Source organism: Rattus norvegicus, chromosome 1 (assembly GCF_036323735.1).
Source record: "Rattus norvegicus strain BN/NHsdMcwi chromosome 1, GRCr8, whole genome shotgun sequence".
Classification (NCBI taxonomy): domain Eukaryota; kingdom Metazoa; phylum Chordata; class Mammalia; order Rodentia; family Muridae; genus Rattus; species Rattus norvegicus.
The window spans coordinates 231,620,282-231,692,370 of NC_086019.1; positions in this window are offsets into that span (position 1 = coordinate 231,620,282).

Consider the following 72,089-nt stretch of genomic DNA (forward strand, 5'->3'; position numbering starts at 1 on the left):
GGGCGGGCAGGGAAGTCGGGATTCTCTTCCACTGCTGGTGAGAATAGAGAAAGGTAAAACTACTTTGGAAAATGATCTGACTACTTACTCCTCCCAAGGCTAAATGTAAGGCTTTTGCCACCAAGCTTGATGAGCCCAGTTTGGTCTATGAAACCCAGATGATGGGAGAACAGATCTCTAAAACTTGTCCTGTGACCTCACCACATGCTGAGTGTCCACACATCAATATACACACAATAAATAATTAAATAGGAAGTAAAAGCTTCAAAGTTAAATATAAACCAAGGAATTCCTCCCGTAGGTATAGCTATACCCAAGAGAAGTGGAGGCAAAGCCACATGAAAATTTATACCCATGTTCATTACACCTTGGAGTGCAAAGAAATGACCCTGTTATGGCCACACATAGGATGTTAATTGACCATGACAGAAATAAAGCACTGATACATGCTACAACATGGAAGGAGACTGAAAACATGATGCCGACTGGCATAAGCCAGGCACAGCATTTATTTGGTTCTACTTTTCGTAGACTATCGGGAATGAACAAATCTAGAGAGGCAGAAATCAGCTGCAGAGAAAGGGAGGGGAGACCAGCTTGGAACATTGGGGTGGCTACTAACTTACCAGAGTAGAAGAGAGGTGAGACACTGTCCTATAGTCTATGGCAACAATGTACACACAGCACTAGATTTTTCTGGAAACATTGTGCTTTTGATGAATGAATACTTCAATAAAGACTAGAAAAAAACAGCAAAAAAGATATAGAAGAGTCCAATCTGAAGTTTAAGAAAAGGCTATTTTTAACAGTTTTGGGTTTTATTTTGTTTTGTCTCTTTGTTGTTTCCAATTTTTAACATTAAGTTATATGATCACAGTTTTCTACTGTTTGTTTCAAACAGTATCTTTAGCACTGTATTCTGAAAGAGGAGAAGCAAAACTGGCAGTTTTACTGTTCTCTATCTCCTCACCCCTTCTGGACTTCCAAACTTTCAATTTATTTATTTTTAAGGTAATCTCTTCACTTTTGTCATTTTAAGTGATATATTCTAGTCCTCATTATTTAATCCCATCAATTTTGGACACCATCAGTGACCAAGAAGAAAGTAGACTTTATGCTTTCTCAGCTAGAAACTACCAGGGAGAGAGAAGCCCACCCGAGTCCTCTCTGCAGAAGACTGCTACATGCCCTGCTAATTACAATGCTAAGAACCTAATTAAATGTTTCTCAAAGATGCTTCAAAAATTGGCTCGGTGATATTATAATTATCTGAGAATTGATTGTAGTGGTGGAGAGTGCTGACTCTGATACCTGGGTGCCAAGAATAAACAGAACAAGTTCTCCCCTCTGCCTGTACCCTCCTCCATGGTATTTACCCCAATAGGTGTTATTTAGTACATTTTGGAGAGACCAATTCTGCTGATGGCAAGTGTCATATGACTGCAAAGTTGAACAGGCAGCCACTGGGGCTTCCTTTCCACCTGGGAAGCTGGCAACTCTGAGTTTGTAGGAAGGATGCTGTACCATTCTAGTGTCTGCTACATCATGCTAACATTGTTCCTTGAATCCGGTTGCCAGGGTGATGATCTTGGACCAAGTGGTGAACAGAGGTTGGTAGAGTCCAGTTTGGGACTCCTATGGGACACAGGAAATGGAAGAGAATAGGAAGGGGCAGTGGCATTAAAACATGCCGCAGCGGGGATGGCTCTGTGGTTAAGAGCACTGGCTGCTCTTCCAGATAAGCCAGGCTCAATTTCTAGCACCACAACTACCTGCAACCCCAGTCTGAGGAGATCCGATGCCCTCTTCTGGCCTCCAGGGGCACTACATTCACATACAGCCCAGACATGCATGCATGGAAAATATCTATATATACAGATTTTTTTAAAAGAAAAATAAAAGCATGCCTGGATAGAATATTGGCACACCAACAATAAAAGAAAAATCCAAAGTGAAGGAGCTCAATGGTACCTCTGCTGCTTCTCAAGAACAAGGGAGGGGCACTGGTACCCTGCACTGTGTTCCATGCCCTCGGCCAGGTGGTTTGCCTGAGTGACTTCATTCAATCGGCAACATGGAATTTAACTGTGTTATCCACCTTCACAGTGGAGCATCCAAGACAGAGAGGCGATGTTCCCAAAGCTAATAGAACTAGGATTCTCATTGGCTCCAATACCTTAAGCTGGGAAAAGCAAGATAATAATTAAAAATTGAATATTAGGGCTGGAAACGTGGTTCAGGTTGGTAGAGTGCTTGTTTAGTGCGTGTAGCCCTGGGTTTAATCCCCAGCCCCTCATATACCAGACAATTGAGCACTTGGGAAATGGAGGCCAGATGACCAAGAATTCAAGGTCATTCTCAGCTACATAGAGAATATGGCTATCCATGATAGGTGGCCCTGTATGAACACAAAAGTTCAATACGCTCTGGAGAATTAGATGCGTTAGATAATGTTTTTCTTAGAGAATGACTAGGGAGTGTGGAATTATCCAAACCTGTATTCTACTCACCCTATCTGGGGCTATGTGCTCTAAAACTAAAATCACTTACTGCTACTACTACTATACTACTGCTCCTACTTTTTTTTTTTTTTTGGTTCTTTTTTTTTTTCGGAGCTGGGGACCGAACCCAGGGCCTTGCGCTTCCTAGGTAAGCGCTCTACCACTGAGCTAAATCACCAGCCCCAACTGCTCCTACTACTACTACTGCTACTACTACTACTACTGCTACTACTACTGCTGCTGCTACTACTACTGCTGCTGCTACTACTACTGCTGCTGCTACTACTACTACTGCTGCTACTACTACTACTGCTACTGCTACTGCTACTGCTACTACTACTGCTACTACTACTACTGCTACTACTACTGCTACTGCTACTACTACTGCTACTACTACTACTGCTACTACTACTGCTACTGCTACTACTACTACTGCTACTACTACTGCTACTGCTACTACTACTGCTACTACTACTACTGCTACTACTACTGCTACTGCTACTACTACTGCTGCTACTACTACGACTGCTGCTACTACTACTACTACTGCTACTACTACTACTGCTACTGCTACTACTACTGCTACTGCTGCTACTACTACTGCTGCTGCTACTACTACTACTGCTACTACTACTGCTACTACTACTACTACTGCTACTACTACTGCTGCTGCTACTACTACTACTGCTGCTACTACTACTGCTGCTGCTACTACTACTACTGCTACTACTACTACGACTGCTGCTACTACTACTGCTACTGCTACTACTACTGCTACTACTACTGCTGCTGCTACTACTACTACTGCTGCTACTACTACTGCTGCTGCTACTACTACTACTGCTACTACTACTACTACTGCTGCTGCTACTACTACTGCTACTACTACTACTACTGCTACTACTACTGCTGCTGCTACTACTACTACTGCTACTACTACTACTGCTGCTGCTACTACTACTACTACTGCTACTACTACTACTACTGCTACTACTACTGCTACTACTACTACTGCTGCTGCTACTACTACTACTGCTACTACTACTGCTACTGCTACTACTACTGCTACTACGACTGCTGCTGCTACTACTACTACTGCTACTACTACTACTACTGCTACTACTACTGCTACTACTACTACTGCTGCTGCTACTACTACTACTGCTACTACTACTGCTACTGCTACTACTACTGCTACTACTACTGCTGCTGCTACTACTACTACTGCTGCTACTACTACTGCTGCTGCTACTACTACTACTGCTACTACTACTACTACTGCTGCTGCTACTACTACTACTGCTACTACTACTGCTACTGCTACTACTACTGCTGCTGCTACTACTACTACTGCTACTACTACTACTGCTGCTGCTACTACTACTACTGCTACTGCTACTACTACTGATACTGCTACTACTGCTACTACTACTACTACTACAACTAATAATAATAATTTAAAAATATTAAAAAAATTAAAATGGTACAAACATGTTCATTACATATGTTTGATACTTAAGGGAGATCTATCTGCTGGCCACCACCCAACAACTGAGGACTGATTATGCTATAAACTTGAACTGGAATGGAGTCTTTTGGATGATTTTGATGTGCAGAAAAAATACATATCCTTTACACAAAAGTGGACCAGAGCCATCCTGTGTAAACAGTGAATAATTCACAATGCATTGCAGTGTTGGCAAATTACCCACAGTGCATTGCGGTACTGGCATATCATATTGGTGCTATTCACAAATCTATAGGACTTCTGTTAATTTTTGGTTTGCACAGTAATATACTGAGTCCAAGTCCCAGAGAGGAATCCCTCAACCTCTGCCCTGGTGTCTATCTGAGGGCCTGAAGAGAAGTGTGAAGGAAAGAGGAAGAACACACTGTGAAAACCCCAAAAGTCTCGCCAAAGAGCTTTTCCTGGAAAGAGAAGACACACCAAGACAGCTAACACCCCTGAGATGAAGGCCTGGTGGCTGATCTCTCCGCTCTGCTCCTGAGCTGAACTGCTTAGAACTCATGCATAAAGATTTTCATGGAGAGCCATGATGACACGGAGGACTGAGTCATCTCCTTTTTATAACGCCCCACGAACACACACACACATACACCCTTAACTTCTCCTCCATTCAGTGAGTCTTCATAGGATGACAATGTTGCCATCTCTGGGATTTCCAACAGGGTTCAGAGGCTACTCACCTGTTCTGCTGCCCATTCAGAGGCTCATGTCTTCCTCCCCATGTGGCAAACTCTTAGTTTTCTCTAAATAGCCTGTATCTCATAAGTGCTTCATCCGTGCCTTCCAAGACACAGTGTTAATCTCTTTTACCCATGGTTCCCTTAGTTACAGTATTAAGCTTCTGAGCACAGTCCAGCAGACAGATTTGGAGTAAATGTGACCTCGTTCATCTTTCTTGGAATGTTAGCCAAATTTAGTTTCTCAATTTCAGAGTCCTTTTCCTCACTCACTAACTAGAGCTATGACATACCTTTGCAGGAGACTGTAAGGACCGAAGGCACTCACCAGGATCCCTTTCCAGCAGCGGTCCTTACCTCCACGCCTTGATGTTCCGAGTCCCCTCTCTGTGCTTCCAAACACTCTAAATGGAAAACTTCTGTGAAGACGCTGCTCTACCTTGGATGCTAGGCTAGCACAGACAACACCTTCGATATGGCTAACGGAACCGAGGAAATAAATTTTTTTTTTTTGGTTCTTTTTTGTCGGAGCTGGGGACCGAACCCAGGGCCTTGCGCTTCCTAGGTAAGCGCTCTACCACTGAGCTAAATCCCCAGCCCCAGGAAATACATTTTTAATATTATTTAATACTAATATTAAATAGCAACTAGTGATTATCTAAACTGGCCCCATTGTTAATACATGCTCGTCAAATGTCTTCTACTAGACGGAGCTCCAAGATGAGACTTCTGAACGGTGATGAACGCTAAGGTGGCCCCAGCACCTGGCGCACAGCCAAGTTTACAGGGAGCACGCAGCAGCGTGGCAGCTTTCTCAGCACCGCAGCTTTCAGCCCCTTCAGAAGCATCTTGTTCAATCTTATATCCTGCAGTTTAGCCCAGCATGCGTATAGGTGTTCCGGAGTTTGTTGCTAATTAAGCTAATTGGTTTTTTTTGGGGGGGGGGCTTAGAAATCAACCAATCATCTGCTTCCAGATAATATCAGTTGCCTAAGTGTATTTCTAGCTCCCAGAACAAAGCCTGAAACTTGGTCAGTAGCTCTCGTTAGGAAGATGGATTAGGTAGACAGAAGCATAGGATATAAGGAAAACCACAGACCAGGAGCCATCGAGGGCCGAGCTATGAGTTTCTTTAAGCTCTGCTGTTGTTTTCTTTAGCTTTCTATGTAAATATGACTTTGTCCAGAAATCCTTTTGTTTACAAGGATGCTGTGGGGCCTTTTTTTTTTAATTTCAGAAGAGTGTAACTTTGCCAAAAAACGCATACTGACGTGAAACATGAGTTGGCCAGTTTCTGAAGGCAGGCGTGCTGCTGCTTGCTCTCCTCGGATCCCTGTGCACACTGCCCTTCCAACAGAAGCTCTCTGGCCTTCCACAGGAGAACTCTCAGGGGGTTGGGGATTTAGCTCAGTGGTAAGGCCCTGGGAGAAGTAGGGGGAGAACTTTCAGCAGTTCTGCCCACCTGTACAGCCAATGGGAAGGTGGCCTACCTAGTGAAAGTCCCACCCCCCAGGGCGAGGGGCACGAGGGGAGGAGGGAAGTGGGGGAGGTCTGACCCTTCTCATTCCATTCCATCCAGGATGTGATCACGTGCCCTGTGACCAGCCAAGACCTCTAATCTCCAGCTCCCCCAGTCAGGAGTTCTGTTCTGCTGTGGCCCTAGACACTCCGGAGGTCAGGCAAGGTCAGGACTGCGGTAACCATGACTCACTCCCTATGCTGAGCTCTCTCCACTGTGCAGACTGGAGCCTGAGGACCACTGTGATTTTTCCAGGCTCAACTCCCCTGACCTGTGTGCAGCTCACTCCCTGAAATATTGGGTCGGTAAGAAAACCCGAAATAGCCACCAAAGGGTGTTTAGTATTTAGAAAAAAAAGAAAAGAAAAGAAAGAAAGAAACTTCTGCTGCTTGGGCGGTCCCTGGCGTTCTGGTTTCATGTTTATCGTGAGATCTAGGCAAAGGGGAAACAATCATTGTGATAAAAGTTACTATGAAATATTGCAGGCATACAAGGCTTAACAATAATATAATAAATAATTACAATGCTGGGCAGGCTTGATAAAAATTTTAAAAATATCTCATTTACTTTGGGAATTCTTAACTGAGAGAAGCAAAATAAGAAAATTCAGACACAGTGTGACTCCATCTCTGCCTGCTCCTTCCCTCCCCAGTGGCAATCAGTAAAAGGCCATGGTTATTCTCCTTATTGAATTAAAAAAAAAAGGAACAAAGCCAAGGAGTTTCATTATGACATTTTAATGTTGCAATTTAATTCAATTATATTCACTCATCCACTTTTATCATCCTTTCTTAACCTTCTTCTTCCTTCCCTCTCTTCACATCCCTAACTGTATTCTTATGTTCAAGTCTTTCCCCCAATAAATTCTTCATATGAAAGAAAACCTTTATAGCTTCTCTTTGTAGGCCTGACTTGTTTTACTTAACACAGTGACTTCGAGTGTCTTCGTGCATTTTTCTAAAAGCAAGCAAACAAACAAAGAAACAAACGAACCATAATTTCATTCTTTTTCATGCGTACTAGGCAGGTGCATACCAAATCAATTTAATCTTTACCTGTCTGTCTCAGATTAATTGAGGGTGTAGCCCACACAATTCAGTTTCTCCAACAAAAAGGAGGGAACCCTAGTATTTTTCCTGAAGTTTACTCTGTCATGCTCGGCTCTGACACATGACTTTGTGGGGAAGGAGCTGAAAAAGTTACCACAGGCTAGACTTTGTGGCAGTAGTTCTCAATCCTTCCAATGCTGTAACCATTTAATACAGTTCTGCATGCTGTGGTAACTCCCAGTCTTAAAGTTATTTTGTTGCTTCTTCATAACTGTAATTTTGCTACTATTATGATATGCAGTATAATGTCTGATATATGACCCCCAACTGTGTTTTGACCCACAGGTTTAGAACCACTGCTCTATGCAGAGAAAATACTGAAAGAATTGCAGGTAAACAGAGGCCCCTGGCTTTACTTTGAGTAAACAGGGAAGAGTGGAGAACTCAGTGAGTTTAATTTCTTGTTTATATCCAGGACTCAAATGCTAGCCCTCACCCTAATGCCTCCCAAATATTACCCAGCCGAGAAAGAAAATGTGGCTCTAGAAAGTAGGAATTACCCCATAGCCCTAGCTCATCTGGGAGAAAGGCAGGGCAGGGAAGAAAAGGAGACTGCAGCCAGGGGAAGCTAGAAAGCAAGTGCCAGGCATCTGAGGAAAACCACCAAGCCTAGCCGAGCATGGCTGCCTGACAAAATGACCCAGATTAAGCCCTAGCTGAGTAATTTGGAGAGTGGGGAAGAGACAAAAGACTAAAGGGAGACGCTTGTTGTGATGCTCTAGAAGCGACAGAATTATCAGTAAGAGTTAAGCGTGCTGGGTGCGTTAACACTTCATCCTTAGTCTCCATGCCAACCTCCCAGGGACGTACCAACTTCCTAGAGTAGCATCCTTGATCCCTCACTAGAGATGCAAACAACAGGGGCTCCCAGAATCCTAGTGTGGCTTCCTCTGCTGCCTTCAGTTAGATCTACATGCCTCCCAGTTTGTGCCAGATAGACAGGTAGCACCTGCTAGAAACAGCACTATTTGTCAGTAGGTGGAAGGAAGCCCTCTGCCTACGCTCTCCTAAGACCCACTGGTTCTCTCAGTCCTGCCTACAGGGCTGTTAGCACCACTCCAGTCCATCAGTGCAGTGTTTGGATGGACTCTGTCATGTCTGGGGAGAGTCAGCCCTCCTAACAGAAGCCTTCCTCACTTACTCTTAAGTGAGATCCAAAAGCTGTCCTCCAGGTGGATCACCTCTGCCACTTAAACTGATGACCGCAGGAGCAAAGTGCATGGTAGATGCTGTTGTCCACTACTCCGATTTACAAGAGCTTGTCACCAACGGGGAAGTGACAGGAAAGGATCTTACCAGGATCATGACACATCCTGGCCATCAGGAGAGGTAAGATCCTTTCCTGTCACTTCCCCGTTGGTGACAAGCTCTTGTAAATCGGAGTAGTGGACAACAGCATCTACCATGCACTTTGCTCCTGCGGTCATCAGTTTGTGTCATGATCTGTGGCGCAGTGGCACGTAAGTGGATGACCACAGCATTATCATCCCCAGTCCTGGCCCGGGTGGATAAACTCAAGTAATATTTTAAATTATAAAAAGCACTTTCCTAACTAAGTATGCAATCTTTTTGAAGTTTAATTTTTAAAGATTAGTCTTCATCCTTGTGGCTTTTTGAAGAACAATTGTAAAGACAAGGTCCTAAGATTTTCAGGAGTGTGAATTTTTTTCCTTCTCTCTACCTAGGCCAGCCCACCCATGCACCTCCATTAGGAGGTGGAGAACTGACTCTGGTGTTAGTATAATACATTGTAATAATGCTCTATGAGGCCCCCATTGTCATAAACCATGGCCCACGGACCAGACACTTCTGCATCGATAGGAGTTCATTAGAAATACAAATTCTCAGACACCACTGCAGGCCAATCAAGTCTGAATCTGCGTCCTAACAGGTCTTCGGGTGATATGTGTGCAAATGAAGTTAAAGAGGCACTGGGGTAGAAATTAACTACGGAAAGTTCCAGAAAGACACATGACACTTAAAGAATCTAATTTGGGCCTCGAGAATGAGCCTAGGTTTATAGAAAGGACTGGGAGGAAAAAACCCTCCAGTGAAAATAAAGTCCACACAGCGGAGGGTGTCTGTCGCACATGTCCACTGGCAACCTGCTGGGATGATTGAATGGGAAAAGGACATTTTTTTTTGCCATTGTGTGGGCCCACTAAACAACATCAATATATTTTGGGCAACAGACTGCTTCTCTTATCCTGAAGAGTATTTTCTGAGTGGTGGGATTAGAGGTGTGCACCTCCATGCCTGGACATTACTAAAACGCCGAGGGGAGATTTAAAGATAAACTCCTCCTGTAAATGGGGCATGTAAAGAAATGGCTTGGGAAGAAAATGGCACGAGAAATTCAGCTTCTCCAAAAGCATAGGTTAGGATATCGATTCATAGATTTATTTTCCTTTTGAACTGCAGACTGGCTCCACCATCTGTCTTTGCAACTTCTCTGGAATATCATACATGCATTAGGACCAGCTTGAAAGCGTGCCCCGTCCACCCCAGAAACTGTCAGCATGCGGAATTCATAAATGACATCACCATTCACCAGGTTACTGGGGAGAATCCTGGTAATCACTTTCCATTCCCTGTTTCTCCTGTATCTATTGTCTCCCCACATCAACTTCAAAAAAGAGTCATGTCACTACAGCTAAGAAGAATCTCTAGGCTTTAAATCTTCCCTGTGTCCCGGTGTCACCACCTCTTGATCCACCTCTTCTGTTCTTATTTTAGCTTCCATTCACCTTTTAAAAGCAGGAACCTGGTATAGCTGTCCCCTGAGAGGCTCTGCCAGAGCCTGACCAATACAGATGCAGATGCTCGAAACCAAGCATCGGAATGAGCACGGGGACCCCAATGGAGAAGTTACAGGAAGAACTGAAGGAGCCGAAGGGGTTTGCAACCCCATAGGAAGAACAACATTATCAACCAACCAGACTCCACAGAGCTCTCAGGAACTAAACCACCAACTAAAGAGTACACATGGAGGGACCCACGGCTCCAGCTGCATATCTAGCAGAGAATGGCCTTGTCTGGCATCAGTGGGAGGAGAGGCACTTGGTCCTGTGAAGTCTTGATGTCCCATAGGGGAATGCTAGGGTGGTGAGGTGGGAGTGATTCCCCTCACAGAAGCAGGGAGAGGGGGTATGGGATAGGGGATTTGTGGAGGGGAGACTGGGAAGGGGGATAACATTTGAAATGTAAATAAATAAATATAACCAATAAGAATAAGTTAAAGCGAGAGAGAGAAGCAATGACAGTAAGTCACATCACCTCTCTCCCGTGCACATTCTCTTTCCTGAACTTAGGGATCCTCTGAACTTACATCTTGCCAAATGCTTCCTCTCACTTTCTCAGACTACCCCATTCTTGGTATTTATGTCACAGTTTGAGATCACCCCCTAAGGGAGACTCTGCCTTCCTCATCCTAACTAGAACAGGTGCTCTAATTCTCCTTGCCACCTGTTCTTGCCACCGTATGTTTATGACCAATTTTAAAGCTCTCTGTGCGTTTTAGCACCTGTGGGCACATGCACATCCACAGCGGGTTCCAGGGATCATCAGGCTTGGCATCCAACACCTTAGCCAGCTGTGCTCTCTCTCCACCTCCCAACCCTACTTCAGTATATCCCTATCTGTTTCGGAGTTATCCTTGCATAGATGTGAGCTTCGCTGACGTGATGGAGTTATTACCCCTAAATGTTGAAACTTGCCCAGCCATCTTCACGGTGCTGACTAAGGTTCAATACATAATGAGCATACGAACGTCAAAATTACACAAGCGGGTTTACCGTGCATGTTCCAACATCGGGTTGGGAACTTAAAGCCCTTAAATGATGGAGAGATGCGTTTCTGCAAAAGTCTTTTTTTTTGATTCTGCTTCCTGTTCAGCCTTTGCCAGTGAGATCTAATTATGAGAATTCTATAGGATCATAATTCCCTTGTGAGCTAATATTACCCGCTGGTGGTTTTTGGTTTGTTTGTTTGTTTGTTTGTTTGTTTTAATGTATGTTGGACTAGATGATGGGTCAGATAAATCACATCAGGAAATGTCTTCTAAATCCATCATCTAGCCCAAAGGTGAACCAAAGAACGGCATGGCTCTTTCTCCGTCCCTTGTATAATTGCCCGGTTGAAGATTTAGTCTGTGTAGGCATTTTAGTTCTTGATTTAACTAGCAATTGGTATTTGTTAGAAAACTGAGTGACCCACATCTGCTTCTTGAAATGGAAAACTCAAGCATTAGGCTATAAAATCATAATTTGTTTTGCCTCTGGGATTCAAACCATCCATGCAAATTCGCCTGAAGGATGTGAGCTGGACTCTGCAGAGTGGGCCACAGACAAACTGGCATTTTCATAAAATTTGAAGTTTGGAGCCACTGCTCTGGTGATGTGCACGGTTCGGTGGCTTCTGTCCATGCCATCGCTAAGCAACAAGTGGCCTTGTGTGTCCTTTCATTTGCTGTGCTGTGCTTTTCTTCTTATCCCTTTCTAATGTCTTTCCCAGTGTCCTTCACTGCAACCCCGAACCCCCTTGCTTCTCTGTTCTGAGCCACCTCCTCCATCCCCACTGGCCTGACCATACACTTCTGTGGCTTTAGTCCCCACTTGGATGCAGTTGGGATTAAATTCTTCATTCTCTGCCTAAGAATATCTTTCCAGGGCTGAAGATCTGTGCTCCCCAAAGCCCCGAAACATGTCCTCTTCGGGGTGTTCTGAGCAACTATGACTCAAAGTTTACTAACAACCCATGACCTTCAAACAAAACACCCCTCTCCCCACCCGGCATCCCCTGCCACCCTTTCTCTTAAGGGAGCTGTCCTCACTCACTCAGTTGTTGAAGAACCTGGGGATCCTCCTTTACTTATGTATATTCTTTTACCCCAACACGCTGCCACACCCAAATGTCTTCAATATTTCCTAATTTTTCTTTACCATTCCTGTCCTCTCATGGGGGTTAAACCCTAACAGGATAAAAACAAAAGCACTTTTATGTTCTTGTGAACAGCATTCTGAGACCTTGGTGTAAAATTTCATTTTACTTTGCCCAGATTAGGTCATTGGTTATTATAAATCTCACTTTCGGAGAGAGCACTGGCCTAAGCAAGTAACAAACCTACCTGGAGAGTCCAGAATATGAGAGCCCATTCACAAGCACCAGGATCTCCAACTAGAATACCACAGCGGTCTCTCCACAGTTCTTACTGCCATCTCTTTCTTTTCCTGAAGCTTTCCAAGTCGGTATACCAAGGCTTCTTCCATAGTGTTGACTGGATTAGACTTGTTCGGAACCATTAAAGGTGACTCATTTCCTATTAGGCATATTATTTATTGGCCTGGTCTGAATTACCTTCAGGGCTTTTGCCCAAGCTGAGCCCCTCAAGCCTCACATTTGGGCCTTTGCCACATTCCAGAGACAGAGGCTGATCTTTATGTCCGTAATGTACTCCCCAGCACCCACCCCGATTCCCCCACCCCCGCAGCCCAGCCCCCTCGTTATGCTGGTAGACACTAATCCATTCTCTTATCTCATAATCATTTCTTCCTTATTTCCTTTTTCTTGAAAGTAGCCTTCTTTCCTGTGACTCCTCATATGTCCTGAGTTAAATGAATAGAATCTGGCTTCTTGTAATAATTGCTTCCCAGCTGTGTTTAACCTGGGATGTTATTCTGGAGAGCAGGGAGAATGAATGCTGTAAACAACTTGATATCTTAGACACCTCTGGAGCACAGACGGATGTCTGACCCATAGTAGGTGATCATGAAAGTATCTCTGGTTTAAAAGATAAGAAAGCTGAACCTTAGTCTGTGGAATGTGGTAGCCTGAGCAGAGCGGAATTTGCCCATCAAATTTTATATGCGTGATTTTCTAGAAATAGCTGGCCATCAAGCCTAATCATCTAATGTATGATGCTTTCCTATACAATTTACTGATAAACATTTCTGGAATGGCCCGTGCCAAGAAACAGGCAACACAGAAGAATGAGACACAGGGTCTACTTCTGATGAGAGAAGACTCACTCAGCCTCAGCCCGAGACACTCAGTCAGAACCCATGCAGATGTCAGGAAGATCCTATGGATTGGAATAGCACAGAAAAGAGGTCCTAACCAAGCAGGGTGGGATCAGAGAGGGCATCGCAGTGAAACAGGGCAAGAAGCTGCTGATTGCAGAACACCAAGGGGGAGTGGACCTTTTTGAGCTTCAACACCATTTGAGTTTGCAAAATAACTAAACAAGAGACAGGGAATAGGGCTGGAGAGATGGCTCAGGGGTTAAGAACACTGGTTGCTCTTCTAGAGGTCCTGAGTTCAATTACCAGCAACCACATGGTGGCTCACAACCATCTGTAATGGGATCTGATGCCCTCTTCTGTTGTGGTTGAAGACAGTGACAGTGAACTCACATAAAAAAGATTAATGAGAGAGAGAGAGAGAGAGAGAGAGAGAGAGAGAGAGAGAGAGAGAGAGAATATGAAGGGCTTTGTATGTTTGTATGTAAGGTAAGAACCTTAGGTTTTAATACTGAAACTTGTGGTGAGCTTGGAAGAATTTTATACCAAAGAGTGACCTAAGTGACCTGTCTTTTAATAATTGCTCTGGCAATAAGTGACAGGAAGATGAGAATAGTGTCCCTTAATTGAACTAAGAGGTTCTAGGATTAGGAGCAGAGACAGCTCAGTGGGTAAAGCACTTGCTCTACAAACATGAGAATCTGGATTTTTGTTTCTTTGTTTGTTTGTTTGTTTGTTTGTTTGGTTGGTTGGTTGGTTTTTTGAGACAGGGTTTCTCTGTGTAACCCTGCCTGCCTTAGAACTTGCTCTGTAGACCAGGCTAGCCTCAAACTCTCTCTGAGAGGGTTTAATTCCCAGGACCCTTGTACAACCTTAAACAACTGGGCTTGGTGGCATGTGCTTGAAATCCCAGTGTGGGAAGACAGGTGGGTCCTTAAGGCTCCCTGGCTGTTTGGCCTAGCACACTTGGCTAAGGTCCAGGTCCTAACAAGAGACCCTATCTGACCCCATGTGAACCTTTCATGGAGAGAACAGCAGGACACCGGGAGGAGGGCAGGGGGTTTGGGAAGTGAGTCGGTATGGGTATACCTGAGTTTGCAGTGTTAGAACACTAGAGGAAAATATTCTATAGAAGTGACTAAAAGTCTGGGGAGGAGAAGAGATAAGTCATGAGCAGCCATCAATATTGAAGGCTAAGTGAAGGAAGAAGAGGACTAGTTAAAGCTGGGCCCGGAAGAGTATTCATGTAGAGCAAGAGAGGAGCTGCTGGTGCAGTGTCCTTCTTCAGAGAGAAGGAAGTCAAGAGGCCATAACATCTGCACACAGTTACTGACACACCAAAGGTATCCTGAGCTAATGGGAGAGCACTCTTTGGAAGCCATATGCTCACTCAAGACCAACGGTTTCTCCACAGCCAGAAGCCTGCTATAGTTTTAACAGCTGAAGAACAGGATTTTATTTTTTAATTTTGGATATAAAGTCAAAGAGATATAAACACAGATATAAATAGCAACCATTATCCCTCATGGCAAACAGCTCTTGAATACTTGCCCTAAGATGCTAGACTTTATACATTTGATTTCACCTAACCTAGGCATGTGTCTTTTCAAATTTTCATTTTCTGTTTTTTTTCTCCATCTTTATTAAATTGGGTATTTCTTATTTACATTTCAATTGTTATTCCCTTTCCCAGTTTCCAGGCCAACATCCCCCTAACCCCTCCCCCTCCCTTCTAGTGGGTGTTCCCCTCCCCATCATCCCCCATTACTGCCCTCCCCCCAAGAATCCTGTTCACTGGGGGTTCAGTCTTAGCAGGACCAAGGGCTTCCCCTTCCACTGGTGCTCTTACTAGGCTATTCATTGCTACCTATGAGGTTGGAGCCCAGGGTCAGTCCATGTAGTCTTTGGGTAGTGGCTTAGTCCTGGAAGCTCTGGTTGGTTGTCAGTGTTGTAAATTTTCATTTTCTTAAAGGAACACTGCCATACCCAGTAAAGACTCATTAATAACACACAGATCCAAGTATTTCAACTGTATTGAGGTTTTCTTATGTTTCCAGAGGGTGGGGGCGAGCAAGATAAAGACAGGGAGGGACAAGTGAAACTTTGGCGAACCAAGGCATTTTTTAAAGGCTTAGTTTGAACCCTTCTTCAGCAATTCCTTGGTCCTCATGGAGAGGTATGATTATCTATGCATTCATGTAATATTCAGCCGCTTCGTATCCGAGCACCTGGGAAATCCAATCAGCTTGGTCTTGATTGACTGTACGCAGGACTATAAGCCAGGAGGTCTCTCCACCAGTGAGGGGCTATTCAACAGTCAGCTGTACTTATGGGAAAACCACTGTAGGACGCTTTACCAATCTAGCCCAGTCACACATTATAGGCAGGGCATTTTCCAGCCCTTGTTGAAATGAACTGTGATGTGTGGTAAGACACTAGAATAAAAACACCAAGAAAGAGAAATTCAAGACTTGTTATGTTTTGTCTTACTGCTACCTAGCAAAACATTCCCGCCACCATTGCCAATGGCCTTGCAACACTTCAAAATTTATCCTGTAGAAATGGTCCAAACTGTACTTTGCAGGTACAGAGAGAACTCTAGCATGAGACATCCATCAGTGACCCCGAAGAGATGGAGTAACCATGAAGTTAAGAGAACTTAAGCTTTCTGACCTTGCACTGGCAGTAGGCCCTTCAGAAGCCCTGGAGTCATAATGCCCTGGTTGTTAGTTTTCATTCTTTATCTTAAAGAGGGCCCCAGGCACTGTAACAGTTTTACATCCCAGCAAAAGTGGATCACTCCTCAGCCTCTAGCTAAACGCTGCTTGTAGCATAACCCACTGGCTGACACAGATATTGTATAACATAGGAACAACTCCTTTGGTTCTAGAGAGAGAAGCCCCCTCTTAACAGTATTAGGTAGTGGTAGCCTCTGGCTGTTACTGGCAAGACATGTTTATGCGTGCTTGTCTACTTTGGGGATCATTTTGTTACAGCAGCTCAGCCTATATTCTTCTCCTTCTGTAGGTCCACTGGGTCAGGATAACTTCAGAAGTGGTGTGAAATGCAATGAGGTAGCAGAGGGGGTCTGAGTCCAAGCCTGTACAAGATACTTTGTATTAGAGTTCTCATGAGAAACAAAGACAGTAGGGTGTGTGTGTGTGTGTGTGTGTGTGTGTGTGTGTGTGTGTGTGTGTGTAGAAATGCTTAAGTTAGCATATATTAAAATAGTATCCATTGACTCACACTCAAGAAGAAGCTGAGAACCAGGTAGTTGCTTGGTCCTCAAGGCTGGGTGCCTTAGCAGTCCTAGTCTGGTACTGAGTCCCTAGAGGATTTCTGAAGAGCTTCTGGGCCTTGGAAGCCAGGAAATGCTGGTTTGATATCAGAGAAAGAATAAGCAGTCACAGCATCAGGGTAAGTCAGTGGTGAGAGGAAGAGATCCTCTGCTGTGCCCTACCTCGTCTATCTGAGCTGCTGCCAGAAGGTGCTGTCCACCCTCAGGATGTGCTTTCCTCTATCAGTGAAGCAAGGGGACAATTCCTCACTGAGGCTCTTCTTGAGGCTCCTGATTCAGATGATTCCAACTTTCGGCAAGTTGCAATGAAGGACAACGATCGTAATACTGACTAGTCAGGATCCAGAGAAGGCTGCAAATCTGAGTGGTTGGAAATGGAATCATGATAAAGAAAGTACTCAGTTATGAAAGGGAGGGGCACAGGTTGAGAGTGGGTGCAAGACAACGAGGCTCCAGAGCACTGTCTTTTGGTAGCCATAGGTTAGCCTGGGGCTTAGGTATTTAACTGCATCCTGGGGACAAATCCATAGGGAGCAGATGAGATGTGACAATCATTACACACTGTTCTTCTGACCTGTACTGTCCCATTTCACCTTAGCTGATGGACTCCAGGAGGAGCAGCTGAGGTGTCATCTGTAGGTCATATACAGGATGTGGACGTTTCCTATAGGATGCTCTATTCCTAATGAGACTGATTATCCTGATCATGTTCTTTCTCATTTGAAATTCGAATGAGAGATTGTCTTAGTCAGGGTTTCTATTCCTGCACAAACGTCATGACCAAGAAGCAAGTTGGGGAGGAAAGGGTTTATTCAACTTACTTCCACCTTGCCGTTTCATCACCAAAGGAAGTCAGGACTGGAAATCAAGCAGGTCAGGAAGCAGGAGCTGATGCAGAGGCCATGGAGGGATATTTCTTACTGGCTTGCTCAGCTTGCTTTCTTATAGAACCCAGGACCACCAGCCCAGGGATGGCACTACCCACAGTGGACTGGGTCCTCGCACCTTGAGCACTAGTTGAGAAAATGCTTTATAGCTGGGTCTCATGAAGGTATTTCAACAACTGAGGCTCCTTTTCTGTGATAATTCCAGCTTGTGTCAAGTTGAGACACAAAACCAGCCAGTACAGAGACCAAAGTGAGCCCTATCAGTTGGCAGTAGAGATGTTCCCATCACTTTTTTCAATTCTGTAACTAAATATTTAATACAACCACTCAAAGGAGGAAAGATGAATTTAGCTCACAGGTTCAAGGATTCCAATCCACTGGCCTTGGCTCTGCTGGGCCCATGTCTAGGCATCAAGGTGGTAGAAATGAATGGAAGAGGAGGCTATTCCCATATGGTGTCCAGAAAGCATGGGAAGGGGGAGGGAATAGGATCAGGTATAACCTGTGAAAACACCCCCACCCCCACCCATACATGAGAACGATTTTTGCAGTTAGGCCATACATCCTAAGCATTCTAGAACCTCCTTAAAAACCTTCTCTCAAGCCGGCGATCAAACATCAAGCATCTGAACTTGTGGGGGAACATTTCCCATTCAAATCAAAAAAAGAAGTAGAAAACAAAGGTTGCTAAGGAAGGGGACATAGAGTGTGAGCAAAGCCACTCAGCAGGAGAGATCAAACAAGCCGGGAAGCAGGTGGGGGACAGCAACATTTAGTCCACCGTAAGCTTGGGTAGCTTTGAAGCTTCTGTGACGATGGCTCCCTCTTATTCTGTGTATAAGCCAATAAATCCCTTTCCCAAAGTGAACAGCCATGTAACAACACAAAGCTGCCACAGCCAGGGAAACCTGCATTGCTCCTAAGCTTCCCAGGCCCCCTTTATCTGTATTCATGATCTAAGTTTCCTTCAAGTTTCTAAATGAAGGAGGAAGAAGTGAAGCTTGGGTGTTTGTTTGAGTCCTAAAGAGGTGGGGTTGGCGTTAGAGAAGTCGGAGTAAGGAGCCTAACCCCCTCTTTGCTTATAATCTGTTCTATGAACCTTGGAACGAATGGAACTGTGTCATGCTCACAGCAGATACAAATTTAGAATAGTTTGTGTGTATTTAGTCTCCCTGCTGGAAGAGCTGTTAGAACATTACATGCTATTCTGGTTCCCTCCTGTGAGTGCCAGCTATGTTGCTGGGGTAGGAAGTGGTTTTACATTGTGTTCTGAAGACATGCACTTCAAGGAGCTATTTTTCTTTTTTCCTGAAAAGGAAAGATGATAGCCTTAAAATACCCGACAGGCAACTGTGGACCTCACCATCATCTTTACCTCCTTTCATTTGTCCCCATAAGTCCCCGGGGAGCCAAACGAGGGGAAGAAGCGAGGTAGGAAATGAAGTTCTACCAATCTGCCTTACGTTTACTTTGTATGGAGCACAGTCTAAATTTCCAGCTCTGCTAACCTCAGGAGCATCCTGTTTGTGCTTCGGGGGCTTCGTGCTTTTGCTATTTCATCCCTCAGCTTCAGTGCCTACTCATTTGTTGGTTAGGAGCTTAAAACCTGGGCCCTCTTTGAGTGGATGGGTTTGAGCTTTTTCAGTCGTTTCTCAATAGTACTAGGGTGCGCCATGTCTATGGAGACAGCCTGCTTCCATCCAGGGGTTAAGAATATAGAGCAGAGAGAGGCGACCTCTAGCCCGTGGGCCAAATCTAACTTGCTGATTATTTTTGTAAGTGAATACAAAACTCATTTGGTTGGATTAATTATTAGAATAAACCACACCTATCTTTTTTCACATCTATGGCTGCTCTCATGCATCTCAGGTTCTTATATAACCTAAATGATAAACGTTCTGCTTTTTAAAGTAAGTTAGCTGAACCTGACCTAGAGGAACGTGTTCATGTTCCAAAGTGGCTTCTGATGCAATGAAGACACACAGAAAAGTCTTACTGAAGGAAAGAGGGACAGGAGATGAATTGACTTTCCCCCAAGTACTCATTCCACATGAAGGTTTAAGTATGAAGAGAGTCGGGTTTGGGGAGATGGTTCAGTGGGTAAAACATCTGCCACACAACTGTTAGAACCTGAGTTTGGATCCCTAGCACCCATGTAAAAGGTCAGGTATGGCAGCATGCATCCTTAACCCTAGCACTAGGAGGAGGAAGGGAAAATGGTAGAGACAGGTAGATCATTAGCCAGCTAGCCTGCTGAATGAACGAGTCTCATGTTCACTGAGGCAGTATTTTACAAAAAGTAAGATGGCGCTGATCAAGGTTAGAAACTTAGGGTTGGTCTTTGGCCTTCACACATGAAACTCTCTCTCTCTCTCTCTCTCTCTCTCTCTCTCTCTCTCTCTCTCTCTCTCCCCCTCCCTCCCTCCCTCATGAACACAGAGTGAGGGAGGAGATGATGATAATGAAGGAGAAGAAGAAGAGGAGGAGAAGGAAGAAGAGGAGGAGGAGGAAGGAGGAGGAGGAAGAGGAAGAGGAGGAGATTAAAATCTGAATATACCCTCGATAGGCTGTTTAGGATTAAGATACAGATAGACAAGAGATAGGAAAGAATGAAATAAAAAGATGTTTTAGTTAACTGTTTATTACTAGGTAGCACATTACTTCCTGTTGCTAAAATCCCCTCCCTGGGGCAGATATGAACATTGTATACCCTCCTCTATTAAGATCCCAACCCTAAATCAAAGTACAATCCCATCACAGTTCACCCTGGGAAACCACTGATTTTATTGAGCTTACTTACAGAGCATAGGGGAGGAATGCGATGATCTCAAAGCAAACACTTTGGGAAGTCTTCTCCCAAAACATGGCTTCCCACTCTCTACACAGGTAGAGCATCCTTTCCTCTTGCCTTCTCAAGCACATATACTCAAGCTCCTCCCCAAGACCCCGAGCCAGAAGTGCATATAACTAAAAGAAGTGACTCAGGTGAGGGTCAATGACCTCTCCTAACCTCTCCTTCCACGAGGGAATGATCACAATCAACAAGCTCAGTTGTGGTAGAAGATGGTTTGGTTTGCAAACAGACACAGCTGGTCTTATAAAGATGGCTGTTCTATTCGGGCAATGGTGCAAAGGCTTGAAGCAGCTCTTTCGTTCCACTTAACGAGCATGTGGGTGGGGTGCTGCAATGAAGTTTATGTAGGCAATCCTTTGGTTCTGTGTAATGTTAATATCATTTGGTGGCACTCAGCTGGCAACTGTGGTGCTCTTAAAGGTCCAGTTACTGCCTAGAGGGAATGGCCATAGGTGAAACTCTGCTGTAGCTGCCCACCTTCAAGGTAACCAGACTTCCAGAGGCAGCTCATGTCTCTCAGAGCAACCATTTCAGCAACCAGACAAGAACTTCCTTGTCTTTGATGGCCAATTCACAGAAGCCATTTGGATCCTCTTCCTCTTTCACTGGTTGAAGCACTCAAGAGCCTGCCCAGATTCCAAGGTAGGGGAGGGGACAGAGTGCCTGCCTCTCTATGGGAAAGCACAAAAGAGTTTGTGACAATGGTTTAAAAGCAGTCCAGGAGGTAAACTGCTGAAGGCAGGTAATCCATATTTACTATCTAGAGGTTTCCATGGGTCTTTCACCATAATCTTAATATAAAGCATTATTATCCCTGTTTTATAGCTTAGAACACATATTGGAGATTAAGTGACTTCTAATGAAATTATTCTTGAGGACTGAGCTAGTGAGTTATGGCGCTGCCTTAGCAACCAAGGTTCATCTAATCCTAACTGTGGACCGTGATGTTTACTATAGAGAGAGTCAACTGTAGCAAACGGGGAAATTATGGGAGTTAAGATGGTAAAGGGAAAGCCTAGGAGCTTTGTCTTCTCTCTCGCTGTTGGAAATAAAGTTGTTGGTGGCAGCAGGCCCCCGAGAAAACAGAATGCCTGGCGTAGCCATACTGCCTGGGAACCAAGTCCTCAAGGGGCTACATCTCCTGCCCAGTCATACCTGCCAGTGTGCGCTCAGGACCACCATGCTTTTAACAGTCAAGAGAATGACGCTGGAGAACAGCTCAACTGCCTTCTGCAACAACCCTAATCATTTCTCCAGGGAACCCGGACTGACGCAGAGGTAAGCTGCAGTCCCGATCTTTCTCAGAAGCTCTCCATCCCCTCACCCTCCCCACCCCTACTTCTCCTCCATCTCAGCTTAGCAGGACAAGACATCACATCATCAAAGCCACATAACATCACCCTTTGCCTTTTAGCTTCCTCCCCTGGGGAGAGAGTGCAGCACAGCACCGTAGCCCATAGGACACCAGGTCTTGCTGCTTCTGCTGGAGTCCTCACTGATATTTTCTTAGTTACTTAACTTCACATTGCTTCAACTCCTCGAACTTTATTGTCTTTCTTTTATTTTCACTCATGAGGTGGCAACATCTTCAGAGACATTTTTTAGAAGATTAAATCAATAGTTGAGAGGATTATAACATTTGGCACATGTATAGTACTTGATAAATCTTTTTTTTTTTTTTTTTTTTGGAGCTGGGGACCGAACCCAGGGCCTTGTGCTTGCTAGGCAAGCGCTCTACCACTGAGCTAAATCCCCAACCCCTTGATAAATCTTAATATCATTATGCCAGACTGGTCTCTAAGGTTTGTGTGTGCTGATTATATATATTTATATATATTATATTTATATTTTTGCAGATAAATCAGTAGCTTAGCCTACGTCTTTATTATTCTATGCCATAAAATTGCAATGACCTCAGAACAGGGAAGATCTATATTCTTGTTTTGTCCAGACAAATGAATGCTCCGTAAAAACCATCACAATGTATTGATCTCCAGTGTGCTGGGCACCACACCAAGCATTTCAAAGACGTTATCTAGAACCTTTGCAATAGCTTACTAAGTCAAGATGATGGCCATTATTTTTCCAGTGACAGATGAGGATACAGAGAAGGAACTAGCTAGTAAGGAGCAGTTAGTATTGAAACAAGAAACACAAATGTTTTCTTTTATTACACCATATTTCACTTTTCCACAACATACAATTCAATGTTCTTACCTTGCTTAGAAACTCAAGTAAATAAACAAATGGATTCCTGAGCTCTAACTCAGGTCATCAGCCCTGGAGGGAAGGGCTATCATGGGCTGAGCCATCTCACTGACCCTTGTTTTGTTGCCGAGACCAAGACCTCGTGTAGCCTAGGCTGGCCTCAGATTCACTATGCAATAAAACTCTGGACTCCGGATCTCCCTGCCTGCATCTCCAAAGCACTGTGGTTACAGGATATGGCACAAGAACCAGCTTGGAACTTCTAGAAAATAAGCATTTTAATGTGGTAATTTAGTCCCAAGTTAATTTTATAGCCATAGTTTTGGTACGTGCAGCTCAAACCCTCTGCTGTAGTTAAACTCAACTATTCGCCACCCTATACAGACCACATCTGACTCCCATCTCCATGTTTGTTTATAGCATTCCCTCTGCTGGAATAGCCCTTCCTACTGCTTTACAACTACTGCGTCACTAAATTATGCCTAGATCATGGCACAAACCCTACTGATTAGCAGCCAACCAGATGGTCAAACACTACAGAAAGCTCAAGATTTGATCTCAAGTTCACTGCTTATCTGTTTTCATGGGTTTGTGTTCTGATATAAACACAAAAATCCTGTACTATACAACGGACAGATCCTTCCCTAATGCAAAAGTGGTAGAGACATGGGTTGCATTTCTGTGCACCTCTAGCCCTTATGCCCACAGGGCAGTGTGGGGAAGGACAGGTGAGCCATCACACCTGCTGTGTCTGCCGCCCACTGCCATGCATTTACTCCACTGCCACAGACTTTAAGACTTTGGAACCATACGCTTAGTTAAATCTTTCCTAAGTTGCCTTGGTCACAGTATTTTATCACAGTGGTTTAAAAAAAAAGTAACTAAGACACCATGAGTGTTTATTTTTAAGACATATGGGACAAAGAATAGCCTTGTTAATAGTAGGCAACTTGGCCTGTGTTAATGAGTAATCTATGGTTAAGTGTTTTGTCTGTTCTAGAGTTTAATTAGAAGCCAGAAAACACTTATCAAAAGGAAAACAGATTCCTACAAAAGACAATGTAGGGGCTTGGTCTGGTGCTGCTATGTATTCAAATGCTAAATACTTTCCCCCACAACATCTGATTGCCCACAACAAGGAGATCCTCAGGAACACCAAGTGATGCTATGTAAAACTTGCTCCCAAGTTATCCCTGATTGGTTAAGGAAGGTGCCTACAGCCTGGCTGGGCAGAAGAGAGGGCAGAACAAAGGTTCTCGGGCTTGGGCTCTAAGGCAGGCACCACAAAGAGAAAGAGAGGAAGAAGAAAGAAAAAGTTGGTGGACCATGAAAACATACAGCCGTGAAGCCGGTCCATCGGAGAGGAACGGCCCAGGCAGAACATGGCAAGTGACATCTCAGGGTTATTGACAGGAAAATAGACAGTGATATCTGCCCAGCTCTGAAGGTTTTTAAGTCTTTTATTTGGGAACTATATGGTCTAAATGAGGTAGAAACCCCTAATAGATAAAGACAACGAGAGGGCAGAGCAAACCCCAGAATAATAATAACCACAACAAATGGTATATTTATATTCCAAAATCCTAAAGACATTTACTATGGCTCCCACAAAGGGGACTTTCCGAGGCTCCATGCAGCATCTATAACTGTCACAGATCCTGTGGCATCAGTGGATGTGCTGGGTCACATGACCCTGTAGCAGAGCCAATTGAATACCAAGACTGATAGCTTTCAAGCTAACTGGTAAGCAGGGTGGAATAGCACTCCCCGGTATATGTATAGCCTCCAGAATTCAAGATGCCACTAGTCATTTGACCTGTTTCTTACTGCCGTGGAGAGCCCAGACGCTGAAGCCTATTTTGTAACCTGGAAAAAGAAAAGAAAAAAAAAAACATTGACATGAACTGTACAGCTAGACCCCTGGGAGTTTTGCCTAGGTGGCAGCCCTGACTTTTTGTCCAATTTGGAAGGAAAATCACCCCTGGTCATTACCACCATCAGGAAAAGCTCAGTATTGCCCTTTCTATGAGTTTAAAAACTCTGTAATGCGTGTACCCATCATTATAGAATTCTACAGAATAACCTCACTCTCCTAAAAATTCTTTACAATTTGTCTAGTCACATCCCTCCCTGCCCACCCCCCATCCCACTGAATTTTACTCTACAAACATCCCTTGGCAATCACACAGCATGCAACTCTCTGGCTGCCTTCTCTCACTTACGCTTAAATTTCCTCCATGACCTCTCATGGCTCAATGCCTCACATCTTCCTGGTACTGAATAATATGCCACCAGGCAAATTTAGTCACGTGCTTCATCAAGTGCCTCTTAGTGCTTCTGAATTTTGACCATTTTGATTGGAGCTGCTTGTGCAAGCTCTTGTGTCAATATAAGTTTACAGCTTAATTTTGGAAAGAGAGAGAGAGAGAGAGAGAGAGAGAGAGAGAGAGAGAGAGAGAGAGAGAGAAAACAATCTGTCTTTCAATGTTGCTGTATCATTTTCCATGTGCACTGGCAACGAATGAAGAATTGGAATTATTTTTTTCCTTATTGATTTATCTTCCCCAGCATTTGATGCTGTCAGTGTTTTGGTTTTTGCCAGTCCATCAGTAGAGTGGTTCTACTTTTTAGGGACCAATATTGACCAACTATGCCCCTATAAAAAACACAGGTCTTATATTGGCCATTCTTCCATTAAAAATTTTCAGCCTATTATTTTCCTTTGTGCAGTTGAGTGAAGAGAAAGTGGGAGTGACAAAGTAAGCATGGTAAGTCAGGACAGTCTGAAGGCTTCTCTTTGAGCAAACAAATGAATACCAGTGTTGAGAGAAGATGTCACAGACTACATTGTTTACTTACATTTGTGTAAGACTGGATGGACCCACCCTATATCAGAAAGAGCTCACTAGGGAAGTCATTTGGACCTGTTGTAGTCGTCGTCGTCGTCGTCTTCTTCTTCTTCTTCTTCTTCTTCTTCTTCTTCTTCTTCTTCTTCTTCTTCTTCTTCTTCTTCTTCTTCTTCTTCTTCTTCTTCTTCCTCCTCCTCCTCCTCCTCCTCCTCCTCCTCCTCCTCCTCCTCCTCCTCCTCCTCCTCCTCCTCCTCCCCCTTCCCTCTTCCTTCTCCTTACTGTTTTGGTGCAGGGGCAGGAGAAAGGGGTAGATTTTTAAAGTAATTACAAGTTTAGCGTCTTTAGTCACTGTAGATGCAGATAGCTCCTGCTTTATTTTGGCTCACTTAGGCAAAACTATATTTTCCTGTGAAACTAAGTGCACGTTTATTAGTATAGGTTTCACATTATTCTTTTATTATTTTAATAAGTGCATTGTCTTAGTTTATTGCCTGCCTTATCTTGTATTTATTGTGTTGTATATCTCTCCTTTTTAATTTTTAAAAATTTGCCCCAAATGTGTCCATTTTTATAAAATGTAAAATATTTGGCTGGTTTCATTCCCTTTATTGTATTTAATGAAAACCAGAACTGACCCATGAGCAGATTTTTCTGAGTAATCCTGACTTCTCTCCCGTCTATCTCTACCCACCTGTGTAAAAATAAACTTGCGATCTGAGCCCAAAAGACAGCCATGGAGCCCCGAGTGGTGACTGAACTGTTGTAAGTCCCCAGGACTCTAAGCATAGGGAACTGGGTCTTTTCCACCCCTCAGACCACACAACATAGAAATTTGGGGGCTGGTATGTGTCTGCTTCTCCCTGTCACGTTGTTCTGCCTTCCACAAGAGACGATGAGCAGCAAGAAACACTGTGCCTGCCTGGTTCCTCCTTCATCCATACTCTCATTTTGACTTCACATCTGTGACTTTAGCTCTCATAAGCACAGAGTTCGAGGGAGATTGGAGAGGCCATTTTTTCTCCTTCCTTCCTTCTTTCCTCCTTCCTTCCTTCTTTCTTCCTTCCTTCCTTCTTTCCTCCTTCCTTCCTTCTTTCCTCCTTCCTTCCTTCTTTCCTCCTTCCTTCCTTCTTCCTTCCTTCCTTCCTTCCTTCCTTCTTTCCTCCTTCCTTCCTTCTTTCCTCCTTCCTTCCTTCTTTCCTCCTTCCTTCCTTCTTTCCTTCCTTCCTTTCTTCCTTCATTCCTTTCTTTCTTTCTCTATTTTTAATTAGGTTCTGTTGGGTTCCAACATTTTTTTTCTTAATTCCATTAACTTGTGCTCATCCATTATAGTTTCCTCCTGTTTTTCTTTAGATTGCTTCCTGCTCCTTTCAGCTGCATTAGCTTGTCATGCTGTTCCTTTTGGGGTTTTAAAATGTTATTGATTTTATTTAATTTGAACCAATTATACTTTGTACTTTGGTTTTGTTGGTTTAAGATTATATATTTCTTATATTTTTATGGGTGTAGTTAGCTTACTTGGGATATAAAGTTTTCAGTCTAGTACCTTCTGTAGGGCTACATTTGTGGAAGATGTTATTTAAATTTGAATTTGTCATGGAATATCTTGTTTTCTCCATCTATGGTGGTTGAAAGTTTTGCTGGGTATAGCAGTCTGAGCTGACATCTGTAGTCTCAGCATCTGTAAGGCCTTTCCAGGTCTTTCTGGCTTTTAGACACTTGGTCAAGTAGTTGGGCATAATTCTAATAGGTCTGCCTTTATATGTTACTTGGCCTTTTTCCCCTTGCTGCTTTTGATATTCTTTGTTCTTTACCTTTAGTATTTTGATTATGATGTGGTGGAGGGACGTTCTTTTCTGGTCCAATATTTTTGATGTTCTCTAATCTTCTTGTACCGTTAGAGGCATGTCCTGCTTAAGGTTGCAAATTTTTCTTCTATGGTTTTGTTAAAACTATTTTCTGGATCTTTGAGCGGAAAATCTCTTCTATTTTCTATTCTTATTATTCTTAGATTTAGTCTTTTCACAGTGTCCCATATTTCCTGGATGTTTTGTTTCAGGAACTTTTTAGATTTAACATTTTCTTTGACTGGTGTATCAATAATTATTTCTATTATATCCTCTATGCCTGAGATTCTCTCTCCCATCACCATTCTATTGGTGATGCTTGCATTTGTGGTTCCTGTCCACTTACCTACATTTTTCCATCTTCACAATTATCTCAGTTTGTGTTTTCTTTATTGCTTCTATTTCCATTTGAACAGATTTATTCATTACCTTCAACTGTCTATTTGGTTTTGTCCCCCTTGGTTTTCTTTAAGAATTTTATTCATTCCACCCATTGTTTGTGTATTGTCTGTGTATTCCTTTTTTTATTGGATTTTTAAAATTTATTTACATTTCAAATGTTATCCCCTTTCCCAGTTTCCCCATCCATAAACCTCCATCCCATTCCCCCTCCCCCTTCTTCTGTGGGGATGTTCCATCACCTATCCACCCACCCCTTCCTGCCTCCCCGCCCAGACATTCTCCTACACTGGGGGGTCCAGCCTTGGCAGGACCAAAGGCTTCTCCTCCCATTGGTGCCCAGCAAGTCCATCCTCCACTACATGTGCAGCTGGAGCCCTGGGTCTGTTCATGTGTACCCTTTGGATGGTGGTTTAGTCCCTGGGATCTCTGGTTGGTTGGTATTGTTGTTCTTGTGGGGTTGCAAACCCTTCCAGCTCCTTCAATTCTTTCTCTTACTACTCCAATGGGGACCCTATTCTCAGTTCAATGGTTGGATGCTAGCATTTGCCTCTGTATTTGTCATGCTCTGGCTGATCCTCTCAGGGAGACATCTATATCAGGCTCCTGTCAGCATGCCCTTCTTAGCATCAGCAATATTGTCTGTGTTTGGTGACTTTATGTATATGGGTTAGATCCCCAGGTTGGGCAGACTCTGGATGGCCTTTCCTTCAGTCAATGCTCCAAACTTTGTCTCTGTATTTCTTTCTGCTTCCATATACACAACTCCCAACTGATACTTCCTTTTCCTATAGTGGCTCTTGGGCTTTGTCACCACAGAACACTTTCAATAATCTGCATCTCAATGTTCTAAAACTAAACCAATGGCAGCTTCTTCCCAGTTATCAGGAGATGCTTGGTTGAGTAATATTAATTTTCTCAGTTAAAAACATTTCTCCGTAATGTTCTTAAGCTAATGCTTTGGGCTAGCATTCAGAGTACTGGGTCTCATGACAGTCATAACCATCTTCTTCCACGCGTGTCATTATACTCTGTTCTCTTTGTTCCTTCCCTGCTGCCCTCCTCCAGCTGGTTCTTTTTCTTTCTCCAGTAATTCCCCCTTCTGCATCCTTGTTACATGTATTCCATTTCCCTTCACATCTCTCCTCCCCTCTCATTATCCCCTTCTACTTTCAACAGCTACTAATATACACACATGTGAACATGACACATGCACACAGAGTTTTTTCTTTTTTTTTTTTTTCCGGAGCTGGGGACCGAACCCAGGGCCTTGCGCTTCCTAGGCAAGGGCTCTACCACTGAGCTAAATACCCAACCCCGCACACAGAGTTTTAAGTCTAGGTTCTGCATATGAGAAAAACGTACATAATTTGTCCTTCTGAGACTTTATATTTTTAAAGATAGGGTCTCACTATGTGGCCTTGGCTGACATGGGCTGTAGACTAGGTCCACCTATCTCTGCCTCCTGGGAGCTTAAAGACATATACTGTCATGTCTGGCCGATGATTTTTAAGATTTAGTGATCTCATGACAATAAGAAAATGGATAATTAGTTAAAAAAAAAACAAAAACTTGGTAACTGAAAAACTTATATGCATGACAGAAATACATTGCATGTCCCCTTTTCCCTGACACTGCAGAGAAATGCACACCATGCTCTAATAAAATCTTTGTTTCCAGAAATAAACTTTTTGGATGAACCTGAGAATTCCAATTTCTGTAAGGTAGACTCAAGCTCTTGAATTCCACCAGTCTCCACTCAACCCCACTGATAGTTAAAGTTACTCCAGGAAGACTTTGAACATGTCATTATTACATGATATTCTGCAAAGGTCACTGCCACTTCAGGTGTTCTGACCCATGAGAAATGCAAGAAATATTCCAACAGAAAGTTTTTTACAGCATTTGTTGTCAATAGTGTATGCATGTTTTGTGTCAACTTGTCATGGCTTAGAGTCACTTGGGAAGAGGGAGCCTCAACTGAGACAATATCCCCACCAAACTGACCTATGGGCAAGGCAGTGGGGCATCTTCATGACTGATGATTGATGAGGGAGGGCCGAGCTCACAGAGGGTGGTACCATCCCTGGGCTAATGATTCTGTGTTCTAATAAAGGTCAGGCTGAACAAGCCATGGGGGAGCAAGTCAGCCAGCAGCATTCCTTTATAGCCTCTACATCAGCTCTTGTCTCCATGTTCCTGCCCAGCTTGAGTTCCTGCCCTGACTTCCCTCAGTGATGGACCATAATGTGCAAGTGTAATCCAAATCAACCCTCTCCTCCCCAGACTTGCTCATGTCATTTGTCACAGCAGTAGAGATCCTAATTAAGAGAATATCACAAGCAAGACTTCCTGAATCCAGTGCTCAGGCAATGGCCACAAGAATTTGTGACAAACCTTCAGGTGGTTCTTATACCTGCTCAAACCTGAGAGCCACTTGCTATAAAATTGGTATAAAATTAAGGTCAGGGGCCTGGCATTGGATTCAGAAAGCAATATTTGGAAGGGAGAGCAAGGGTATCTCCCCCTGGCCTATTTGTTGTTTGTCTGAATAGACGTGTTAAATGAAAACGATGCTAGGATAAGTAATTCCCAAAGAGCAATTAACTACTCAGGCCTGAACTGTAAATGAGGTCATAATCTCTGGTGGCCATCTAAGTAGTGGGGACTGATTTTATGCTGAAAATCTTGCTTTGGAGAAGATTGATGGATATTTATTTATTTACCATAGAGAGCTGTGGTAGACTGAAAATGTCACTGTTGTGTGAAGGTGCTTTGAAATCACGGAACACTTTGCAAATCCAACTAGTGAAGAATTGTTGAAAATTTTGGCAGGTAAAATGAAGAGGCAAAATATAGAGTATGAGAATCAGGACAGGAGGAATTCATTCATTCATTCATTCATGTGCTATTTTTTTAGGCACAAACTATTTACTGAGAAATATGTTAGGGACTTGGAACAAAATGTAGAACAAAATCAGACATAGCCCCTGCTTTTTACTAAGAGGAGAGATACGGTTACTGGTTGTGTAAATGGGCATCTAACTCCAACATCTAGAAAAGCGTCCTTGAAACAAAAGATTCCAGTTTCATGATCGCACCCAGCAGTGGAAACTTTTCTGGATGGGGGAGAGAGAATGACAAGGACAAGAAGTAAGTTCCAGATGACTTCCCTGGAAAAGTCAACTCTCCAGCTGCAAGTGGAGGGCTGGGTAAAGGCAAGTTGGGTTAGAGTAGAGGATCAGGGGTGGGGGCAGAAATGCTACAGAGGGACGAGGGCACGGAAGTCCTGTGGAGGAAAGCAGGAGTGCACATGCCTGAGAACAAGGCAAGAGCAAGGCAGGTAGGGGTCAGACTCCTTTGCATAGATACATTAGAAATTATATCAATGCCTAGAGCCAGGCATGTGTCTGTGATGAATTTAAATATAAATGGAGGGGTTTTTTCCCCTCTCATAGACATTCAGAATTGGAAAGCAAAGGCCTTTTCACAGAGCACACTGCATCAGAAAGCTATCTCAGTCTCCACCCTGAGGATTACAGCTGTCTTAGGAAAATAGCCCTTCTTTTCCTTCAATAATTTAACACGTATGTAGGTGATTGTTTTGTCTGTGAATACACGCAAGTGTGGCTGGATATAGGCCTCTTGCTGTTTCCCCTATGGGATTTTACACGGCCCTGTTCCCAGAGGTACCCTATGTTCACGTCCATCCAACCACACTGCCTGACAGTGGCAGCTTGGTAGAGAGAGCAGAGACCTTGAGTCAGGCCAACCTGTCCTGAACTTGCTGGTTGTGCGACTCTAGGCAGGAACCTAATGTCTCTGTGCCTCTGGCACTTCCACTGTGAAAGGAAGGTCACAGTACCTTCCTCACTCTACAACGGTAAGGACGCTGAGATTCATCAAAGTACAGCTTCTGGCAAAGCAGGCATGCATGGAACCTTCCGGACTGGCTCTCTCTTTGTTCTTAGCACAGGTACCTTATCGCTTTCTTGAGCGAGATCCAGCTTTTATCTTCACTCAGGCAAGGATGATGGCCACATCCAAATCCCAGTCAAGCAGAACTCAGTACTGTAACCTCCTAACCACTGGGACAGGTCAGAGGCAATCTGTTGTCTGATACTCCATTGTTATGATGCGATCGGTCTGATACTCCATTGTCAAGTGGCAACTCCTCGTTCCAACCATACAGAATATAGGATAAATTTGGAATTTATTTGCCTTTTCTTTTTTTTTTTTTTTTTGGTTCTTTTTTTCGGAGCTGGGGACCGAACCCAGGGCCTTGTGCTTCCTAGGTAAGCGCTCTACCACTGAGCTAAATCCCCAGCCCCTTATTTGCCTTTTCATTGGACCCCTTTGCTGCCATTTCTGACACCCTCCCCTAAAAGGAAAGAGGACAGGAGCTGTATCTTGGTGCTTGAGATTTCTACTGGGTCCTGCCACCACTGAAACCAATAAATACACACCAAAAGGACACTGGCTCTCCCTTGACAAATCATACAAATGTGGATTAAATTCATTTCCTGGACAACTGACCCTCTGCCCCCACCCCAAGCCAAAGATTATTTCATGATCCTGTCTACTATCTCACAAGATGCTGTGAGACAGAGTTCTGCCTCTCTGATATCAAATATGACCACCTATTTACCCCAGAGTCACCCCAGATATAGGCCATCTGTTGTTGGCATGGGACCGTCACACTGTCCACCATGGCTCAGAGACCTCAATGCTATCCTCTAAACAGAATCTGTAGCAATTTAACACCTTAGACTCACTCCCTGGAACTCTGTGTCTCAGGTAGGAAATGCCAACGGTAGCCTTGACTCTAGAGTTTCTTCCCAGGCATGGAAGCACGCTCCTTCCATTTGCTTCAGACCCAATTCTCTTCCTCCGTCTTGCATATAAACTGACATAGGCAGGACAGTCTCAATCATAAACCAAGCACTCACCACCAAATACCTTACAATGACTTGACAATAGCCCCACTAGCTGGGATGTGTCCATGCGAGTGAGCCTCGTAAGTCTGGATTGCTATTTCACCCTTCCATTTCAAATCTCTGAGACCATCCGAGCTCCTGGGGTATGGCAGGCTCTGCCCCAAGGCCTACTCTCATTGTCTCTTTTAAGGCTGGTGCTCTCTGCTCCCAGACCCGGTGAGAGAGAGACCCAACCGCCTGGTCAGGTGGGCACTCCTGAGGCTGCAGAGCGGAAGAGACCACCAACACTGCTCACCCCTGCCCACATCCCTGGCCCAAGAGGAAACTGTATAAGGCCTCTGGGCTCCCGTGGGGGAGGGCCCAGGAGCGGCAGGACCCCTACCAGAGACACCACCGGACCCTGAAGGAAACAGACCGGATAAACAGTTCTCTGCACCCAAATCCCGTGGGAGGGAGAGCTAAACCTTCAGAGAGGCAGACAAGCCTGGGAAACCAGAAGAGACTGCTCCCTGCACACACATCTCGGACGCCAGAGGAAAAAGCCAAAGACCATCTGGAACCCTGGTGCACTGAAGCTCCCGGAAGGGGCGGCACAGGTCTTCCTGGTTGCTGCCGCTGCAGAGAGCCCCTGGACAGCACCCCACGAGCAAACCTGAGCCTCGGGACCACAGGTAAGACCAAATTTTCTGCTGCAAGAAAGCTGCCTGGTGAACTCAAGACACAGGCCCACAGGAACAGCTGAAGACCTGTAGAGAGGAAAAACTACACGCCCGAAAGCAGAACACTCTGTCCCCATAACTGACTGAAAGAGAGGAAAACAGGTCTACAGCACTCCTGACACACAGGCTTATAGGACAGTCTAGCCACTGTCAGAAATAGCAGAACAAAGTAACACTAGAGATAATCTGATGGCGAGAGGCAAGCGCAGGAACCCAAGCAACAGAAACCAAGACTACATGCCATCATCGGAGCCCAATTCTCCCACCAAAACAAACATGGAATATCCAAACACACCAGAAAAGCAAGATCTAGTTTCAAAATCATATTTGATCATGATGCTGGAGGACTTCAAGAAAGACCTGAACACACTTAGGGAAGCACAGGAAAACATTAATAAACAAGTAAAAGCCTACAGAGAGGAATCGCAAAAATCCCTGAAAGAATTCCAGGAAAACACAATCAAACAGTTGAAGGAATTAAAAATGGAAATAGAAGCAATCAAGAAAGAACACATGGAAACAACCCTGGATATAGAAAACCAAAAGAAGAGACAAGGAGCTGTAGATACAAGCTTCACCAACAGAATACAAGAGATGGAAGAGAGAATCTCAGGAGCAGAAGATTCCATAGAAATCATTGACTCAACTGTCAAAGATAATGTAAAGCGGAAAAAGCTACTGGTCCAAAACATACAGGAAATCCAGGACTCAATGAGAAGATCAAACCTAAGGATAATAGGTATAGAAGAGAGTGAAGACTCCCAGCTCAAAGGACCAGTAAATATCTTCAACAAAATCATAGAAGAAAACTTCCCTAACCTAAAAAAAGAGATACCCATAGACATACAAGAAGCCTACAGAACTCCAAATAGATTGGACCAGAAAAGAAACACCTCCCGTCACATAATTGTCAAAACACCAAACGCACAAAATAAAGAAAGAATATTAAAAGCAGTAAGGGAAAAAGGTCAAGTAACATATAAAGGGAGACCTATCAGAATCACACCAGACTTCTCGCCAGAAACTATGAAGGCCAGAAGATCCTGGACTGATGTTATACAGACCCTAAGAGAACACAAATGCCAGCCCAGATTACTGTATCCAGCAAAACTCTCAATTAACATTGATGGAGAAACCAAGATATTCCATGACAAAACCAAATTTACACAATATCTTTCTACAAATCCAGCACTACAAAGGATAATAAATGGTAAAGCCCAACATAAGGAGGCAAGCTATACCCTAGAAGAAGCAAGAAACTAATCGTCTTGGCAACAAAACAAAGAGAATGAAAGCACACAAACATAACCTCACATCCAAATATGAATATAACAGGAAGCAATAATCACTATTCCTTAATATCTCTCAATATCAATGGCCTCAACTCCCCAATAAAAAGACATAGATTAACAAACTGGATACGCAACGAGGACCCTGCATTCTGCTGCCTACAGGAAACACACCTCAGAGACAAAGACAGACACTACCTCAGAATGAAAGGCTGGAAAACAACTTTCCAAGCAAATGGTCAGAAGAAGCAAGCTGGAGTAGCCATTCTAATATCAAATAAAATCAATTTCCAACTAAAAGTCATCAAAAAAGATAAGGAAGGACACTTCATATTCATCAAAGGAAAAATCAACCAAGATGAACTCTCAATCCTAAATATCTATGCCCCAAATACAAGGGCACCTACATACGTAAAAGAAACCTTACTAAAGCTCAAAACACACATTGCACCTCACACAATAATAGTGGGAGATTTCAACACCCCACTCTCATCAATGGACAGATCATGGAAACAGAAATTAAACAGTGATGTAGACAGACTAAGAGAAGTCATGAGCCAAATGGACTTAACGGATATTTATAGAACATTCTATCCTAAAGCAAAAGGATATACCTTCTTCTCAGCTCCTCATGGTACTTTCTCCAAAATTGACCATATAATTGGTCAAAAAACGGGCCTCAACAGGTACAGAAAGATAGAAATAATCCCATGCGTGCTATCGGACCACCACGGCCTAAAACTGGTCTTCAATAACAATAAGGGAAGAATGCCCACATATACGTGGAAATTGAACAATGCTCTACTCAATGATAACCTGGTCAAGGAAGAAATAAAGAAAGAAATTAAAAACTTTTTAGAATTTAATGAAAATGAAGATACAACATACTCAAACTTATGGGACACAATGAAAGCTGTGCTAAGAGGAAAACTCATAGCGCTGAGTGCCTGCAGAAAGAAACAGGAAAGAGCATATGTCAGCAGCTTGACAGCACACCTAAAAGCTCTAGAACAAAAAGAAGCAAATACACCCAGGAGGAGTAGAAGGCAGGAAATAATCAAACTCAGAGCTGAAATCAACCAAGTAGAAACAAAAAGGACCATAGAAAGAATCAACAGAACCAAAAGTTGGTTCTTTGAGAAAATCAACAAGATAGATAAACCCTTAGCCAGACTAACGAGAGGACACAGAGAGTGTGTCCAAATTAACAAAATCAGAAATGAAAAGGGAGACATAACTACAGATTCGGAGGAAATTCAAAAAATCATCAGATCTTACTATAAAAACCTATATTCAACAAAATTTGAAAATCTTCAGGAAATGGACAATTTCCTAGACAGATACCAGGTATCGAAGTTAAATCAGGAACAGATAAACCAGTTAAACAACCCCATAACTCCTAAGGAAATAGAAGCAGTCATTAAAGGTCTCCCAACCAAAAAGAGCCCAGGTCCAGACGGGTTTAGTGCAGAATTCTATCAAACCTTCATAGAAGACCTCATACCAATATTATCCAAACTATTCCACAAAATTGAAACAGATGGAGCACTACCGAATTCCTTCTACGAAGCCACAATTACTCTTATACCTAAACCACACAAAGACACAACAAAGAAAGAGAACTTCAGACCAATTTCCCTTATGAATATCGACGCAAAAATACTCAATAAAATTCTGGCAAACCGAATTCAAGAGCACATCAAAACAATCATCCACCATGATCAAGTAGGCTTCATCCCAGGCATGCAGGGATGGTTTAATATACGGAAAACCATCAACGTGATCCATTATATAAACAAACTGAAAGAACAGAACCACATGATCATTTCATTAGATGCTGAGAAAGCATTTGACAAAATTCAACACCCCTTCATGATAAAAGTCCTGGAAAGAATAGGAATTCAAGGCCCATACCTAAACATAGTAAAAGCCATATACAGCAAACCAGTTGCTAACATTAAACTAAATGGAGAGAAACTTGAAGCAATCCCACTAAAATCAGGGACTAGACAAGGCTGCCCACTCTCTCCCTACTTATTCAATATAGTTCTTGAAGTTCTAGCCAGAGCAATCAGACAACAAAAGGAGATCAAAGGGATACAGATCGGAAAAGAAGAGGTCAAAATATCACTATTTGCAGATGACATGATAGTATATTTAAGTGATCCCAAAAGTTCCACCAGAGAACTACTAAAGCTGATAAACAACTTCAGCAAAGTGGCTGGGTATAAAATTAACTCAAATAAATCAGTTGCCTTCCTCTATACAAAAGAGAAACAAGCCGAGAAAGAAATTAGGGAAACGACACCCTTCATAATAGACCCAAATAATATAAAGTACCTCGGTGTGACTTTAACCAAGCAAGTAAAAGATCTGTACAATAAGAACTTCAAGACACTGAGGAAAGAAATTGAAGAAGACCTCAGAAGATGGAAAGATCTCCCATGCTCATGGATTGGCAGGATTAATATGGTAAAAATGGCCATTTTACCAAAAGCAATCTACAGATTCAATGCAATCCCCATCAAAATACCAATCCAATTCTTCAAAGAGTTAGACAGAACAATTTGCAAATTCATCTGGAATAACAAAAAACCCAGGATAGCTAAAGCTATCCTCAACAATAAAAGGACTTCAGGGGGAATCACTATCCCTGAACTCAAGCAGTATTACAGAGCAATAGTGATAAAAACTGCATGGTATTGGTACAGAGACAGACAGATAGACCAATGGAATAGAATTGAAGACCCAGAAATGAACCCACACACCTATGGTCACTTGATTTTTGACAAAGGAGCCAAAACCATCCAATGGAAAAAAGATAGCATTTTCAGCAAATGGTGCTGGTTCAACTGGAGGGCAACATGTAGAAGAATGCAGATAGATCCATCCTTATCACCCTGTACAAAGCTTAAGTCCAAGTGGATCAAGGACCTCCACATCAAACCAGACACACTCAAACTAATAGAAGAAAAACTAGGGAAGCATCTGGAACACATGGGCACTGGAAATAATTTCCTGAACAAAACACCAATGGCTCATGCTCTAAGATCAAGAATCGACAAATGGGATCTCATAAAACTGCAAAGCTTCTGTAAGGCAAAGGACACTGTGGTTAGGACAAAACGGCAACCAACAGATTGGGAAAAGATCTTTACCAATCCTACAACAGATAGAGGCCTTATTTCCAAAATATACAAAGAACTCAAGAAGTTAGACCGCAGGGAAACAAATAACCCTATTAAAAAATGGGGTTCAGAGCTAAACAAAGAATTCACAGCTGAGGAATGCCGAATGGCTGAGAAACACCTAAAGAAATGTTCAACATCTTTAGTCATAAGGGAAATGCAAATCAAAACAACCCTGAGATTTCACCTCACACCAGTGCGATTGGCTAAGATCAAAAACTCAGGTGACAGCAGATGCTGGCGAGGATGTGGAGAAAGAGGAACACTCCTCCATTGTTGGTGGGATTGCAGACTGGTAAAACCATTCTGGAAATCAGTCTGGAGGTTCCTCAGAAAATTGGACATTGAACTGCCTGAGGATCCAGCTATACCTCTCTTGGGCATATACCCAAAAGATGCCTCAACATATAAAAGAGACACGTGCTCCACTATGTTCATCGCAGCCTTATTTATAATAGCCAGAAAATGGAAAGAACCCAGATGCCCTTCAACAGAGGAATGGATACAGAAAATGTGGTACATCTACACAATGGAATATTACTCAGCTATCAAAAACAACGAGTTTATGAAATTCGTAGGCAAATGGTTGGAACTGGAAAATATCATCCTGAGTGAGCTAACCCAATCACAGAAAGACATACATGGTATGCACTCATTGATAAGTGGCTATTAGTCCAAATGCTTGAATTACCCTAGATCCCTAGAACAAACGAAACTCAAGACGGATGATCAAAATGTGAATGCTTCACTCCTTCTTTAAATGAGGAAAAAGAATACCCTTGGCAGGGAAGGGAGAGGCAAAGATTAAAACAGAGACTGAAGGAACACCCATTCAGAGCCTGCCCCACATGTGGCCCATACATATACAGCCACCCAATTAGACAAGATGGATGAAGCAAAGAAGTGCAGACCGACAGGAGCCGGATGTAGATCGCTCCTGAGAGACACAGCCAGAATACAGCAAATATAGAGGCGAATGCCAGCAGCAAACCACTGAACTGAGAATAGGTCCCCTATTGAAGGAATCAGAGAAAGAACTGGAAGAGCTTGAAGGGGCTCGAGACCCCAAAAGTACAACAATGCCAAGCAACCAGAGCTTCCAGGGACTAAGCCACTACCTAAAGACTATACATGGACTGACCCTGGACTCTGACCCCATAGGTAGCAATGAATATCCTAGTAAGAGCACCAGTGGAAGGGGAAGCCCTGGGTCCTGCTAAGACTGAACCCCCAGTGAACTAGTCTATGGGGGGAGGGCGGCAATGGGGGGAGGGTTGGGAGGGGAACACCCATAAGGAAGGGGAGGGGGGAGGGGGATGTTTGCCCGGAAACCGGGAAAGGGAATAACACTGGAAATGTATATAAGAAATACTCAAGTTAATAAAAAAAAAAAAAAAAAAGGCTGGCAAATAGCTCGTGAGGTCTATTGACTATGATCCATTTTGCTGTCAAGCCTCTCCACACTCACGCTGCTAACCTCTGTCATCGCTCCCCCTAGTTATAAAAAACACCGGAGATCAAGATTTCTTTTCTGCCAGCTTCTCAGTTTGGCCTTCACTAGCAGGTGGGTGTTTCGTGAATGTTACAGTTAGCCCAGTTCTCAGCGTGGACTCACACATAGCCCTTATCTATGCAGAGCCTTCTGGGTTCATGACAATGTCAAACCTTGTGTTGAAAGAGTACATGATCACTATAGTGAAGATCGAGCCCTTATGAAATGCAAATCAATTACGTTTAAGGATTTAAAAAATCTTCTGTACCCAGAGAAAGAGAAGACCAGTAGAGTCTAGTGGTGTGTGAGCCAGCCTTTGAAGAACGAGGCTTGTGATAAGAGTTGAAAGGGAGAGGAGGGGCAGGGTGTGAGAAAAAGCAATAGCAGGAGAGAGAACATGCAGAGCTGTAACAATGTAATATAAGCCTGTACTTTCCCTTCATCTTAAAAGCCCCAAGGAGTCTCTTCTCATTATTAAAAAGCAATATTTCTCAACTCAACACACAGACCTTTCTTCAGGATGCAAGAGGGAGGCAAAATATTCACACAGGATAAGTCTAGAAAGGAAGGGCTCATCCCACTGACAAATTGATGCTCATCTACCATTTTCTATGTCAGTCTCCTGTCTCTGAATCTAGCCTTTGGAAACAGTGTGTGGGAGTCTACTGGTCAGCACGCTGGGGTTTTTTGCTCTATCCTGATAGAAGTTGTATGGAGGCAAAGGGAGTCTCTTCACGAGCCAGCCTTTGGCACCTTTATGTCTTTGGACTTTCATTACAGTGGATGGTGTCAGCAGGCACATGGGACCATCTGGCGCCAAAGATCTCACACAGCCTTCAGGTAGAAAGATCCTCACTTCACAAATTGCCCTGCTGTTGTAGAGGCCTATAAAATTGGGATTCCTCAGCCTCTGGAGAGCCTGGCATTAGGATTCCTCAACTCTTGACAGCAGTCAATGCTACCATTCCTAAGTCTGGGATATCTGAGACCCTTGGCCCTGTGGATTTGACAGCTTTCTGAGATTCTTCTAGTGACCAGGGCTTGAAGTTCTTATCTACCTGAAATGATTAATCTCATTGCCTACTTGATCGGGTTACTAATCACCCGGAAAAATCAAGGAATACCTTTGGGTTTACCAGTGAGGGTAGTTCAGAGAATTAACTGGAGGGGGTGGGATTCACTATATATGTGGGTGGCAATGTGTGGAATAAGAGGAAAAGGAATTTGAACTGGACACTAGCATCTAATTCTGCTTTGTGTTCCTCAGAGATGTGAGTTGAGATCTCTCAGTCACACACTCTAGCCGACCACCAGGTGCCATCTTCCTCCATGGTTCCCCTACTGATCTCTGTGAAGTGTACGCAAAGGAAACTTTTCTGTCAAGTGCTTCCTGTCATCTGTCATGTGTGCAGCTTATAGCAACAACAAAAGTAAATAGCATCCTGGGTCTTCCCACCTGTCTACGATAGGCATATATTTCTCACACCCTACTTTAATAAGGATTCAACCTCTCCCCTAGCCCACCATCCACCAGAGGTAGTAGAAAAGAAAGGTTATTAGGATAAGGGGGGAGGGGAAGTGGACCTGTTTAAAAATAGTTCTTTGGGGGCGATTCCAATCTTTGTTGTTTTCAGTCCAGTTCAGTAGCAAACACCAAACATGAATCAGCAGCTGCAGTCCAGCCCACTCAGCAGACACCACACATGGATCAGCAAGGGCAGTTCAATCCAGAAGAAACCTCGAGGATCACCAAACACTTGAGTCCACAAAAGTGATAAGAAACCACAGGAACCTTATGAGAAATTCTCTGGTGAGTTAGTTTCTCTTTATAAAATCACCGCAAATGAAGCCGAGCAATGCAAGGTAGGGCGAACCAATACATATGTGTCTTCAGTGAAGACTCGTGAGGCAAAGCAAAGGCAATCAATGCTCAGGCTCCTACTCTCTGTGGGGTCTTATTTATTTATTTATTTATTTATTTATTTATTTATTTATTTTTGTTTCTTTTTTTTTTGGAGCTGGGGACCGAACCCAGGGCCTTGCGCTTCCTAGGTAAGCGCTCTACCACTGAGCTAAATCCCCAGCCCGGTGGGTCATATTTATATTCTTTCTAAACATCACTCGTCCTTTCACATGTCTGCTTCAGCAAAATATCATTATAACCTGAGTCTCCAAAGAAACCAGAAATCTCCAATTTAGTCTACCTTCCCTCATCTTCAGCTATCTACCCTCCCTTTGGTCCCACTGTGTCATCCCTTTCATTCCTATTCTGGTTACTCGTTTGAACTGTGGTGCCACCTCTTGTTGCAGTGGTCATTGTCATAGTCGCTACTCTTTGGGAGGCAGTTTCTCTGCCTTCACTACTGCTGCTCTTGGCCACTTGTCCCGTGGCTCTTCCTTGGTGGCTGCCAGTGCAGCCAGCAGCATTGCAGATTGCCCTAAAGGCCACTTAGCTCCTCCTCTTCTCCAACAAGCAGGCCGCTGGTCATTCCACAGTGTTTGCAACCCAGTGCTGGCTGCTCTGATTTTTTTTTTTGGGGGGGTGTTGTTTGTTTGTTTTGTTTTTGTTATTTCTTCCTGTTGTCAACTCCACATACTCTATAAAGTGTATAGAAAAAAAGACCCCCAGAAAGAAGCCCTTTAGGGACCTAATGTAACACCATGATAGGCACTCAAGGGTGTCTCTCTGCTGGTTCACCAAGGGAGCCAACCAACCCACCATCACAGCCAGTAGTTAATATGGATTGTCAACTTGACACAATCTAGAATCACGCAGGGGACACACTCCTGGGCATGTGTGTGTATGTGTGTGTATGAAGGAGTCTCTAATTTGTGTTAATCAAGTGGGGAAGACCAAATTGAAATATAGGTGGCACTATTTTATGGGCTGGGGTCCCAGACTGAATAAAATGGAGAAAGCAAGCCAAACACATGCATTCATTGTGTATGCATTCATTGTTCCCTACTGTGGGCATGTTTGACCACCATCGTCTTGTCATGATTCACTGTACCCTCAACCTGTGAGTCAAAAGAAACCCTCCCTTCAAACTGCCTATGTCAGGTGTGTTGACACAGTGACACAAAAAAGTAACTAATTCAGCCTGGTGCGGGGTGTTCATACCAATCACAGCAAACTTTTCCTACAAATCAAGTTTGTGTCTGAAACAACCATGCAGTTATTCCTTCCATTCTGGTCACAGCATTTGCTCTGCCAGACCGCCAGGGGAAGTGGCCCACACTAAAATGGTTAAGAGGCAACTAAAGTTCAGTAAGACTCATGACAGCGAAAACTCCAGTACGTACTATTAGAAACAGCCTTGGCTAGGGGCTGCAACATCAGCAGAGGTTTCTTTTTTTTTTTTTTTTTTTCTTTTTTTTTTTTATTAACTTGAGTATTTCTTATATACATTTCGAGTGTTATTCCCTTTCCCGGTTTCCGGGCAAACATCCCCCTCCCCCCTCCCCTTCCTTATGGGTGTTCCCCTCCCAACCCTCCCACCATTGCCGCCCTCCCCCCATAGACTAGTTCACTGGGGGTTCAGTCTTAGCAGGACCCAGGGCTTCCCCTTCCACTGGTGCTCTTACTAGTATATTCATTGCTACCTATGGGGTCAGAGTCCAGGGTCAGTCCATGTATAGTCTTTAGGTAGTGGCTTAGTCCCTGGAAGCTCTGGTTGCTTGGCATTGTTGTACTTTTGGGGTCTCGAGCCCCTTCAAGCTCTTCCAGTTCTTTCTCTGATTCCTTCAATAGGGGACCTATTCTCAGTTCAGTGGTTTGCTGCTGGCATTTGCCTCTGTATTTGCTGTATTCTGGCTGTGTCTCTCAGGAGCGATCTACATCCGGCTCCTGTCGGTCTGCACTTCTTTGCTTCATCCATCTAGTCCAATTGGGTGGCTGTATATGTATGGGCCAAATGTGGGACAGGCTCTGAATGGGTGTTCCTTCAGTCTCTGTTTTAATCTTTGCCTCTCCCTTCCCTGCCAAGGGTATTCTTTTTCCTCATTTAAAGAAGGAGTGAAGCATTCACAATTTGATCATCCGTCTTGAGTTTCGTTTGTTCTAGCGATCTAGGGTAATTCATGCATTTGGGCTAATAGCCACTTATCAATGAGTGCATACCATGTATGTCTTTCTGTGATTGGGTTAGTTCACTCAGGATGATATTTTCCAGTTCCAACCATTTGCCTACGAATTTCATAAACTCGTTGTTTTTGATAGCTGAGTAATATTCCATTGTGTAGATGTACCACATTTTCTGTATCCATTCCTCTGTTGAAGGGCATCTGGGTTCTTTCCATTTTCTGGCTATTATAAATAAGGCTGCGATGAACATAGTGGAGCACGTGTCTCTTTTATATGTTGAGGCATCTTTTGGGTATATGCCCAAGAGAGGTATAGCTGGATCCTCAGGCAGTTCAATGTCCAATTTTCTGAGGAACCTCCAGACTGATTTCCAGAATGGTTTTACCAGTCTGCAATCCCACCAACAATGGAGGAGTGTTCCTCTTTCTCCACATCCTCGCCAGCATCTGCTGTCACCTGAGTTTTTGATCTTAGCCAATCGCACTGGTGTGAGGTGAAATCTCAGGGTTGTTTTGATTTGCATTTCCCTTATGACTAAAGATGTTGAACATTTCTTTAGGTGTTTCTCAGCCATTCGGCATTCCTCAGCTGTGAATTCTTTGTTTAGCTCTGAACCCCATTTTTTAATAGGGTTATTTGTTTCCCTGCGGTCTAACTTCTTGAGTTCTTTGTATATTTTGGATATAAGGCCTCTATCTGTTGTAGGGTTGGTAAAGATCTTTTCCCAATCTGTTGGTTGCCGTTTTGTCCTAACCACAGTGTCCTTTGCCTTACAGAAGCTTTGCAGTTTTATGAGATCCCATTTGTCAATTCTTGATCTTAGAGCATAAGCCATTGGTGTTTTGTTCAGGAAATTTTTTCCAGTGCCCATGTGTTCCAGATGCTTCCCTAGTTTTTCTTCTATTAGTTTGAGTGTGTCTGGTTTGATGTGGAGGTCCTTGATCCACTTGGACTTAAGCTTTGTACAGGGTGATAAGCATGGATCGATCTGCATTCTTCTACATGTTGCCCTCCAGTTGAACCAGCACCATTTGCTGAAAATGCTATCTTTTTTCCATTTGATGGTTTTGGCTCCTTTGTCAAAAATCAAGTGCTCATAGGTGTGTGGGTTTATTTCTGGGTCTTCAATTCTGTTCCATTGGTCTGCTGTCTCTGTACCAATACCATGCAGTTTTTATCACTATTGCTCTGTGATACTGCTTGAGTTCAGGGATAGTGATTCCCCCTGAAGTCCTTTTATTGTTGAGGATAGCTTTAGCTATCCTGGGTTTTTTGTTATTCCAGATGAATTTGCAAATTGTTCTGTCTAACTCTTTGAAGAATTGGATTGGTATTTTGATGGGGATTGCATTGAATCTGTAGATCGCTTTTGGTAAAATGGCCATTTTTACTATATTAATCCTGCCAATCCATGAGCATGGGAGATCTTTCCATCTTCTGAGGTCTTCTTCAATTTCTTTCTTCAGTGTCTATTATGAAGGGTGTCGTTTCCCTAATTTCTTTCTCGGCTTGTTTCTCTTTTGTATAGAGGAAGGCAACTGATTTATTTGAGTTAATTTTATACCCAGCCACTTTGCTGAAGTTGTTTATCAGCTTTAGTAGTTCTCTGGTGGAACTTTTGGGATCACTTAAATATACTATCATATCATCTGCAAATAGTGATATTTTGACCTCTTCTTTTCCGATCTGTATCCCTTTGATCTCCTTTTGTTGTCTGATTGCTCTGGCTAGAACTTCAAGAACTATATTGAATAAGTAGGGAGAGAGTGGGCAGCCTTGTCTAGTCCCTGATTTTAGTGGGATTGCTTCAAGTTTCTCTCCATTTAGTTTAATGTTAGCAACTGGTTTGCTGTATATGGCTTTTACTATGTTTAGGTATGGACCTTGAATTCCTATTCTTTCCAGGACTTTTATCATGAAGGGGTGTTGAATTTTGTCAAATGCTTTCTCAGCATCTAATGAAATGATCATGTGGTTCTGTTCTTTCAGTTTGTTTATATAATGGATCACGTTGATGGTTTTCCGTATATTAAACCATCCCTGCATGCCTGGGATGAAGCCTACTTGATCATGGTGGATGATTGTTTTGATGTGCTCTTGAATTCGGTTTGCCAGAATTTTATTGAGTATTTTTGCGTCGATATTCATAAGGGAGATTGGTCTGAAGTTCTCTTTCTTTGTTGTGTCTTTGTGTGGTTTAGGTATAAGAGTAATTGTAGCTTCGTAGAAGGAATTTGGTAGGGCTCCATCTGTTTCAATTTTGTGGAATAGTTTGGATAATATTGGTACGAGGTCTTCTATGAAGGTTTGATAGAATTCTGCACTAAACCCATCTGGACCTGGGCTCTTTTTGGTTGGGAGACCTTTAATGACTGCTTCTATTTCCTTAGGAGTTATGGGGTTGTTTAACTGGTTTATCTGTTCCTGATTTAACTTTGATACCTGGTATCTGTCTAGGAAATTGTCCATTTCCTGAAGATTTTCAAACTTTGTTGAATATAGGTTTTTATAGTAAGATCTGATGATTTTTTGAATTTCCTCTGAATCTGTAGTTATGTCTCCCTTTTCATTTCTGATTTTGTTAATTTGGACGCACTCTCTGTGTCCTCTCGTTAGTCTGGCTAAGGGTTTATCTATCTTGTTGATTTTCTCAAAGAACCAACTTTTGGTCCTGTTGATTCTTTCTATGGTCCTTTTTGTTTCTACTTGGTTGATTTCAGCTCTGAGTTTGATTATTTCCTGCCTTCTACTCCTCCTGGGTGTATTTGCTTCTTTTTGTTCTAGAGCTTTTAGGTGTGCTGTCAAGCTGCTGACATATGCTCTTTCCTGTTTCTTTCTGCAGGCACTCAGCGCTATGAGTTTTCCTCTTAGCACAGCTTTCATTGTGTCCCATAAGTTTGAGTTCACATGCTCCCTGCTCCTAATTGGGATGCCCTGACCCAGGCTTAAAAAGAAAAGGGACCAATGGTTCTGATTGGAAGTTTCTGTGAGCTAAAACCTCTACTCCACACCCTTCTCAGGTTCCCAAGATGGCACAGCACACCCCCACCCAGACCTCCAAATCCCTGTCCCTTTGTAGGCATTCATCCTCCTCTACTTTGTATTGGTGAGCACAGGAGTATCTTAGAGTTTAGAGTATTAGACAAGCGTTAGACAGAGTCTTAGAACATAGAATCTTGCTGTGTGCCTCCTTTTCTTTCTACGTGTGCATGTGTGCATGTGTGCTTGTGTGCATTAGTGCATGTATGTGTGTGTGTGTGTTGTGTGTGTGTGTTTATGTGTGCCAAGGATCATACTCGAAAGTGCACCAGTGTAGGTAGAAGTCTAATGTCAATGTCAGGTGCCGTCCTCAATAACCAGCCTTCTGCCTTGTTTTTATGACGTGGTCTCTCACTGAAGCCAAAGCTCGCCAATGCACACAGACTGGCTGCCTGGCAAACCCCAGGGAGATGTCTGTCTCTCTTTCTCCACACCAAAGCATTCAGGTTTGGTGGGCGATGGGAATCCAAGCTCAGCTCGTCACGCTTACATTTTCTATAGAACTTTGTGACGGGTCCTAGGGCACTCACAAGCAATTTTCAGGACTTTCTGACCTAAGGGACTTTTGTCACTAACATGGGATTAGAAAGGGCTATAACTCGAATCTGGATGTCATCTGAAAACCCATGTGCTAAAAGATTGGTCCCAACTTGGCACTTGGAACAGATGAAAGCTTTAAGAGATGGGGCCTGGTTGGAACGTGTGGGTCAGTGGGTGTGCCCTGAAGGACACTGGGAGTCTCTGTTCCTTTCTTTCTTTTTGCCTTCCCAGTCACATGTTCCCTGCTGCTAACTGGGACACCCTGACACAGGATTAAAAGAAAAGGGATCAGTGGTCTGTGAACCAAAGTCTTTTCTCCTTACATGTTCTTTAATAGCCTTATGTCACAGGCTACAGGAAGCTGCAGGTGTGGGGTGGAGCTGGCCCAAGAGAGAGGTCACATGTGCTGCAGGCAACAGCAATTGGTGGCCGGAGACTTTAAGAAATGGACATGTGAGTCTCTGGCTTCCCTTGGGCAGCCAGAGGTAAATACTCAGGCTTTGGGCTGGGCAGGATAGCTGTGTGGGCGGAATGGGCCATCCCAGGGGCCTCAAAACCTAACTCCTGCTCTGTGCCTGGGCGGAAATCGGTGTGTGAATGTGCACACATTCGATATGGACCTTTAGATTGGCTTGGCCTTTGGCAAGAGCATCAGGCCCTACGTCCATTCCTGCATCCACCTTCCAAAGGAATGTCTGCCTCTTTCCTCCGTGCCTGGGCTCTCCACCCTCACCCCCTCTAGTACCCACCCCCAACATGTGTCAGACTCTGAAGTCATTGCTGCCCCCAGGCCACTGGCCCATATCAGAGCAAATCATTCGTTGGGAGATTTTAACTGACAAATAGAAATATGCACGTTTACCGCTCGCAAGCTTATGCATGCGGAGAGGACGCTTTAAATCCTCTGTCCTAGCCATTTCCAACTGTATCACAGTCATTCTTAGCTTGATTTCATTCACAGGTGGACCTTGTGCAGCTGAGACTTTGTGTGCTTTGGGCAGAACTTCTTCCCAACCCACAGCCCCAGTCTTCCTGAGCGATTTCCACACGGAATTTAAAACTGCGGAGCTCACAGAGAGAGTGTCCATTTATTAGGACTGATAGTATTACTACCTCCCTGGCCATGTCATCTGCCTTTGGCACTGGGCAATCCTGAACCTCTTGGGACCAGTTCCCTCATGAGGGGTGAGGAGAAGAACTGCTCTCCTAGCATCAAAGCCTTCTGCAAGTCACTCAGTGTTCTGCAACAACTGCGTCTCTTACGGAGCCTGCAGAAATGAACGGTCCTGTGAAAACAGTGCGCTCCTTATCCCTCTCATCGGAAAAGGAAATTGAGGCATAGACACAGAAGTTGCACTGGCTTGAGAGGAAACAGAACCAGGAATAGGTCCTGCCATGTTTGCACTGCATTGGATACCTCAAAGTCGTACGCATCCAAACATCACAATGGAGGACTGTGGGGCTAAGAAATGCTCCTTGTCACCAACACAATCCACACAAAACAGACCTCCAGCATGAGGAGTCTGCCAGGCTCCAAAGCCTTCCAGACTCATATGTCCCAGCCCCAGTCTCTTCTGCTCTCCTTTCCCTCCTTAGTTCTGTGGGCTCCTTGCCCCTCCTCTCTCCCTCCATACCCAGGTCCTCCACTCACTCCCTCTATGTCTCCTGCCTCTTTGCCCTCACACGCCCCGAATGAGGAAGGTTTGGAACTATCGCTAAGCAGGTTTTTAAGAGGTAGTCTGTGAGGAATAGAATGGACTTCCTTGTTTCTGGTTTCAGCCATGGGGTCCCTCCTCTGAGACACAATGATAATGAAAAATGGCCACCAATTATTCAAAAGCTGTCTCCATGAATAATTCAGGAGTTATGGGGCCAGAGTTCCTTACCTGCTTCCCACAGCAGCCCTTCTCCACCCCAGGGAGGGATGCTTCATCATTCCTCAGAAGTGACTATAATTCTTGAGACGCCTCCAACCCCATCACTAGGGCATCACTTAAGGAGGCCTCCCGTGTCCGTAGCACCCTGGCGACATGCCTAACACGTGGCTGAGCGGGTGACATGGATGACCTGTGTGCCCACTGCGATCTGGTAAGCCAGGGTCTGGCATTCTATCCTCTTACAGACAGGGATTAAAGCATTTCAGCAAGGGCCAGGTATGTGAGCAAGTCCATGTGGTGGAGAAATAGGAGATCAGAGAACCCAGTCCCCCAGCGCGGTCAGTGCTTTGCTAGGAGTGCTTAGCACAGGTCCTGTCCTGGCTGCTGATGACCATGTACCTCACCACTACTAGGCACATCCTACCGCAAAACAAGACAACTTCCTGTGGTTTGTTCCAGTGCGTCAGGAATGGCATAGACTTATGGTAGGGTCTCCCTGAACTCCCTCTTTGCCTTACAGCATCATCTTCACGACAGCCAGATACCGCGCACATGCACAAAGATGACCAGGACTCCATAGGAACTAATACTATCAATCTAGATAGAAAATAGCAAAGAGAGCTCGGGCAATTACATGAGGTCATCACCCAGAAGCGGCATGGGGAGTCACACAGTACAGCTTCCCAGGAAAGACATCCTTTGAATTGAAACCTCGGAGGAAAGACCTTCTATTGCCAGCTCTGAGAAAGGGACCACCAGGTGAGGGAAATACGGAAAACAAAGACCTGGCAGGATGGTGGTATATAATCACATGGCTGGGTGTCCTTAAAGCCACTAAACTGCACTCAGCAAATGCTGAGACGCTTTACGTAAATAACACGTAAATAATATTTTGACACATTGAGGCTTCTGATGTGCTTCTGATGTAGGAGGCCAGCACCCTAAAGCCCATAAGGGGTGAACTTAGAGAGGCTGAGAGAGAGTCAGGGGCCTTGGAGTCAAGAATGAAAATCTTGTTGTAAATAAATGCTTTATTGGGGGAAACCATAGGGAGCCACCAAAAGGTTTCAGAGTAGGGGGCTTCATAAACAGAGCTTAATTTAAAGGTTACTAAAGCAACAGGAGTGTACAGGGTGGATTAAGAGGAAAGAGATTGACACCCGCGGATCCCGGCCCCCAGCAGCTCTCTGCTCCCAGACCCGGTGAGAGAGAGACCCAACCGCCTGGTCAGGTGGGCACTCCTGAGGCTGCAGAGCGGAAGAGACCACCAACACTGCTCACCCCTGCCCACATCCCTGGCCCAAGAGGAAACTGTATAAGGCCTCTGGGCTCCCGTGGGGGAGGGCCCAGGAGCGGCAGGACACCTGCCTGAGACACCGCCGGAACCTGAAAGAAACAGACCGGATAAACAGTTCTCTGCACCAAAATCCCGTGGGAGGGAGAGCTAAACCTTCAGAGAGGCAGACAAGCCTGGGAAACCAGAAGAGACTGCTCCCTGCACACACATCTCGGACGCCAGAGGAAAAAGCCAAAGACCATCTGGAACCCTGGTGCACTGAAGCTCCCGGAAGGGGCAGCACAGGTCTTCCTGGTTGCTGCCGCTGCAGAGAGCCCCTGGGCAGCACCCCACGAGCGAACCTGAGCCTCGGGACCACAGGTAAGACCAAATTTTCTGCTGCAAGAAAGCTGCCTGGTGAACTCAAGACACAGGCCCACAGGAACAGCTGAAGACCTGTAGAGAGGAAAAACCACACGCCGGAAAGCAGAACACTCTGTCCCCATAACTGACTGAAAGAGAGGAAAACAGGTCTATAGCACTCCTGACACACAGGCTTATAGGACAGTCTAGCCACTGTCAGAAATAGCAGAACAAAGTAACACTAGAGATAATCTGATGGCGAGAGGCAATCGCAGGAACCCAAGCAACAGAAACCAAGACTACATGCCATCATCGGAGCCCAATTCTCCCACCAAAACAAACATGGAATATCCAAACACACCAGAAAAGCAAGATCTAGTTTCAAAATCATATTTGATCATGATGCTGGAGGACTTCAAGAAAGACATGAACACACTTAGGGAAACACAGGAAAACATTAATAAACAAGTAGAAGCCTACAGAGAGGAATCGCAAAAATCCCTGAAAGAATCGCAAAAATCCCTGAAAGAATTCCAGGAAAACACAATCAAACAGTTGAAGGAATTAAAAATGGAAATAGAAGCAATCAAGAAAGAACACATGGAAACAACCCTGGATATAGAAAACCAAAAGAAGAGACAAGGAGCTGTAGATACAAGCTTCACCAACAGAATACAAGAGATGGAAGAGAGAATCTCAGGAGCAGAAGATTCCATAGAAATCATTGACTCAACTGTCAAAGATAATGTAAAGCGGAAAAAGCTACTGGTCCAAAACATACAGGAAATCCAGGACTCAATGAGAAGATCAAACCTAAGGATAATAGGTATAGAAGAGAGTGAAGACTCCCAGCTCAAAGGACCAGTAAATATCTTCAACAAAATCATAGAAGAAAACTTCCCTAACCTAAAAAAAGAGATACCCATAGACATACAAGAAGCCTACAGAACTCCAAATAGATTGGACCAGAAAAGAAACACCTCCCGTCACATAATTGTCAAAACACCAAACGCACAAAATAAAGAAAGAATATTAAAAGCAGTAAGGGAAAAAGGTCAAGTAACATATAAAGGGAGACCTATCAGAATCACACCAGACTTCTCGCCAGAAACTATGAAGGCCAGAAGATCCTGGACTGATGTCATACAGACCCTAAGAGAACACAAATGCCAGCCCAGGTTACTGTATCCAGCAAAACTCTCAATTAACATTGATGGAGAAACCAAGATATTCCATGACAAAACCAAATTTACACAATATCTTTCTACAAATCCAGCACTACAAAGGATAATAAATGGTAAAGCCCAACATAAGGAGGCAAGCTATACCCTAGAAGAAGCAAGAAACTAATCGTCTTGGCAACAAAACAAAGAGAATGAAAGCACACAAACATAACCTCACATCCAAATATGAATATAAAAGGAAACAATAATCACTATTCCTTAATATCTCTCAATATCAATGGCCTCAACTCCCCAATAAAAAGACATAGATTAACAAACTGGATACGCAACGAGGACCCTGCATTCTGCTGCCTACAGGAAACACACCTCAGAGACAAAGACAGACACTACCTCAGAATGAAAGGCTGGAAAACAACTTTCCAAGCAAATGGTCAGAAGAAGCAAGCTGGAGTAGCCATTCTAATATCAAATAAAATCAATTTCCAACTAAAAGTCATCAAAAAAGATAAGGAAGGACACTTCATATTCATCAAAGGAAAAATCCACCAAGATGAACTCTCAATCCTAAATATCTATGCCCCAAATACAAGGGCACCTACATACGTAAAAGAAACCTTACTAAAGCTCAAAACACACATTGCACCTCACACAATAATAGTGGGAGATTTTAACACCCCACTCTCATCAATGGACAGATCATGGAAACAGAAATTAAACAGTGATGTCGACAGACTAAGAGAAGTCATGAGCCAAATGGACTTAACGGATATTTATAGAACATTCTATCCTAAAGCAAAAGGATATACCTTCTTCTCAGCTCCTCATGGTACTTTCTCCAAAATTGACCATATAATTGGTCAAAAAACGGGCCTCAACAGGTACAAAAAGATAGAAATAATCCCATGCGTGCTATCGGACCACCACGGCCTAAAACTGGTCTTCAATAACAATAAGGGAAGAATGCCCACATATACGTGGAAATTGAACAATGCTCTACTCAATGATAACCTGGTCAAGGAAGAAATCAGCAGAGGTTTCAAGCAGCAGTGACTGTTGCGCAGTTTCCTCAAGACACTCATGGACTATTCAACACGGCGGGTGTTGGCATAGGGCAGCCCGCTGGTGTTTGGCCTCGGCCATTCTGCTCAAGGCAGCAAGGGAAGCAAGGAGAGAGCCCAACTGTTAGCAATCTGAAAGTCAACTTGTCCCATTCCCCGGTGTGGTGGCTTAGTTCCAGGAAAATGAACATCAAAAGGAACACTTTCAGTTAAAACTTATCAATAACACTGCTATCAGTCTAAAGAGTGCTTTAACAATGGTCAACACCTGCCTGATGCCCATGGCGACCTGAGTTTCCCTCTTCTATTGCCCATTTACTAGTAGATAATCCAACCAGAGTCAGCAGCATGGTTGCCATTCTGTAGCTGCGTGCAGACTTTGAGAGGTGACAAAGCTGGATTTAGTATGCCTTGTATGCTACATATTATGCCCAGGACATCATGTGTCTGGGACTCATTGAGTCTCCACAAGGAAGGTGGCTCATTAGCCTTTCCAACCCACTTTAGATGACAAAATGGGCTCTAGCAAAATTATCCAGTTTACTTAAGGTCACTCTGCTCATCAGTGTCACGGTGGGGCTCTGCCTGTGTTCCTGTGACTTCCAAGTATGCATCGTTAGTCTCCTTGTTATCATGTCCCAGACCACTGCAGTTCCTGAAGAGAGCCAGCATCTTCGTTTATAAAGCATTCACAGAAATTTAACAAATATTAAAGATAATAACAGTAGTTACAAATATTTATACTCTACCACAAGATGGAGATGAAAAGATGTCATGTGATAACACAAAATATATATTTAGATTTAGGGGGTCATGTTGGGGGATGGATCCTAAGGGCTTGCACCTGCTAGGCGAATGTTACTGTCATTGAGCTCCAGACAAGCACCTGAATGAAGACTCTAGCTAGCCCTTCTGTGAATATAGAGGGCATTCAGACACAGTGTCGAGGTTAGTTTTCTCTATTCAAAAGACCCAGAATGTTTACGCTCCTTTCTCATTTTTTTTAAGCACTCAAGAACAACTGTTACATGTTCCTGTGTCTTTCTCAGGCTCTGTGATACCAAACAAGCCACAGACATTGACAGCTGATTGCTTTTTAGCTTCTTTTCGGCTTTTCTCAATCTCTCTTCTTTAGAAGGTTCTACAGAACTCCCAAAAATAATAAAAGTACTTCCTAGGAGGTTAAACAAGGCACCATTGTCTTCAGGTAGGGATAGCTGACCTGAAGTGCCCTTGGCTAAGCCATTAAACACTTTTCCAAGTAAGTCCTCACTCACGGGGCAGGTGTTTGAGCAGGTGTGGTAGCCTTGGGAAGAATGCTGACTGCAGCACACAACAGGCTAGTGTATATAATTACACCACCATGACAATGAATGCTGCATTCTTCTGTGACTGTGCCTCAGCTATGAGTGGGAATGCAGCACTAAAATAATATCTTAGCTTTATCTTCTAAAAAAAATCTTAGCAGGTTAGACTTCTGCATCTGCCTCTTATAGGGGAAAAGGTTTTAAATCCTCCCAGTTTGTTGCAAATTTCTCCAGAGCAGGGACCCGGAGTCCCAACTAATGCTATTAAGTAAACAAGTGTCTGTGTTTCTGAGATACACAGCTTTTCTGTTCCTTTGGCAGACTGGAGTAACAGGACCCTGGGCAAATGTAGAGGGTTCCCTTCTTGTATCGTGGAGCATGAACTGAGGAACATCATGCTAAGACACAGAGCATCCTGTATCCCCCGCCCCTTTGTCCGAGCTATTGAGAAGCACAAGGGAATCTTGGCGAGTTGGAGGCACCAGCTCTAGAAACAGCTACAAGTGAAGCAGGGGCAAAGCAGCTTTTTATTTTTCTTTGTAAAATATACACTAGGCACATGTCCTCATCCGCAGCCCTCACCTCCTCGGCAGTGGAGTGGCAGCACTCTCGTTTCACAGTTGGAATCAAGGCTGACCCTAAGTATCTTGCTTGTTTAGCATTATTATGGTCAGTGCTGAAGCTGGACTCCAGTGGTCTCGCCAGTTCACTTCTAATCTTTAAAAATTATTTATTTTTTCATAATTCATACATATACGATGTACTTTTGCCTCCTGTACCAGATGCCTCAGGTTTGGCAATAAGTGCCTTTACCTGCTGAACCATCATGCTGGCCAGGAAAAGAAATGCACTGGAAGGATGTGGACATTTGTAGAAGTGTCGGTGAGCTGTTGCTGGTCATATTCTTATTATTTATTCGAACTCCCTCCCTTCCCCACTAAAACCCTCTTTGTCCCACAAAGTCTTCCTTCTGTTTCCACGTCTTCTCCCCACTCGTGATCTACTCTCCCTGCAGCTACTGCAGAATAAAGACAAATGTAGATCAGATAGGTGTGGGGTGGGGATGGGGGTCATGTCAAGACACCCTATTATCCCCTAATGTGAAACCTTCACTTTACTGTTAAGAAACTCGCCCTCCTTTAATGTAAGAGAACATTGTAATACAATATAAGAACACCCACCTGTATGTTTTTAAACACTTGGAGGAGAGACATTGTGGATAAAAATCACTATTTTCTTTCTCCATAAAGGTCAACAGTGGCACACCAGGCACAGCTCTGTCCTTTGTGAAAAATATCTCTGCCACCCAGCATGGACTGGGACACTTCCTGCTGAACAGAACAGATCTTGGAAGGCCAACTTGAGAATGACATCTGGCCAGGGGCCATGATCTCATAGAGAGACCTCATTTGGGCCAAGACTCAAGGAGCATTTGGGGAGATTTTCTTCCTTTACTGGGTCTGATTTATTGTTAGGAGAAGATGCTCAAATTTGGTCATAAAGAAAAATAAAATTGATCACAAAAGGGGACACATGGTGTGATCTCATTCTTCAAAACAAATGGGAGATGAGCAGGAAAAACATGAATTCGATTAGAGGGTTTTTTTGTTTGTTTGTTTGTTTGTTTGTTTGTTGCAGTCTTAAGAATTTACAGGAAAAGGAATTTGTTTATTATTTCACTCATTTATTTATGGATGAATTTGTGTGTCTGTGTGGCGTGCAGCGGCCAGAGGACCACTTGTTGGGATCGGTTCTCTTTTCCACCACGTGGGTTCTAGGCATTAAAGTCAGATCCTCAGGTTTGGCAATAAGCACCTTTACCTGCTGAATCATCTTGCTGGCCTGGGGAAGAAATGCACTGGAAGGATGTGGACATTTGTAGAAGTGTCGGTGCGTCGTTGCTGTGTAACAACTCCAAGCTTATTGGCTTTAAAATGAAATCAGTCCAATTTAGTTGAGCTCCTGTTGTCGTCCTGTGTCTGAGGACACCTGCTGTTCATGGAGTGGTCCTGGCGCTAAGAGAAGAACTGAGCCTGGGGATTCTCCTCCAGGGATTCTCATCCTCCAGCACCCTTGGCCTGTCTTGTTCTTATGATGAAGTCAAGTTATGAGACAACTGGAAGCGCCTCATGTTTCTTGAAGGTGAGGCTTTAAGCTGGCCCACCATACACAACACACACACACACACACACACACACACACACACACACACACACACACATACACACACCTCTAATGGCTAATTAAGCCAGGAGACATCTGGTGCAGAGGGTAAGAATTAGACTCCAGTTCTTAGTAGGACTCCACAAATGTCATGAATTTAGAAGCCACTAATGAGCCTGTCAACACATTGAAATTCTTTGGGAGATTTGAAAGGAGAGCTGGAGAATTAACCCTTAAAAGGCTCTGCAAAGTCCTGCGTGGCTCGGCTCTGGAAACCTGAGTAACAAGGCAATGCAGAAAGGATAGAAACACCGTCACATGTACAGAAAAGCTGGAACTGGACGAGCATGAGCTCGGATGGGAACACACTACTACCATTAGCAACTGATAAACTCAACGTGTTTATTTTAAATATCTGAATTGAGGAGATGGGTTTGTAGTATACAGATGAACACGGGGATGGGTTTATGGCACACAGCTGAACTAAAAGGCAAGCTTAGCTAATCCTGGTAGGGGTTCTCTATAGGGAGCAGTCTCAGACGGAAGTCATCCTTGAGGAGGAAGCCATGGTTGATATCGTCTGCTCATACCACCAACATTCACACTTGGACCGAATGAAGGCTGTGCCATCCCTCTGAGTCTCACTGGGGAAGGGTTTCTCATTCTCATGGGTCTGAGGCATTGAGGTCCTTGACATGGGTTTGTCCATGTCAATAACACATTCATTCTGGATCTTACATACTCTCCACAAGCCTCAGGACCAGATCTGCTGAGAGAAACAAATGGTTGAACTCATTAGTGTGGCCTCTCAGCATAACGGTACTCCAGCATTTCAGTTCCCAGGGCTCCTCTCGCTGAAGAAGGACCTCCTTTTTGCCATCTGCATATGGTTGACAGTCGGAGAGAAGATCTGATGCTTAGGTTGGCATCTTAGTATCTGGTCAACATACTCCCTCCCTAGAAATGCTACACATTTAGGCACAGAGATACACATATTTCCATCTCATTCCAACTCATTGTGTCTTCGTCTTTTCATCTTTAAGACGATGGGAAGAAGAGAAATTGTCCTTTAAATAGCGTCCATGTATGAATAAAGTTACACACAGCTCCAGATTTTCATGATACGTTATCCCTACATCTCATTGGACAGCGCCTCTTTCATTGTACTGTATATTTCAGCTCTAGAAGCCCTGTAGCTTCTCGACCAGCACGAGGGAGGAGAAGGTTTTCTTCTTCTTCTCCTGGTGGTCTGTCTTGAAGATGCTGAGATGAAGGTTGCTGGAAGACCAGAAAGCTACCAGATGCTCTCCCATCCCTGGGGAATGCTGGCGTTGTAGATCAGAAATCAGTCCCTGAACCATGCTCCCTCCACAGTCTCACAGCATTTGGACATTGTAGAGAGACTGCTGCCACTCGCCGGGACTTTACCTTGTGGGTTGGACTTAGGGTTACAGACTGAAATACTGTACAGTCAGTGAAATCTAGGTTTCAGGTAAAGCCCTTTGCTTAAGCCCCATAAGTTAAATATAGTGACCATATAGAAGGAGCATGTGCATCTTAACAGTGTACTCGATTTTATCTTGAACTCAGAATTCATATGTTGAATCTGGCAGCACTATTCAGCATGGATTCTTTTTTGGTTTAAACCTGAAATGTCCCCCACATTCTTGTGCGTTTGAACACCTGGATGCTTGCTGTTGCTGCTATTTTAGGGGCTGAGGAGACTGGCAGTGGGTGGTGGGTCCCTGGGGGTGCGATTTTGAGCCCTGTATTCTGGTTCTGCTTCTGGTCATTCATAGCGTAAGAAGAAGCTGCCTCGTGCCCTAGACACAGGCCGTTCCCACTGTGGTGGGCTATGATGGGTAGTGAAAGTGTGAGACCGGATGACCTGTTTGACAAGTTGCTGCTGTCTGGCATTTTGTCACAGCATGAGGACAGGGGCACAGACACCCACTGTTACTTCTCCTGGACGTTACACCAAGCCTCAGACTTAGAGAAAACACACAAACTGTTCTGACTGAAGAAAGAAGGACATAAAACTTCAGACTATTTTGAAACTATGAGAAAAAACATGAAGAAAACCATGTGATAGGATGGGTATATTTTATTCCCTATGATCATGAAAGAAACAGGAATTAAAGTCTGGCCCCAAATTTAGAGAAAAGGGAGTTCTTTGTTTGTTCGCTTGTGTGTATTCACTCTTTTTTTCTTCCTTGAAAGTATGAATTTTTTCCTTCAAATTTTAAGGCAAATAAGGTATTATTGGATAATCTAATATTGGAGTGGGATGCCTTGGTTTAGGGATGTCAGTGCTTCCTCCTAGGAATTGGTAGCTATCTTTAGTGGAAAAACGTACAGATAGGTAGATATGAAATGTGAGTAGGGAGGTAAGTAGGTGGTTAGGTAGATGATAGATAGATAAATAGATAGATAATCAATTAGATAGATGGATAATAGGTAGATGATAGATAGATGATAGATGATAGATAAATGGATAGATAGATAGATAGATAGACAGACAGACAGACAGGCAGACAGGCAGACAGGCAGACAGACATTGGTTTCTGAACATCATTGGTATGTGCTTCTGTGTGAAGAGAGAGTCCACTCTGGGGCCGGGCCTCTATGACAAGCTCTCAGACAAAGGGGAGTGTGAAGACAAAGACAGCTCAGTCTTGGCAGGCTTCCCTGACTACCTGGTCCTCATGCTTCTTCCTAACACTGTCCTAGTCCCAGCACACACTTAGCTACCTCAGCACCTTAGAAGGGAATCAACAGGAAACAATGCTCTCTGGAGGAGAAGCGAGCAAACTGTTTACATGGGGAAATTGAATCTGATTCATTAATGACTGGCAATGAACTTTCATTGTTTTAAAATCTTCGTGACTGGAGAAACATAGCATAACCTTTATTTTACAGATGAATAAAGTTAAGCCTTAAAGAGATTCAGTAACATATATGAAGCTACACAGACACTCAAATACAGATCAATTTGACACATACAAAAAAACATTTTCTTTCACTCTGCCCAAATCACTTTTTAAAAAATGGTTGACTTTGAATGTCTTTGCACAGGCACTACCATTCTCTATTGGGTGACACATGACTCAGATGACACACTGATGTCACCTGCTTGGCATCCTCAGGCATCTGATTGAAATTTCAGGTTAGTGTTTGAAGTCTTTGCATCAACATCATTTAATGCTCCTGGTAGCTGTGTAAAGACTGAATGGCAGGTTTCAATCAGTGCTGAGAAGACTGATAAATATGCTCAAAGTTAAAAGGTGTCTTTCCAGAGTCTCCCACCAGTAATTAGAATGCCAATGTCCTCTTTCCTTTGGCAGAGTCAACACCATATCCAGAGAAGACTGTGTGACCCATACAGTATTAGGTGAAAGTCATTATACTCCCAGGGATTTGATTTACATTAGAAGAAAAGCTAAAGAAAGTGAGAAAAGTTGGAATTAAAAAAAAAAGGACTCTGTTCAAGTCTAATTTGTATTTTGATCATAGATCCAATCCAGTAAAGATCTCTGGCTCCTTAAAGTATTCAATCTGTTTTGATAACAACAACAACAACAATAACAACAACAACAGATTGGTGATAGACTGGCCAAAGAAGTCATAGGCAATGTTCTTCAGTAGCATGGCCATAGAAATGCTCTGGGGTCCCACAGGAATGAGGGAGTGGCCAGGAGTGTCATTTCCTTCTTGGTCACTGTGCTATTGAGCAGTATTCGGAGTAGCAGCCACTGAACTCGCTCCTGGTGCACTCGAAGCTGGTCCGTTCTGGCCTCTGTTGACAAAGAAGAAACAGAGCATAGGCAGGTGTCTAGACCAGGCATCTAGGAAAGGATGGTTGACTGTTGTTTGTAATGGGTATCTTAGGCGATAGAACTCTGTTCTTTGATTATTTCCAAACTCACTCAGTGGTCAAATCTGCCAAGCAGATCCGTCCATGTCTCTCTAGCTTATATGTTTTCCTCTGTTCACTCCAGTAAGGAGCCACAGAACCAGGGTCAAGGCCTTTTTATTGCCTGAATATCAAAAGATGCTTCCTACCAACTCATTTAAACCTGCTGTTAGCCTCACTGGCGCTGGGGGCTGGGGATGGGGTGGGGTGGGGAGACTATCATCAACAGTATATCAACTGGGGCATAGACTAGAGGAACATTTCCAAGTCTGGGAGCTGGTAAGTGGCAGAGTTGATGTTTCTGATCACCTCACTCTTACTTTGGTGATTGCCAATGCACCAGAAAGCTCTTGCCCTTAGCCTCAGTTTTCATAGTTATCAGAGAATAATGTTTCTTGAGTGAGAGATGTGGGGAGGGAGTTTTAGGAGAAGCATATTGATGGGATGGAAAAGAGAAAATATGCCATGGTTATTCTCTTAACCTCAGGGAACAGTTGGAATCAACTCAAGGAATGGAATTGCTGGCTTCCCAGTGAGAAGCCGGGGATCACCTCAAAGATGGCTAGGTGATCTCAGAGAGAAAAAGCCACTCTAGCATCTACTTTGTCTTCTGAAATCCGGCATTTATGGTTCTGAAATGCTTGGAAGTGCTTTAGATTTTCTGGAGCGAGGGTAAACTCCTTTCTGAATGTTAAGAACACATATCTGTGTGAAGATGCTGCTAATGGATTTATAATGTTACGTTTTGAATGGTAAAGGTCCATCAAAGGCTCCAAGGTGTTTAAAACCGTCAGTCCACTGACATAAGTGCTATTTTAGGTACTGTCTTAGTCAGGGTTTTTATTCCTTCACAAAACATCATGACCAAGAAGCAAGTTGGGGAGGAAAGAGTTTACTCAGCTTACACTTCCACACTGCTGTCCATCACCAAGGACTAGAACTCACATAGGGCAGGAACCCAGAGGCAGGAGCTGATGCAGAGGCCACTGAGGGATGCTGCTTACTGGATTGCTTCCCCTGGCTTGCTCAGCTTGCCTTCTTATTGAACCCAGGATCATCAGCCCAGGGATGGCACCACTCACAGTGAGACCTCCTCCCTTGATCACTAATTAAGAAAATGCCTTACACTACCTGAGGACCCAGCTACACCTCTCTTGGGCATATACCCAAAAGATGCTCCAACCTACAACAAAGACACATGCTCCACTATGTTCACAGCAGCCTTATTCATAATAGTCAGAATCTGGAAAGAACCCAGATGCCCTTCAACAGAGGAATGGATACAGAAAATGTGGTACATCTACACAATGGAATATTACTCAGCTATCAAAAACAACGACTTTATGAAATTCATAGGCAAATGGATGGAACTGGAAAGCATCATCCTGAGGGAGGTAACCCAATCACAGAAAAACACACATGGTATGCACTCATTGATAAGTGGCTATTAGCCCAAAAGCTCAAATTACCCAAGATGCACATGAAACTCAAGAAGGATGATGAAAATGCAGATGCTTCACTCCTTCTTTAAAAGGGGAACAAGAATACCCTTAGGAGGTGATAGGGAGGCAAAGTTTAGAACAGAGACTGAAGGAACACCCATTCAGAGCCTACCTGATCCCCAGTGAACAGGATTGTTGGGAGGAGGGCAGAAATGGGGGGAGGATGGGGAGGGGAACACCCCCATAGAAGGGGAGGGGGAGGGGTTCGGGGGATGTTGGCCCAGAAACCAGGAAAGGGAATAACATTTGAAATGTAAATGAGAAATGCCCAATTTAATAAAGATGGAAAAAAGAAAAAGAAAATGCCTTACAGTTGGATCTCATGGAGGCATTTCCTCAACAGAGGCTCCCTTCTCTGTGATAACTCCAGCTCGAGTCAAGTTGGCACGCATATCTGGTACAGGGCATGTCAACCTATGGAATGTAGGACAGAGCTGGGTGATATAACCAGGTGGGATGGGTCTTGAGGGTTGAAGGCTAGCCCTGTTCCTATCTCAAGCTCTCTGCTTCCAGCCCACACCTTTTGTTTCCTGAACAAACCTAGCCACGATCTCTTTCTGCCACAGATCAAGCCACTCCTATTACCATGACTGACTGTCCCCTTTAAACTGTCAGTCAAAATCAACCTCTCCTCCCTACAATGACTTCTGTAAGGTCTTCTGGGACAGCGATAAGAGACAGAACTACTTGGGATGATGGCGTTCTGTGTCATCCCAATGGGGGACACATTTAGCGGGGACATTATTAATCAGCACGCAGGGACAAAGAAGTGGTGAGTGAGTGAGCAGATGCAGTCACCCTCACTATAAATAGTGGATTAGAATCTTCAAGCCATGACACGGTATTTTTCCCCCCAGTTGGGACATCATATGACACCCTTGTCATCCTTTCCCTGGCTGATCACTGATGACTCACCAGGTTTGCCAAGTACTATGAGAGCACAGCCGAGTTCTCACAAGAGCTCAGTGGACAGCCTACTGGCCTGCGTTTGCCTAGTCCTGAAGAAGTCCTTCAGAAGAGCACCCCCAAATGCTGGGCCAGGTGCTGCATGCACCCATGGTTTGTGACCATTCAACACATGGCTGGGTGCCATTGTTGCTTTTGGCTGGACTTCTCTCTAAACTCGGGCACACTCTGCTTCACTGGAGAGTGGCAGGGTGTCAGGAGCTGGATGTCAGGCCTTGCCTGTTTCTTATTTTAACATTTCATCAAGATGGGATTTAGAGACTAGAAAAGATAACATTGCAGTATCTGACCTTAAGAAAGGAACAACGGCTAGGTCTTCAGTATTTAGACACTCTCTGCTCATGTGTTGGTTGGATAGTCCTAGCTTCCCTTTTTATTGTTAATATATGTTCCCTTGGCACCCTTGCCAACTAAGACACAGAAGAAGGAAATGGAAACATTTAGCTGGGAGGAAAATGTGGGGAGCTGAGGGCTGGCATGGGGTAGTGATTTCTTCTTGTGCACTAGGCTGTCCAGAGTGCAGGCACTCACATGTTAAACAATGTATGTGACCTCTCCCTTTTGTTATATCATTTAGGGCAAAAGAAAAAAATGAGGCAGTCTTACTACATGGCTCTGACTAGCCTGGAACGCTCTACAAAGAACAAGCTGATCTCAAACTCAGAACATCTATGTGGCTCCTGCCTCCAACAACAGGAACAGCTAGTGCCTTCTCAGGAAGCTGTGCATGGTGACATGGCTAGAAGACAGGAGTGCCTCGATGTAGTGGGTGGGTCTGATGCTGCCACGCATTCAAATGCTAATTTCTGTACCCCAAGACCTGGTTGTCCCCAACAAGGAGATCCTCAGGGTCAAGGAGTGAAGCTATGTAACATTGTTCCCCAATTTGAAACTATTGTTTAAATACATTGGTGACATCCAATTACTGGGGGGGGAGGGGACTAGAGAGAGGTGGAGTTTCAGTTACCTGGCCTGAGGTTGCAGGAGTAAGGAGACGACGAAAGGAGGTGGAGGTGGAGGAGGCCACTATGAGGGCAGATGGATCGCAAGGACACGGCTGTAGAGACTGAAGCTCCAGAGGTCATAGTGCAGAGCAGGAAGGGGTGCTTCCTCAGCTCACTGCGGTGTTCTGACTTCTGGGACCTGCTAAGATGGCAGGCGTTGCCCTGTGAATGGCTGATGCATGAGACTCCAGCTTTTTCTCAGATGGCCAGCTGGCCATGGGAGCTGCCCACAGTGACCGGGGCCCAAGAGTGCCTGCGGGCAGCTTTCTACTTGTGTACCTGGATTCAAAAGAAGTGAATTCCTCTCTAAACATTCCAAGCTTTCGATTTACAGCAGACACTGTACATTCCTAAGAGCCTTCAGAGCGCGAGGTTAGGACTTTGTCTGTTTCCTATTTTGACATTTCATCAATTTGGGATTTAGAGGCTAGAAAAAATAATTTTACAATGCTTGACCTTAAGGAGGGAACAATGGATAAGTTGGATAGGTTTTCAGTGGTTAGCACCCCCCCCCCTGCTTGTGTGTAAGTTGGACAGCTGTGCCTTCCCTTTTTATTTTTTAACTTTAGTAATGTAGTTATATGTGTAATCCAAAACCTCTGAGTACAAATGTCGGTATACTTTTGTGTATACTTATCAATGAACACATTTTAATATATTTATGTATACATGTGTAGATGCTCAGCAGTTTCACTATTGCTTGAAGCTACTGGAGACAAACTACAGATATTGGGGTCCAAGCACAATACGTTTCTCTACAGAACAAGGACTCAGTGCAGAAATCACATTCGGGGATTTAACACTGATATGAACCCATTACTGAACTGATCTGCGTTTTACTAATCTTCCCAAAGCTGCCCTGTACTGGAGTCAGGAGCTTCTCCTCAGCTGCCCTGTTTCCTCAGTCTCCTCCTCAGGACAACTCCTCACCAACGTCTTTTACTTTTGACAATTACATATGCATGCAGAACATGTAATCATACCCAACCCCCCATTGCCCAATCTCACTCCTTCCAACTCTTGCCGATTTCTGTCTTCCTAACAACTAGTACCCCCACCCCCTGTGTCTTTTTGTGAGGTTGTAATCTTGTGCCAAAGAGAGTGCTTCTCAGCACTTTGACCACTTGTGAGATTCTGAATTATTCGTTGCTCTCTGCAATGTAGAAGCTTTTCTGGCCAAAGCTCACAGCGGCACTGTCTACCAGTGTAAACACACTCACCTGGGAGGCAATTTGGCTACATTTCCGTCTAGCAACACATCGGCAGTACATTCCTCAAACCTGTGACCCTCCCAGCCATGGGTAGCCCCTCCCACAGAGCAGGACACAGATCCAACTGGGTAGGCATACCTTGTCTGGGGAGGGGGGTTTTGTGTCAGAATTGTACCTGCAGGGTGTGTGATGGTTTGTATATACTTGACCCAGGGTGTGGCCTTGTTGGAATGGGTGTGTTACTATGAGTGTTGTCTTTAATACCCTCATCCTAGCTCTCTGGAAGCCAGTCTCCTCCCAGCAGCCTTCACATGAAGATGTAGAACTCTCAGTTCCTGCACCATGCCTGCCTGGACACTGCCATGCTCCTACCTTGATGATAATGGACTGGATCTCTGAACCTGTAAGCCAGCCCCAATTAAATGTTGTCCCTATAAGAGTTGTCTTGGTCATGGTGTCTCTTCACAGCAATGAAAACCCTAAGACAGGGTCCATAGCTGAGAAAGGCTACTGCTGACTTTCCCTCCCAGAAGCCTACACAATACTGTCCAGCAGTATGGACACTTGCCAACAGGGAGCTTCTAGTTCAGCCTCAGCTCCACTTCTCTGTGTTCTCATCTAAAGCATACAGAGTCTCCAGCAATAAGCTTCACTCTACTTCTGGTGCCCGCCTGTGCCTTTGAGGATGTAGGTTTGCAGCATGTGAGCTAGCAGTTGCTGCCATTTCCCTGGCTTGGGGGCTGTTCAATGTTTCCTTCTGATGAGATTCTAATGTGTAAACTGTGTCCTCATTGGTATAGCACCTCTGCCACTGAGCCCCATTAGTGGGGATATTAACTGATTGTGAGCTGAGCTCTCTATTGGCGCGGGACGAGGGGATCCTCTGGCCCTCAATACATAGTCTATAAGAGATACTAATGGTGCCATTTTGCCTTCTACACTCTAAACCTTCCATTTGTGTTGTAATAAATGGTTCTGGAGAAGACACTCAAAGAATAGATTGTTGATTAACAACAATTCGGCCCAGCATGCATTGAGGGCCTTTGCATGTATGCATCAAGAATAACATTAGTATGGCGTGGAGATGTTTTCTGAAAAGGGAATACTGGGTTTCCTCCATGCATTATTTCTCATATAGCATCATCGAAAGAGATGCCACAGCCAAATGTTTTAGGCCAGAATAGTGCAGCCATGACTGAAGGTCCCTGGGAGCACCCACTCTTCACCATCTGCAAGTTCAAGATCCGTCTGGAGGAAAAGCATCCACACTGCAGCAGAAAGAACTTCAGATGGAAACTCAGTGAGCGCACAGGCTGACTTCTTCGCATGGTCATCTAAAAACGCACGTTTCAACTTGTGGGTCAAACGACCCTTTATCAGGGCCCACCTAAGACCACCAGAAAACACGGATATTTGTATTACGATTCCTACAGTAGCAAATTACAGTTACAAAGTAGCAACAAAATTAATTTTGTGGTTGGGAGTCAGCCATAACATAAGGAACTGTATTAAAGGGTCACAGCATTAGGAAGGTCGAGAGCCACTGGTCTAGGACAAGCATGTCCCAAGCTGGACTCTTCACAACTCCCACAAACCCTCGCCCACTGTAGAATTCAAATCAGTGAACACTACCACTGTGTACCCAGCTGCCAGAGCCAGAAAAAGCTAAGAAACACCCTTGACTTCTTCCTTTCCTGACTCTAACTAGCAACTTTGGTTGGTTTTACTAACTAGGTTACTAACTAGGTTTTACTAGTTGCCTCTGGTTGGTGTTTTAGCACAGAAACAGGACAGTGGATGCTTCTGGGCCGCTGGACCAGAAACACTTTTTTGTCCATTTCATGTTCTCTAACTGGTTTTATTTCAAGGCAAACAGATCAACCCGAATGTTCTTGAAAGTATACATGCAAATCACACATGCACATGCAAACCAGAAATACCTTAAAAATTCCTGGAAATCACCCTGACTTGCCACATCCAGGAAATGCCTCCAAATTGTGGTTTTTTATTTTAATTGAGATAGGTTTCAACCAGAATAGTCACTATTGGGGCAGGTGGGGTTATTTAAAAATATGAACCACCAGAGGGCGCACTCCACAGCAGGTTTGAGGAACTGAAAAGGAGAGGCCACATTTTGAAGAAAAAAAAAAGAATGAAATATATGTGAATACACACACAAACACATACACATAAAAAGTATCAGATATTTATTATTTATCATTCATTTATTTTAAATGCTATTTCTATCTAAATTTAAATAATGTCATTTACTTAATGAATTCTCTTGATTTCAATTTATTTCATTTATTTGTACATTATAAATTTATAAAATAAATATGATTTAACTATAGATTACTGGATTAATTTAATAAATTAATTTACAATTAGTTGATTATTAGGCATTTATTTTTAATATTTATTATTTAAACACTATTTTATTTTAACGTGTGTGGGTGTTTTGCCTGCATGCATGCCTGTACACCATGTGTGTGCTTCTGCCCATGAAGGCTGGGAGGAGTGTCAGACCCCCTGCAGCCAGAGTTACAGAAGACTGTGAGTTGTCATGTGCATGTTGGACATGGGCACGCAGAGGGATTGCACCCATCCTCGGGAAGGGCTGCAGTGCTCTTACCTGCTGATCTCTCCAGCCATTATTTCTTTATTCTTTCTGAATGCAGGCCAGCCACCTTCCTTTACTTTGTTCCATATCCACGGATTCAGGACAAAAACACTTTCAAAAAAGCATTTCTTATTACTGAATGAGGAAAAGTAACTAGGAAACTTCAACTATTCTTTTCCTCAAAGCCAAGCTCCTTTTAATAGTTTTAAGTCATTCATAGTTGGATACAGACGTTTGTGTGTGTGCTTATGCATGTGGAGGCCACATGTTGATTTAGCTACACTGACCAATGAGCAAGCACCCAGGGTTCTCAGGTCTCCACCTCCCCACACTGGGACTGCAGGTAGGCACTTGGCCTTTTATGTGTGTGCTGGGAATCAAACCCAGCTCCTCGTGCTTGCTTGGCCCCACACTCAACTAACAGAGCCGTCTCCCCAGCCCTTCAAGCTCCGTCTTAACAGTCTTGTCACATGCCTCGACTTTTGATCTAAAATCTTCCTTTTTTCCCAACATAATATTTTTATTGATTATTTGGAAATTTCACACAATGCACCCTGATCACCCTTGTTTCCCACTCCTCCCCTAGAAAGATGTCCACCTTCTTGGAGCATGGTCCAGTTCCCAATGGCCAACCTCTTAAAGGTAACCGAGTCCGCCCCCTCCCTTCGCCTCCTCCAGACGCCATCAACTCTGAAGAGCTACATTTCAGCATCTTTGTCACAGTTTTTAGAGATTCTCTTTAATGGCTTCCTGTCTAGGCTGTTTTGGTTGGGTTTTAGGGGAAGGGGCTGTCACAGCACCCTTCAATGTCTCTCATTCTCAACCCCGAGTCTGCAGTCATTTATACTCCTACAAAAGAAACTTCCCTCCCGTAGCAGTCAGCAGCAGCAAGGATCATGGACTTCCACCTAAATTCCAGTGGCATCCCACAGACCACGTACTTCAACATGGTCTCACTCAGGTAGCCATACAGAGCACACACATCCACATAACCTCCGGCGGGAGCACGACCACGTACATCAACATAGCCACAGATGGCAGCATGATCCACAGTTATCCACGAGTCTTCTGGTGGGAATAAGATCCACAAACACCAGCCTTGTCTCCAGGTGGCAGCACAGACCAGAGGCACCAATTTGGCCTCTGGTTGTAACATGGACCATGAACACCAATATGGCCTCCCGCAGTAGAATGGACCACAGACACCAATATGGCCTCCAGTGACAGCGTGGACTACAGAGGTCTTTTAAGTAGACTAAATTCAGAAAATGAGCTGTCTCCATCTCAGACATCCTACTGATGCTGGGCCACACATCCAGGTTGCTGCACACCACCCTGCCAGCCCTAATGGGCAACAACATGTTTCCCAGTCTACCACAGCTTTGCTTCCAGTCCACCACAGCTGTGCTCTCAGTCCACCATGGCTGCCCTCCCATACCCGTCACTACAGGTCTCTAGTTCTGCCATCATCCCATCACTCCATCACACACCTTTTCATCGAAGTGGCATCAAAGTGTCACACAGTATATCCTTGGCCCAAACAACGAGTCATTGGTCTGGTTCAACGTTTCTGGTTTCTGAAGCGCCATAAAAACTGGATTATTACTGAGACTCGGCTCAGGTATCCTGTGGTTGCCCAGAGTCAAGGTGATCTTGTGGCTGTGCAGGGCGTTAGAGGGCAGGATCTGCCCGCAGGAGCTCTAGGCTGATGTACACCCCTCTGCCCTCAGTTCCAGCCGCCCCAGCCACTCTCAGCTCTCTGGGCATAAGTCAGGTGTACGGGCTTGCACCTCCCAGCAGGCTGAGGACCCCTTTGTCCACCGTTCCTGTATCTATCACAACCTTGTGAATGACTCTGTTCTGGCATCTTTCTTTCCAATTCCATGAGACCACCTTTTCAAAGCATCATCCCGGAACACCTGCTTCCTTTTGTGAGTTGTTCCAGGGATACCCTTGGTTCTGGAGACGACTCCTCAGCAGCCATAGCTCCCCTCGTAGCCTCCTCGGGTCTCTCAGGCCTCTTGGAACTGCTCCACAGTCACGCTGGTACCACCTCTGCTACCGTCTTAAGTCAAATCTCTGATCCAAGAACTTTCTAGCAATCTGTGTGGAGACTTTCTAGCACTACATGTTGGAAAGCTCTCCAGAATATTAGAGATCTCTGGAAGTGGCCATCTATCTCATCTCCATCATGTACAGTGTTCCAGACACTGTTTCATTTCTATTCTAAGCAGCTGTAAAGACCTTTAACTCATAAACTAATCTTCGAGGTTACTGTCTCCATTTTTCAGAAGAGAAGACTGAGGTCTGGTTCCTTCAGCAACCTGATAGAGACCACAAGCTCAGCATTCGAATGAAGACTATCAGAAGGTAAAAATTCATGTTTCTGCTCCTCGGGCCTCGTTTTGGCAATCTTTCTCTCTGAAGTTTGCCTTCCCCCTTTCAGTCCTTCCTCCTCACTCTCCTGAGTGCAGACATAGTTGTATGTGACTGGAGAAGTTTTCTGTCACACTTAGACACAAACTGAACCCTAGGTTTCTAGATTTTTTATTCATATTTCCAATTAAAAATGACCAGTCTCATGCTGTATTCTCCACATTTCCCCTTTCCACTGTGCTGAACCCAGAAGTCCAGAGTTATAATGAGTTAGGCTCTCCAGAGCCGAGCCTCTGGGTGGCCATGATTCACAGAGCCAACAACTGAGGAGAAACATGTATGTAATAAGTATGAACAATATTGGTGAGCTTTGTGGTTGGTCACTACACATGACAGGTTCCACGCATGAGCACTTACCTTTTTTTCTTTGAAAAAAGAAAAAGCAATTTCCACTTCAGATTTAAACCCTTTAAACCTTGTACTTGGGAGGCAGAGGCAGGCGGATCTCTGTGACTTCAAGGCCAGCCTAGTCTACCAGGTCACCCAGGCCTACACAAAGAAAGCCTGTCTCAAACAAAGCAAAGCAAAGCAAAGCAAAATGAACATCAAGATACTTGCATATAAATGCACCAGATATATTGTTGATGTTTAGAGCATTTTCCCCACAAAGGGATATAGAGGACATCCAAGAAACACAGTGTTTAAAGAAGCAAATGAATCAGGATTCATAGCGACATCAGGCTTCTGAAAAGTGAGCTTGGAAAATAGATGTCAAAGAGTGAATGGCTATACAATAATTAGGGGAAGTCTATATTCCACTAACAATTACACAGAAAAGTTTATACCCAGCTAAACTGTCTATTAGGTACACGTGCAGAACACAAACAGCCTCATAATGTTTTTATCCTCTGCAACACTTCTTAGGCAGCACTCCATTATTATGAACTGAATAATTCATGCAAGAAAAATATGTGGGGGGTCTAAGAAATGGAAGAATCCTTCCCAAGGTAGCAGAAATACCAAGGAAGGGCTCTGCTTGCTTGATGTGGTACACAGCCCAGTGAGCCCCCGGAGCAGAGGAGTGGAGCTCCCGGGTAGACATACACAAGACATTATGAGGACGATGAAAGTGGAGGGTGGTGTTGAGAGGAGCAGCACATTTAGATGCAGACCATGAGAAGAGTCAGTTTAGAAGTATAGACAGCCAAGGAAAAACTAACACAGTTGTTAATTCTAGGAGCAAGAAAAAACTGGAAACAGAAATTGAATCCTATCTGATGCATCATTTGGCCTAACTGGGGGTTTATTTGTGATGCTTCAATGATCTAGCTATTACTGACTTAACCAGATTATTTTTAACTGTCAAATAGAAAGAGGACAGAAAAGCAAAACCAGAGAAATACTAATCCCCCCCCACTTAACATCAGAAAAATCAATGAAATAAACATACCTAAGACTGACAAACAAGAAGCCAAATATCAGTAGATCATTAAAAATACAAGGGGACGTGTCAGAGGAAACAGGCAACAGTAGGTCTAACAAGATCCGTGTTCAGGAAACAAGACCCAATTTTCTGATATAAACTGCGCAGTGATATTTGAGTCTCTCTCTCTCTCTCTCTCTCTCTCTCTCTCTCTCTCTCTCTCTCTCTCTCTCTCTCTCTGTGTGTGTGTGTGTGTGTGTGTGTGTGTGTGTTTTCAAAAAACATTGGCTACTACTTAAAAATCTAGTAAGTTCTTAAACATTTGTAGACAGCCCTGGGTTCTAGCCCCGGATCAGCCAGCAGTAGTTTCATGATGCTGGGCGGATCCTTTTCCCTCGTTGGGTCCCAGCTTCTACTTTGGAAGACAAACCTTTTCACCAGTTAATGCATTGTTATGAAAATGCAAACTCGTGAAATACTTGGAAAGAAATCACTTTTTTAATATTACAGGGACATTCTTTCCCCTAGATAATATGTTAGACACAACAAAAACATTTTAGGTTATAGCAACATACAACACACACACACACACACACACACACACACACACACACATGGCTGTGTTCACACATGCATGCACACACCCACACCACTGAATATAAAGATGCTGATGAACTAGGCACCTTTTCAAGGGCCAGGCAGACTTTGTCTAAGACATGCTTTTCCTTCTAGGACCCTTGGAGAGATTAAGATGGTGAGTATTCTCCTTCTACCCAGTGCATATTTAACTTGGGACGGTACTTCTTAAGCCCAGATGCAGCATCCAGATAAGCAGCCAGGAAACCCTTTCACTGAGAGCCCTCTGTGT